The following is a 63,277-nucleotide window of genomic DNA, read 5'->3' as shown; positions in this document are numbered from 1 at the left end:
ATTTATTGGTGATATTGATATTTTATTAATTTAATATTTAAATATTAAATTAATATTATTTTAATTAAAAATCAATTAAAATTAGTTTTATTTAAATTAATCATTTTGAATTAACTTTACAAAATTAATTTAAATAAAATGATTTTTTGAAATCATTTAGGTTAATGGTTTTTTTTCCATTTTTGGGAAAAATCTACTAGCATGTTTGTTGGAGAGTCACCAAATTTCATTTGTAGTTTTAATGATCTTCAAGCTGGAGCTGTTCTTCATATAACCCTATATATTTGCATGAATTCTCCCTATATATAGAAGCTCCATGCATGAAGAACATTAAGTAATTCAGGGTTATACTTGAATTCAGGGTTATACTTGCTGAAGTGATAACCTGAAAACTCTACATACCTTCCCCACTTGTTCTTCATCAATTCAACTTGATTAAGTGTTTCCACCACACATTCCAACATGAGCATAATAGAGAAGATCTCGGTAGTAGTCCTCTCGGTGATTCAAACTCTATTTTGGTGTTTGTTTTAGCTGAATTCGTGGAGAAATCTTCAAAGGTAATATATGTTTCAAACTCTCTTATGAATGTCATATGAACAGCATGCTTAAAACTCAAATTAAATGTAGTTTAAGTGTTTATTGATTATGTAGTCTTCCGTTGCATGATATATCATTCCTTCAGCCACTATGGTCAAGACTCGAAATCAGCTCTTAAGGAAGCAATCTATCTACTTACCCCTGCTTCAGGGAAGGAGTGAATTCTGTCTTGTAATTGAGTTCTCAGCTCCCCAATCAGATAAATCCCCAAAAAGATAGGCTTGTTAAGTTGGCAATCTGGCCACTCTCACCCATACTAATCAAAGGACCACCCTCAAAGGCAGGAGTTCCCAAAACACTCAGGATTAAGGTCATATCACCTATGGCCGTTTAAACGAGATGTAAGTCTCAAGTATCAATGACGTTATATAAATAGACTAATCATCTCGTGGTCCAGTCTTATATAAACTCTTTGTATAGGACACCCCCGATCACATATCTCCATATAAATGGCCAGGATCAAACCATCTGTAGTAGTTCACAACTCTTGTAAACCTCTACAAAGTGGGTCGTATCCGTAGTATCACCAGGATAAGGTATCCTTCCTTAATCTGTAAACTACATACCTTTTAGGTTATTACTTAAGGCATGATCCACTTGTATATCTCATATACATGCTTAAGTTTACATACAATAATCACGGATCTTTCTTTATTGAATATGAGTAAATGCAAATAAAATAACTCTTATTTTATTAATAACAATGTGTACAAAGTTTACAAACTACGAGACTCTGGGAGAATTAGGATACCAATCCAAATAATCTCCCACTTGTCTTAATGCCTTGGGAGACTAATGTACAATACATGACAAAAAAAAACAAGTACAATATACAATAAACTAGGGCATATTCTATACCCCAGTATCATCTCCCACTTGTCCTAGACAAGGTGCCACATGTCTCATAGACCCAGACTCTCCAGATGACCATTGAACACTTTAGCCGTGCGAGCCTTTGTAAACGGATCGGCAACATTGTGCTCCGACGTGATCTTCGTGACTATTACATCACCGCAATGCACAGTCTCCCTAATCAAACGATATTTTCGTTCTATATGCTTGCCTCTACGATGCTCTGAGGTTCCTTTGAATTTTCCACAGCCCCGTTGTTATCACAATAAAGAGTGATCGACAAAGACATATTTGGAACAACTTCCAAATCTATAAGGAATTTTCTCAGCCAAACATCCTTCTTAGCAGCTTCACAAGCAGCTACGTATTCAGCTTCCATAGTGGAGTCTGCGATGCATCCTTGCTTGATGCTTTACCACATTAGCCCCTCCATTCAGAGTAAACATTGACTCTGATGTCGATTTCCAAGAATCTCTATCAGTTTGAAAGTAAGAGTCTATATATCCTGTAAGGATCAAATCCTTATCTCCATACACGAGTACGTAGTCCCTCATTCTCCGAAGATACTTGAAGATCATTTTGACCGTCGTTCAGTGATTTAATCTTGGATTGGACTGATAACAACTGACAATCCCTACTCTATAGCAAATGTCGGGTCAAGTACATAACATTGCATACATTAAGCTTCCAACAGCTGAAGCATAGGAAATCCGTCTCATCTCCTCAATCTCTTAAGGTGTCTTAGGACATTGATCCTTAGACAATACAATTCCATTCTTGAAGGGTAATAAACCCCTTTTGGAATCCTGCATTCTGTACCTGATCAACATTTGATCTATGTACGATATTTGAGACAAGGCTAACCTCTTGTTCTTATGATCCCGAATGATCTAGATCCCTAGAACATACTGTGCCTCTCCCAAATCTTTCATTTGGAATTGGGCGGCTAGCCACTTTTTAATGTCAATTAGAAAGCCTACATTATTCCCATTGAGTAGGATATCATCCACATACAATACCAGGAAAGCTACTGAGCTATTGATGATTTTCTTGTAAACACAAGGCTCATCAATGTTCTGATCAAAGCCAAACGATTTGACCGAACTGTCAAATCTAATGTTCCACGATCTAGACGCTTGTTTCAACCTATAAATTGACTTATTAAGCTTGCAAACTCTTTGCTCTTGATTTGGAACTATGAACCCCTCTAGTTGAGCCATGTAGATGGTCTCCTCAAGATTACCATTCAGAAAGATAGTCTTGACACCCATTTGCCATATCTCATAGTCATAAAATGTGACTATGGACAGGAGTATCATGGTAGACTTCAACATGACAATAGGTGAGAAAGTTTCCTCATAATTCACTCCCTTAACCTGGGTATAACTCTTTACCATGAGTTTAGCCTTAAAGGTCTGCACCTTTTCATCTACACCTCGTTTTCTCTTATAGATCCACTTACACCCTATAGGTTTTACCCCATCAGGCTGATCCACAAGTTCCCAGACATTATTGAAGTACATAGACTCGATTTCCTGGTTCATGACTTTAATCCATTCATCTTTGTCAACATCCTCCAATGTTTGCTTAAAAGATAATGGATCCTCGACCCCATCATCAGAAATGATGTTCTAGGCTTCAGTCAAACCCATGTAGCGTTCTGGTAGGTTCACAACCCTCCCACTACATCGAGGCACTCTCAACTCTTGAGATGGTTGACTAGATGTACCGATATCAACAACTCTTGTTGATCTATCGGTCTGTTGACCCTTGGTAGTCTCACTAGAAATCTCATGTAAAACAAGCTTACTTCGTGGTTTATGATTCCTGATGTGATCTTCTTCCAAGAAGATAGCATTTGTTGACACAAACACTTTGTTCTTACTCAGATCATAGAAGTATCCAACCCCTCGTTTTTCTGAGGTAGCCTACAAAGAGGCAAACTTTCGAATGTGGTTCCAACTTATTTGGGTTAGCCACAAGCACGTGGGTCAGACATCCCCAAATTTTGAAGTGGCATAAACTACCTTTACGGTCTCTCCACAACTCAAAATGTGTTTGAGAAACACTTTTCGAGGGAACGTTGTTCAGAATGTAGCATGCAGTCTCCACTGCAAATTCCCAAAGTGAGTCTGGAAGATGAGCATAACTTATCATAGATCGAACCATGTCCAATAGGGTTTTGTTTCTCCTTTCTGATACCCCATTCTGCTGAGGTGTACCTGGGGTCGAGAGTTGGAACGTAATTCCATGTTATATCATATAGTTCTGGAATTTGAGGTCCATATACTCTCCACCATGTTCAGATCATAGTTTTTTTTTTATCTTCTTATCTAACAAGTTTTCAACTTCAGCCTTATATTTCTTGAACTTGTCAAGAGCTTTAGACTTACGTTGCATTAGGTAGAGATACCCATACCTAGAATAATCATCTATGAAAGAGATTAAATATACATACCCACCTCAAGCCCTAACACTCATCGAACTACAAAGGTCTGAATGTATAAGCTCCAAGGTCTCCTTGACTCTATAACCTTTTCCAGTAAAAGGTCGTTTGGTCATCTTGCCTTCAAGGCATGATTCACATACCGACAAGGATTTTTCTTCTAAACTTTTTAGAAGTCCACATTTCACCAACTGCTCAGTCCTGTTGAGATTGATGTGACCTAACCTTAGATACCAAAGATGGGCATTTTTCTTAGGAGAAACCTTTGGTCTTTTAGCTGTTGTCGTCGTAGTAAACATTTCAATATTAAGCAAGGCTTTTATGACTAACGACCTTAGTACATATAAGTTATTTTCCATTGAACCAAAACTAATCTCCATACCATTCTTGAAAATAAACACTTTACTCTAAAAAAAGAAGATAGTATAACATTGTTCATTAAGACAAGAAACCGAGATTAAGTTCCTCTTGATATGAGGAACTACAAAAACATTATCCAGTAACAGATAACGTTTTTTGTCCAAAAATAACTTCAGCCTACCTACAGTAACAGTTGAAACAACCTCATCAGTACCGACTCGAAGAGTCAACTCTCCCTGTGGCAACGTTTGCCAGGAACTGAATCCTTCGTAGGAAGAACTGACATGGTTGGTAGCACTTGAATCAAGTATCTAGGCAGAATCATCATTCTCTACCAAACACGTCTCTAAGACCAATAAATCACATTTACTGTCTTTAGACTTCCTCCTTTTTTCAAGAGTATTGGGATCAGCATTAGAACCTAAACAATTTCCAAGTTCCATTTTAGAGTACACTTCTCGTCGATGAACTTTAACAAAGTCAGCAACACTTACTTTCTCTTCCTGGAGGTTATCTTGGGAACTGACACTATTGGTCTTGTCAACCATCCCTTTGTGCTAAAAAAGTAAGAACTGATGTTCAAACAATTCTTGCAACGAGTCCAAGTTCTCACGTACAATGACCATGTTCTCAACCCTTTTGGCTAATACATCTAGTATGCTAGCCAAAATGTAAAGTCGAGCCAACAAGTTAGCCTTCATCCACACCTCATATGTATTACAAACATTTCGCCATGCATCAAGGGTCGGGACTTGCGAACACTCCTCAACCATGAAAAACTCGAGGTCGTTTGCCACGAAATATGTTTTAACGGACTCTTTCCATTGTATGAAATCAGTCAAATTAGAGGCATTTAATGGATAAACATTCATGTTGCTGAAAAAGAACATATTGACATATGTTAGGCTTTAGCAAATACTCGTTGAAAAGCATATAACATCCAATACGGTTTAGCAAAACTAAAATGAACCCCATGTGACATCTAGTTTCGCAATGATGCTTCAAAAGTTTAGGACAAATGCTGCTAAATGGTGGTCAATTTATCCCTCCTCTGAATTGAGACATTCTCAACCAGCCATTAATACTAGAACAACTTTTGCTCCTATAACGACTAGCCATCATTGATTTGGTCAAGAAAATATTACCTTGCTTAACAATTTTTCATACGTGTGACCCATCATTTTAAGCCCTAGAGTTCCACCCCAAGCAGCCAATCCGAAGGGAAAAATTCTGATTGGGGCAAAAACTAAAGTGACCCTATCCATTTTTGGAGTTCACCTTGATATTGACCAACTGCACAAAACCCCTCCGAAGGGAGACGCTCCCAGGGCGCCACGAGGGAGTGCAAGAATGATCTCACAGTGTGAACCAATGAAGAGACCGCAGGACGTGTTGACATATACCCTTCACCCACTTACTATAAACACTCTCACCGTCCACCTTGATATTGACTCATGCAAACACTATCCGAAGGGGGATGCTCCCAGGGCACCACGAGGCCAAGCATGAATCTCATGGCGTGAACATTCAGAGAGAAACGTGAGTGGAATCATTGACATATCATATATATCTCTTCCTCCCACTGAGTATTTTATAACCTAGGGTTTAGTTTACTTAGAAAAAATACGGCTAAGGATTTTAAGTAAGTGACTTTTTAGGTTTGCCTAAGAGTAACTTTTACCTTGGAAAGTTGAACAACTTTTTATCATCATTTATTAAACTCTTTAACGAAGTCTTTGATCAATTGCCGCATGCTTGTAGAAAATCTATCTAATTCACCTTTTTCAGGTAGGTTCCTAGGTAGGAGTGTTCCGTTTTAGCCAGCTTAAGTACTTCAGCCTAGACAGAACCCGCCTTAGACGAAAGGTCTCTTATAGATAGATTTAATACAAATTTAATATTTTATGCCACTCAATTTAATCCTATTAAACTGATTTAAAAAGATTAAACTTAGGTTGCTAATCTCATTAGAACCTTGAACTTAGGTCTATCTCAATCCAATTTTAAAACCCTTTTAAAACATGAGTTCACCTAAGTTCACATGCTACTCTTTCTTATCAATTTTAATTCTAATTTCCATTATAACACTTATAACTGAAAACAACCAAAATCATCCACAACACAAAGCAAACACATACAAGGCATTCATAACATTTATAAACAAGCCTAAGTGTCATATTCCATGCATTGTTCAATCATTGCTACTTTTATATAACACTTATACGACTAAGCAATGAACCAAGCAAACATGCTTCCATTCACCCTTATACTATAACGTTTATAATATAAAGATGATGCATGAATATGCTTACTATATGCATAAATATAACTCTTATATTTCATGATGCATGCGCATGCTCTCTTGTAAGTTCATCATGTCAAAAGCTATATTATAACACTTATAATATATGATGCATGAATAATTTCATAACCTAAGGTGGGTTTTAAATCTATATGTCATACATTATGGCATATAAACAACATATATATATATTAAATAAAAGTTGATGAACTAGGCTAAATAGCCTCAAACCTCAAAACCAAAGCTAACTATTACAAATAGCAAAGAGTCTCTGGTTCAAACAGGCGAACCAGGTCTTGAACCGTTCGGGCGAAGAACCACATCTCCTTGATCATGTACCAAATTCCGTGTGATCACCTACACGATAAAGTAAACACTTTACTCAATCGTTTACCAACCCTTCCTGAGCTTAAATGATCGTTTAGCAACAATCATGTACCTTTACTATGTGATGAAGTATGAAGGCACATGATCGTGCAGCGCGCAATGCGCAACGCAAGCCTTAAGCGATCAACTAAACGACAACGATGTGATGAAGCACAATCATCTAAACGATCGCTGAGCAAGCGCCAAGGTATCGTATACTGCGTGATCATGTAGTCAGTGACTATGCGATGAAGCATGCTAACTACACGATCGTTAAGTGCACGTGGCTTTTATTAAACAATGAGCATCAAATGCTTACGATCATTTACCTTCAATGTCCACGAGATCGGGCAACCAACGCGTGATAGAGTAAATGCTTTACCCCATCATTTAACATTAGCTAAACAATTGTTTGGTAAATACTACATGATTAGGCAGAACATTTCTACACGATCATTTAGTAAAAACTCAACTATCATTTACCTTAGACTACTCGATATGACCAACCTTGGTCTTCTTCCTCAATGAGAATCGCATCTCCATGCTTCGAAACTTCATCACGAACAACTCAACAACTTCAAACACTTTCAATTATAGACTCAATTGCTTGATAATTATGCCTCAAAATGCAGGGACCCTTACAAATTAACACTTTGTAACTTTAAACAAAGCTTTAAAAAGAGACAATTAACCCGTAAACATTCATCAACACATCCACAAACGCATTTAACCTTTAAACACAATGCAGAAATCTTAAAACTGTAAAAGAAGTTCAAAACAAAAGTAAAATTTAGAATATCAGAACAACCTGGCTCTGATACCAATTGAAGGAAATCAAGCATGAGGATTTCCATGAGCAGTGGAAGGACCGTTCTAAATTCTATTCGGGTTGAACACAAACAATTACAGTACAAGAACAAAAACTAGCAGGTCATGCACAAAGCGAAATTATAACATGTTAAACAATAGAATCAAGGGATAGAGTATACATACCTTTGAAGAAACATTCTTCATGAATTCCTCGATCAATCTCAAGCGTCCAAGACCAGCAACTCTCGAACACAACGATCGGTGCATAGCATGATCAACAGCATGAATACAACGAACGGCCAATGGCTCCTCGAAACTAATCGAGTCACACTTGATTCACGAAGTGAGTGAGGACACCACAACAATGGTTACCTTGGTATTCTCGATGTGAGAATACAGGATTTGTGGGCTTTGTATGAACTTGGCTTGAGGAAGAGACTAGAGGACAACGATCGTGTAGATGATCAAGCAAATGGGAGATAGGAAGATGTTTATCGTATAGACGATATGCTCGATCATGTAGTAAATGGAAACCTATCGTATAGACAAAGCCACTCGATCATTTAACTACGATAAGCTAATGAACTATCACATAGTCAAACTCCATGATCATTTAGTCTCTGCACATTATTGCTTAGTGAAATACTTTCACTTGATAGCTTGTCCGTGAGTTCTTTCCGAAACAAGTAACTCTCTAAAATTAGAAAAATATTTTTCCTTTTATCTCACGGTTACCATAAAACTACCAATAACCTCCCATTCAATTGGTTATTAGAGAAAAATAACTTAATTATTAAATAATTAATATATTATAAATAAATATGATAGCCAACTTACCATATTATATTTATAACCTATAGTTTTAATATTTCATCTCATGAAACATATAAACCATAGTTCTTTTTCTATTTTATGGTAATTAATGTAAATCATATTTACATTAATCCCCCACTTGATGTATTTCATACATCACACCAATTATATCATATATAATTGAATTTCCTCTTGTTAATTTGACCATTTCAAACTAACTCCAAGAACTGATTCTCAACTTGAATCCATTGAGCTACCAAAGGGACTTATGGACTTGTAGCTTGAAGCTCCAACGGTACATGAATAACTGACTAAACTCTTTAGTCACAAGATCCACCATCTGTTAACTATTAAGCACTCCACTAAAGACTAATAGTTTCACTCTCTGCACTACAGATATATTTCTATGTCTATATCAACTAATCAACAGTGCGATGCCCTTCACAGATCACTCATAAGTATAGCTGGGCCAATTTACCGTTTTTTCCTGTAGTTACATTTAACTCCTTAAGTACCACTAATTCTTTTAACGAACATAAGTCATAGTCCTACTATAACTGAGTCCTCTCTTCTAAAGAGAGGATGTGGCCACTATGTTCAAAACCCGGAATCAGCTTTTAAGGGCTATCTATCTATTTACCCCTACTTTGGGGGAGGTGTGAATTCTGTCTTGTGTAATTGAGTTCTTCAATCAGACAAATTCCCAAAAAGGTAGGCTTGTTGAGTTGGCAATATGGTCACTCTCACCCATACTAATCAAAAGACCGCCCTTAAAGGCAGGAGTTCCCAAAACACTCAGGATTAAGGTCATGTCACCTATGGTCGTTTAAGTAAGATGTAAGTCTCAAGTATCAACAGCGTTATATAAAGAGACTAATTATCTCGTGGCCTGGTCTTATACAAACTCTTTCTATAGGACACCCCCCGCTCACATGTCTCCACACGAATGGCCAGGATCAGATCATTTGTAGTAGTTCACAACACTTGTATACCTCTACAAAGCAGATCGTATCTGTAGTGTCAACAGGATAAGGTATCCTTCCTTAATCTGTATATACTACAGAACTTTTAGGTTATTGCTTAAGGCATGATCCACTTGTATATCTCATATACATGCTTAAGTTTACATACATTAACTACGGATCTTTGTTTATTGGATATAAGTAAATGCAAATAAAATAACTCTTATTTTATTAATAACAATGTGTACAAAGTTTACAAACTACGAGAATTCGGGAGAATTAGGACATCAATCCCAATAATTAGGATCTTACGCATTCTAATTCCATTAATTTTAACAAACAAGCAAGCATGTTCATATAAAGGAAATAGGGTTTTAGAAGTTTACCTTTGAAGAACTCTTCAAATCTTCAAAATTCAACTCGAATTTCTTCTCCAACAAGTTGTAGACCACCACTTGATCTTCCCTACTATCCTCTAGGACCTTAGATTGGATTGTGGGATCCAAAATGAGCTGTAATTGAAGATTTCATTTATCGATACAAATATTTCATTTAATACTAGCTTATTGCGGGGTTGATGATTCTTTATATGAGCTTCCTCTAAGAATGTTTCATTGTTCGATACAAATACTTTATCTTCCTGAGGATCATAGAGTAGACCACATTTTATTTCTTTGGGATAGCCTACAAATAGGCATACTTTTGTATGGTATTCCAATTACTTTGGGTTTTGTACCAACACATGTATTGGGCATCCACAAATCCTGAAGTGACATAAACTACCTTTATGTCCTCTTCATAACTCTAAGGTGCTTCTAAAACACTTTTTGAGGGAACCATGTTCAAAATATACACAGAAACTTCTACTGCATGTCCCCAAAAAAAGTTAGGGAACTAAGCATAACTCATCATCGAATGAATAATGTCCAACAAAGTTCTATTTCTTCTTTCCGCTACCCCATTTTGTTGAAGTGCACCAGGTGTTATGAGTTAAGACTGAATTCCATGTTCTATCAAATAGTCCTGGAATTTTAAGTCCATATACTCGTCACCTCGATCTGATTGAAATGTTTTAATCTTTTTACCTAATTGGTTCTCAACCTCTGCCTTATATTCCTTGAATTTTTTAAGGGTTTCATACTAATGATGCATTAAGTAAAAATAGCCATATCTGGAATAATCATCAATAAAACTGATGAAATATTCATATATTCCTCGTACTTTAACATTCATCGGACCACAAAGGTCTAAATGTATAAGTACTAAAGGTTCTTTGGCTCTAAGACCATTTCCCGTAAAAAGAGCTTTTGGTCATTTTACCCTCAAGATAGGATTCACATGGTGGTAGAGAGTTGTCTTCTAACTAATTTAGAAGTCCACTCTTAACCAATCTCTCAATCCTATTGAGATTAATGTGATCCAATCTTAATAGCCAAAGATAGCATTAGGAGAATTTTTTTCGTTTCTTATGTTGAGTTTCTTTTGTTTTAAACATCTCTATATGCAAAACAGCTTTTATCTCAGTTGGTTTTAACACATATAAATTGTTTTCCAGTTTTGCATAACATATTTTAATACCTTTTGAAATAATGAACACTTAATTATATTCAAAAGAGATTTCGTACTTTTCCTCTAGCAAACATGAGATAGATATCAAATTCCTCCTCATGGAAGAAATGTAATAAACATTTACAAGTAAAATGAATCTATCTTCAATAAATAACTTCATATCTCCCACTGCTTTAGTTGAGACAATCTCATCGGTCTCTACCTTAAAGGTTGTTTCGCCTTCTGTAAGCTGCCTCCAAGAACTAGTTTCCTGAGCGAAAGCGCAAATATGATTAGTGGCACTTGAATCTAATATCCAGGTTAATTTATCATTTTTCACTAAACATGTCTCAATGACAAGTAAATCATATTTACTTTGTTGTACTTTCTTAGCATCCTTATCTATGGCATTTTTGTTTATTACTTTTAACATATCCAGAACTTGTTCATTAAAAGAGGTTTTATCCTTTATATCATGGTTATAAACATTTTCAAGAATATCATTGCTAACCAATAGTCTAAACAATGTCTGTAACTAATCAATGATTTCTTTAGTAGAAACCATGTTCTTGATTTTTTAAACTAGTATATCGGATATATTTGCTAAGATATGGATTCAGGCCTTTTCATTTGCCTTAATCCATCTGGCATATGCATTCCAAACTCTTTGGTTTGTAGATGAGCTGGAAGATGGAGGACATTCCTCTGTTAAAAAAAAATTTAAATCATCGTCTGCTAGTATTATGTTTATATTTGATGTTGAAAAATTAAGACCGTTAAACTTGTCGAAAGCGAATACTTTAGAAGAATTCGACATACTAAAAATATAAACAAATTCTAATCAGTAAATTACTTTTAAATCCAAATAAATTTTAGCAAAGTAATAATGTACCCGAATTTTATTATTTATTTACAACGATACTTTAGTGAGTCAGAGTAGATGCTACTGAGGGGTAGTCAAATACTCCTTCACCGAAACAATACATTCTTGACTAAATACTAATTCCAGAATAACTCTTATTTCTATAGTCATTTAGTTACCATTTTTGGTCAAGAACTTACTAACACTTAGTAACTCTGGTAAGCGTAACCCTCCATTTTCAGACCTCAGAGATTAGCCCTAACGATGCTACCGAATTGAAAATTCAAGGTTGGGAATATATCTAAGAAATCTTATCCATTTTTGGAGTTTGAGTTGTTCCGAATCCCATGTTACAACCCTCCAAGGGGATAGCTGCCATAAAACGACTAGCTTATATTGCCTAAAAAGAACAAGCAAATGCAACATAGGAATCTCACGGTCCAAACTAATGGAAGAGACTATAGGAAATGTTGACACGCATCCTTCGTCCACTTACTATGAACTACTTCCCCTATTCACTTTGTTATTGACCCAAGAAAACACTTTCCAAATGGAGGTCACTCCTAGAGTGACACGAAGTCGAGCATGAATCTCACGATGTGAATTCTTAGGGACATGAGAGCTAAAAACGACATATCATATATGTTATTAATCTCCCATTAAAGTGTTTATTTAGGCATATTTGGGCTAATAAAACAACCTAAGTCTAGGTTATTTTCCAAGTATAATGTTTATATTTGGATTTAACCTAAAATGTCCAGGTGATAAACCAATTTTAAAACCTCACATCGCTCACGCATGCTCATAAAATCGGGTTGACAATGCTCAAGAACCAGCTAAAATGCCCAGGTAGCAGGTGTTCCGCAAACTATCAACTCAAGTATCTCTAGTCTTAGACAGGATTTTAGCCCAGGTGAGTTTGTAACCAAAGTTTTATAAGATAACGACCTATTTTAACTATTTAAAACAAGTTGTATTTGTTAACCCTAGGTGGGCATGCATTTTATCTGGGTTATGGATTTTAAATATCTAAACCATTTGATAACAATTTATAAAACTGTATACATGTTTTTCATCCATAACAAACACCAAACATTTCAATCATTTAATATAACTATTTATTTTAAAAGTATGAAACCCTAAATCATGAATTATAACAAATTATAACATACTTTTAATGCATGATACATGCTTCCTATGGTGGGATTTTAAATCTACATGGCATATTATATGCCCATACAAGATTTATTTAGTTATAACATACATTCATAATGCATAAATAATTAAATACACAATGATATAGACCAGTTTTGGCATCCTAAGCAACCAGTTTTGGTATCCTAAGTAATCAATCAACCTAAATTATTATAATAATAAATAGAAAAAGGCTTGAACTGCCATTGGACCGCACGAACTAACCTGAACTAGACCTGAACCATCTGAACTGGACCTCTAAGGCTCCAAAAAGGGATGAATCGGTCCAATCGAACCGCTTAGATTTTCGATTGGCATGCATGCATTTTGGGAAGGCTGAAGCACAATGTTGCAATGCTTTGAGGTGTTTCTGCTTTTTGTTGGACTGTCTAAAGAGCAGTACAATACTGCGAGGCAATAGCTTCAAAAACGCTTTTTTGCTACTAAGCTTGCTTCCTTCTTTCTTCAATTACAACCTAATTACAACTCTATTGGCTCTAACAAATTTACAGATACTTAATCACACAGGCTTATAAAAAAAGAGCCAATTATAATAACTAACACTGAATTGAAGAGAAATCTAATGCTAAATCTAAAATTATCCGTATCAACACCAATTTTCATACAGCCTAAGAAAATCACCCACCAAGCTAAAATTAACGTGAATTGAGTGCTTAAATCATACTCTGATACTAGTTAATGGTGTTGGCATTCAACGTGCAGAAGAAATTAGAATCTTAAGCACTCTAATTATATTAGTTTTAGCAGACAAGCAAGCATATTCATATAAAGGAAATAAAGTTTCAGAAGTTTACTTTTCAAGAACTCTTTAAATCTTCAAAATTCAGCTCGAATTTCCTCTCCAACAAGTTGTAGACCACCACTTGATCTTCCCTACTATCCTCTAGCACCATAGATTAGATTGTGTGATCAAAAGTGAGCTGTAATTAAAGGAAAAATTTGGAGAGAAATTGGTTTTTGGTGTTAAAGGGTTAAAGAAGCCAAAATTTCAGAACTTCATCAATTGCATGTCCTCTTTTCAGTTGAAGATAATTTGATCTTTATCAAATTTAGCATGCCACCCAATTTCACCATAGATTGACACCAAAACCCATTATCCATTTGGGTGGAGATGTTGGTGGATTAATTGGGAAAACCCCACTTAGTCAATTTTTCAAATTTTTAATCAATTTTTTGAATTTTTTGAATTTAAATTTCAAAACTTAAATTAAAACAAAAAAAAATGATTTTATTATTTGAATTTTCATAAAATTCAAATTTTCAATTTTAAATAAAATTAATTCAAACAATCAATTTTAAATAAAATTTATTTAAATAATTAGTTAAACAATTTAATTAATTGAATTAATTTAATATCAAATATTAAATTAATTAAACACCGATTCCTCAATCATGAATCCCTATTCATGTAATTAATATTTAAATCAAATTTAAATATTATTCAATTCTCTAATTTCGTTTAATTTGATAATTAAACGTATAATTATAGAGTATATAATTACTGATTCCCTTAATTCAAATTTGAATGTTTCAAATTTACTCATCACGCTATTCTAAGGTTTAATCTGTTGGTCATCTAGTAGGGGGACTTAATGGACCTATAGATCATGGGCTCTAACGATCCGAGATTAACTGACTAAACTTTTTAACCTAAATAACCAACATCCGTTAACTACCGGGTCAATCTACTAAAATCTAGTAGTTGCACTCCCCTCACTGTAGATATATTTTTTGTCCACTCGATATAACCATAATTAGTAAGTCAACCCTTCACTGGTTGTTCGTAATAACGGTTGGGTCAAAAGTTCTTTTACCCCCGAGATTACATCTTGTCTCTTAAGTTCTACTAATAATCTAATGAACAATTGTTTGTGATCCAATCATCAAAATAAGTCCCTCTTGGGCCAATGAAAGGAAAACCTCTCTACTATCCCTAAAAGTGGGTAGAAGTGAATCCCATCTTTCACCCTATGTCCTTAGCTATCTACCTAGTCTTGCCCCTAAAATGGGAGCCTTATTGAGCCGACGTTGTTGAGTCAACCCTCACCCATACAAATCTAAGGATAATCCTGAATAAACAGGAGTTCCTAATTAGCTCAAGATTAAGGTCAAGTTACCTAGGTCATCGCTTTAAAATAGTTAGTCTTAAACAGTAAACAACGTTATAAGGTAAGAATGACTTATTTCTCGATCTGGTCTTATATAAACTCTTTTCATAGGATGCCTCCACTTGCATGTCTCCACATGAACGATTCAGGATCACATTGTTTGTACTAAATACAAAGTGGATCGCATCCGATAGTGTTTCCAGAATAAGGTACCCAATCTTATTCGTATACTATAGACCGTTTTAGCTATCTACTCGAACTTGATCCACTCTTATGTCACCACTTAAAGTTCAAATACTTATGTAATAGCCATGAATCTTAGTTTATTGGAATTAGTTCTTACAAGTGCAACTTATATATTCAATAACAGTTTTATTGAATAAACCTCAATAACTACTTTATTGCAAATAGAATATGTTTTGATTTTACAAACGGTGAGTTTTAGGACATATAACTCAACATGTGTCTTACCGCATGTTATGCGTACTCCATATGAATCTATTTTTTTATACAAATATAAAGTATAATAAGTCATCTCTACAAATTGCATTTCTATTGTAAAATACACTTGTACTTGCCTTCCACGTCAACTTCTTCCTTAACTGTCAAATTAACTTCAATATCATTAGTAATCTCCTTGTGATTAGGACTAGATTCTAAATTGGGTTGACTCGTTATATCTACTTCAAGACGAGTCTTATTTATTTATCTTTTTCAAATCTAATTTTCGTTCAATTACTTATCTAGTGTTTACTTTTTCACTTCGGTAAAATTTAAATTAGTTGCAATCTATTGAAATTTTAACTAGTTTTTTTTTTCTTTTAAAAAGGCTAATTTTTTTTTAAAAATCCTATTTTTCTATGACCAAATCACATTAGTAACCACCATAGAAAATCCAACAAGTATATCTTCTTGTAAATCTATTGCATACCAAATGGTCTAAGACATTTCTATTCATCCATATTGTATTCACACATTTTTTTGCACGGGCACAAAATTTTTTCTATTTTGACATCCTTCGTGCAAACAAAATTTTTTCTATTTTGACATCCTTTCTCGAAAGAAAAAATTTTAAAATTATTCACTCCATCTAAATATTCTTTACTAACTCTTGATTTTTCTATCCAATTCTTGTCCATCAAAACTAAACGAGTGATCTAAAATAATTCCAATTACAAAAAAAAAAAAAAAAAAAAAAAAAATCAAAATTATTGTCGTGTTGAGTACATTTCTCATGAACAGTTTACAACAAATATATGATAAAAGGTAACACATATAAAACATAAACGATACGAAGTAATATAAATAGTTACAATAACCCATACAAAATAATATAATTAGTTACAAACTAATTAAGGCCAAAAGATTTCTAAAAAATGTTAACAAGCCAATAAAACTTAGTTAATTAGCTCCAATTTATGAATAACACTAGCGATGCTACAAAATTTCAACAATTTTGTACATGCCTAAAAAACATGACATAATTGTTAAATAAACAAGCTCACCTTTCTACTTAGAGTTGTACTGTAATCTTTCAATATTTAGTAGAGAAATAAATCATTTTTTTAATATTTTGTGAAAGATTTTGATTGTATTATACAAATGTATCCAAATAATTAAAAGTGGAAAAAACAATCTATAACAACCTTCAATCATTTCATTTTATTTTATTTCTAACAGCAATGAAATGTATCAAAATAATTGGAAGTGAACAAAAGCGCACAAGGGAGATCCATTTCACATAGTTTCAACTACACAAACTTTGAAAGAAATTATGAGAGAAACTTGTAAAAAATCAATGAACATAAAATATAAGAATAGCGCCATGTTGAGTACATTTATTGCAATTAGTAAAAAAAAAAATCCACTCTTATGGCATCTTTAAAATCATAATATTATAATATATATATATATAATATATATATATATATATATATATATATATATATATATATATAATATATTATAATGATATATTATATCATATCAAAATAATATAATATAATATATGATATATTAATAAAATTGTTATGCAAATGTTAGTATATATAAAAATAAGATCATTTTGTGGAAAATTGCACAAACTATATCCCTTAAGTATGGAACGGTTATAATTACACTATTAAACTTACAATTTTTTATCAATCACCCCTTGAGCTATGTGATTTGTAACAATGATCCCCAAATTTTGAATTGGATCAATTAGCTCCTTTTAGTTGTTAATTATTGCAATCAATCTCATATGTTATTATTGATATCGATATATTTGTAAAATTAAATTTCATCCAAAATGTTACTTTAAAAAACAAAACAAGTTTAAAGGTATAAATGTAACAAACCTCAAAGTCCAAGAGTGATTTATGCAATTTTTCAATGTTTTAATTTTATTATAATGGTTTATACCATTTCAAATACTTCATGTGTTATTGTTTATTTTTAGCTTTTAAATTTTCTATTTAAGTTACTTTGCATATAAAACCTTTTTAATGATTAATATTCATTTTTATTAATAACTTAATAAATACATTCATAAAATTGGCTAAGACCGTTGAATGAACACCAACTCGTAGCGGAAGGGAACAGGATCCATAAGCACTCTAATTGATTAATTTTGGCATAAAAGAAACATGCTAAAACAAAGTATAATGGGTTTCATGACATACCTTGGCTGAACCATCGAAATCTCTATTTTCAGATGCAAAAATCCTCCAAATGCTTATGTAGACCACCACAAGATCTTCCCTACTATCCTCTTGGTACTCTAGATCAAATTGTGGGACTCAAAATAAGCTGGAATCAAAGGGAGTATGGAGAAAGTTCACTAAATCAACCCATTGAAGAATACCTTTTTCATGTGAATTTTTCAGCAAAAATTCAATCGGTTTATCATCCATTCTTCACTCTAATCTCTTCAATATATTGCAGACTATCATGCAAAGAGATGTGTTGCATGGGATGCAGCTCATGCTTGGAGTAAATCAAGGAAGAGGTGGTGGGTTCCTAGTGAGTAAGTTGAAGATGAACTTGAAAAACCCATTTTTCAAGTTTGTGTAATTTTTCAATTTTCAAAAATTCAAAATTGATTTTAAAATCATATTTTATTTCTAAAATCAAAATTTATTAATTTTACAAATTAATTTCATAAATTAATTTTCTAATACAATTAATAAAAAAATTATTTAAATAATTTAAATAATTCTAATTAATTTAATATCTAATATTAAATTAATTTTTACAAATTCATCTTCATATATTTAAACATATTTAAATATATTTTCTCCAATTCCATTTGATTCTAATTTGAACGTTTCAAATTAACTTATCACACTGCTCTAGAGCTAATCCATTTTCGAGCTAGTAAGGGACCTCATGGACCTACAGATCATGGACTCAACGATCCAAGATTAATCGGCTAAACTCATTAGACCGATCAAACCCCCATTCGTTAACTAATGGGTCACTTCACTAAAGCCCATAGTTGAACTCCCCTCACTGTAGATATATTATGTCCACTCGATATAACCATGTTTAGTAAGTTAACCCTTCATAGGTTGTTCGTAATAACGGCTGGATCAAATCTCTGTTTTACCCCTGAAATTACCTCTTGTTCCTTAAGTCCCTACTGATCCCCTAATGAATAATTTTTTTGTGATCAAATCACAAAACCAAGTCACTCTCATGCCAAATGAGAGGGCGAGATCCCTTGTTCAAGCCCCAGAATCAGCACTTAAGGGAACAACCTCTCTACTATCCCTAAAGCGGGTAGGAGTGAATTCCCTCTTGCACCCTATGTCCCCAGCTATCTATCCAGTCTTACCCCTGAAATGGCAATCATACTGAGCCGGCGCTGTTGAACCAACCCTCACCTATGCAAATCTAAGGACAATCCCAGATAAACAGGAGTTCATAGTTAACTCATGATTAAGGTCAAGTTACCTAGGTCATCACTTTGAAATAGTCAGTCTTAAACAGTAAACAACATTATAAAGTAAGAGTGACTCATTTCGTGATCCGATCTTGTATAAACTCTTTTGCACAAGGTCACCCCCACTCCTCATGTCCAACATGAACGAATTAGGATCACTTCATTTGTAGCACTTTCAACTCCTTGTAACAACTACAGAGCAGGTCGTATCCAATAGTGTTATCAGAATAAGGTACTCAACCTTATCTATATACTATATATCATTTTGACTATTTACTCGAACCTGATCCACCTTTATGTCTCCATATAAAGTTCAAGTACTCATCCAATAGTCAAGGGACTTTTAGGTTTATTGGATTTCTATTCAAGCAATAGATCTATTCAATAACACCTTTATTGAATCTTCAGAATGAGCTCCATTGTTTACAAACTACGAGTTTTAGGACATAAAACCCAACAAAGACTTAATATATATTGTATTGGATTTGTATATTTGCCTATTTTATTTATTAATTTAGGGTTTAAATTGATACAATTCTTAAAATTTAAGGGTATAAATTGATATTTTCCCTAGTTATTATGTTTAAAAGTTAAGATGTGACTATTTTTTTTTTCCTTTTAAAGAAAAACAAATAACAAAATGAATGGTAGAATAATGGGGAAGTTGCATGAATATTTATTTTACAATAAATATTAGAGTTTATGTAATAAAATAAAAGTATTTGCAAATATAGAATTTTTATATTAAAGATTTAGCCTAGAAAAAAGAAAAGACTAAAATGGACATGGGCCCATATAAAATAAATTTCATATCAATCCTTCATCTTCTTTCAGAAAACGCAAAAAACACTTCCAACCCTTTCGAGTGCCGATAGTGCCGTCTCCTTCTGATTTCAACCTTTCGATTTCGACAGTGCCGTCTTCTTCCGCTTTGACGGTGTCGTCTTCTTCCCCATCGATTTCGCTCCAAACTTCAAAAAGTACGTTGTTCTTCTTCGTTTATTTGTTTCTTCTTTTTCCTTTGTTCATCTTTTCATCACTGATAGCAAGAATTCGAAAACGTAGAGCTTCGTTCTTCTTCCATTGACAATTTATACAAGAAGATAAATAGTTATTTCAAATTAGGGCTACATGCATTCTTCATCTTTTTTTAGGTGTTTCATTCAGTGTTTTATTATGCAATTTGGTCACAATGTAGTCAACACGGTGTAGTCGTCACACGTAGTCATCATAGACTAATAGTCATCAAAATATTGATTATGTGAAGATTATTTGTAATGTTGATTGTGATTTGCTAGTTTTTCGAGGAATATGTTGATAGTTTATTGTTGACTGTGTTTGATTGCTAATTATTTGAAGATTAGTACTGTGTTTCGTTGTGATTTGTTGATGTTTCAGTGAATATTATGCTAATTTAGTTATTTATTGTTGTTTAACTGAAGTTATCATCGATGCTTTAGGGAATATGTTGATAGTTCATTGATAGTTTATTGATGGATTTATCTATCAATAAACTATCATTAATGGATGCTATCATTCATGCTAATTTAGTTCCCTGTACTGTGATTTGATGATTGTTTATTCATAGGAAAGGTATCTATCACTATTATTGCTATCAATGATATGAATGTAATGGTTCTACATGATTATTTTTTGGATAGAAGTTATCACTGATGCTTTAGGGAACATGATTGTTTTTAGGATAGAAGTTATCATTGATACTTTAGGGAATATGTTGACAACTATCACTGATGAATGTTGTCATTGATGCTAATTTAGTTCCCTGTGCTGTGATTTGATGATTGTTTATTCATAGGAAAAGTATCGATCACTATTATTGCTATCGATGATATGAATGTAATAGTTCCACATGATTGTTTTTAGGATAGAAGTTATCACTGATGCTTTAGGAAACATGTTGACAACTATCACTGATGGATGCTATCATTGATGCTAATTTACTTCCCTGTGCTGTGATTTGATGATTGTTTATTCATAGGAAAAGTATCTATCACTATTTTTGCTATCAATGATATGAATGTAATGGATCTACATGATTGTTTTTAGGATAGAAGTTATCACTGATGCTTTGGGGAATATGTTGACAACTATCATTGATGGATGTTATCATTGATAACATGTTATCAGTGATAGAAGCTATCACTGATAGTTTTTGTTTTCACTGATATTTTTTGTTTTCACTGATAGCTTGAAAATATTTAATCAGGTAGGGATAGTATCACTTACATTTTCGTTTATATTTTAGTTTTCATTAACATTCCATTAGTTCACCTAGTTGATTACATTCGTTGACTGTTTCATTTTTATATTTCGTTGAACTAACACTGATGGATGCTATCATTGACTGAATTTAATTCCCTGTACTGTGATTTGATGATTGTTTATTCATAGGAAAGAGTTATCTACTACTTGTATTATGTTCATCTAACTTTTATTTTTATTATAATTTTATTATTGGTGTGCCATCGATTGATTTTGTTTTTTTTGTATAGATAGTAAGTTGGTATGATGCTATCTGTAGTGTTGCTTTATAGGGTGAATGTTTGTTATAACTATCACTTGATAGTGTGGGATGCTTGAGTACTCATTTTTGATGATTAAGTTGGTTAGTTCCTCTATTTATCTTTTATTATTTATGTATTGTTAGTTCATTATTGGATAAAGGTACTAGTCAGCTATTATGCGTGTTCGAGATTTTGAGGATGTTGGAAATTGTAAGTTATATTCCCAGTCATTGTTGTTTTAGATTAAATTGGTATATAAATGGTAAAGTAGTGGGAATAGTAAGCATTTGGATAGGGACCGAGAGGCGTTATTCTGTGGGGATAATGGATAATCACAGTAGTGATATATGTTCGACGGTCTGATCTATGATTTCTATAGTGGTATTGTGATGGGTGTTATGAATGGAGTTTGATAGATTTGTGTGGGGTCTTGGGGTTTCTTAGGTATGGGTATTATTTGTTGATAATGTAGATGTCATAAAATATATAGTTAATTTGTGTCCCTATTGGAATAGTTGAGGATGGAGCAAGTTCCTTAAAATGGAGCTCCTTCAAATTGTTTAGATTCTCTGGCTAACAGAGATATAGATTGAGGGTAATACCATCAACTTCTAACGTGTGTAGAGATAGCCTTTGGCAATGTTGATGTGAGATTATGAGATGAAGAAAGGGGTTCGCAGAACTCAAGCTAATCGATGACCTTATTAGAAGTCAATGCGGACAAGCTCCTGAATCTAAAAGAAGTGATATTTGTCCTTTTTTATTTTATTTTAGAAGGACATTATTTTCAGATGTTTTGGTTCCTCATAGGAGGTTTGTTTAGTAATAGGGTTTAAAGGTTGTGAAGGATACGGGGCAGTGTAGTGGATGGATCGTGTGATTAGGTGACAGCGCAGAATTCATTGATCAACAACAGAATTAGAAATTCTTTTGTTTCAAGAAAATAACAGAAAATTTATAAGAAGTGGAGTGGCTGGGGATGTCTGTGGCGGGGGAGTAGTTAGCTCCAACCTACTTTTAATGTTAGGTTCTAATGCCAAACACCTATTGATATAAGGTCAAACTTGCAACACTGTATTTTTCTAGAAAGCTTTCTAATTCCTACACAAGGACATAACAAAGTAAGTTGGAAGCATCTAAAAATTATGATTGATGAAAAAAAGGTTTAGATCTTATCCATGGGCAGGGTTTCCTTTGAACTAACTATAGAGTTTTTTAAGAAGGTTGTCATCAATAAGCATCTTCATTTTCCTCAAGGATTTCCACTAGCTTTGGTATATTGGGGTTTTGAAATTATACCAAAGATTACCCAACCCACTATTGGATTTGCATAAGATATAAAAAGTAATGGAGCCAGACTTACTCAATGGGAGTCTCAGAACCTAATGATTAGGCAACACATCAATAACAATATTTCAAAGCCATGGTGAAGTCTTTTATCACTGTTATATCCTTATTTATATATATTATTAGCATGCTATCAAATGATAAAACTATAACTGATGTTTCAGCTTTTATGACATAGAAGATACCTGTACACCCCCTCTCAGCCTTAAACCCCCAAGACCGGGAGGGAGCGTAAGAGTATTATAACCCTTCTAAGACTATATTTGTACTAAAATATGTTTCTCTATTATTATGATTACAAGGGTTTACAAACATTTACCTATTTATCTATACATGTAATCAATAGGTTCTCATTATCCCACCTATTACTATACAACCAATTAAAAGGTACAATACTCCACCTATTATATCTATATATGAATAATCCTCTTTTCGATTATTTTAAACACATGATCTAAGTCATGCTCGAGAGTTTATCAGCTTTTAGTTGATGGTGGTGGTTGGTGACTCTTGTTGAACACTCTCGCTCCGCACCTGAGGGAGTTAGAAACAATTTGAAGATGTGAACTACTAAGCCCAGTGAGTGGTCTTTTAAGATGAAAAATCATTTTGAAAATCATCATTTTGGAAAACCAATCACACGTTGGCACTACATTGAACTACCAAGTGCAATCAATAGCATAATCACGCAGCTACTAATTTTGTATTCAACATCAACACATAGCAAGCATATTCTATCATCAAACAATACAATCACCTATAGAAACCTTCCTATGACCCAATTTCCGCCAATGGCACATCGACCATTTTTTATCCCACTAGCAATGCTTAGGTACTTGACCATATTTCCCACCGGTCGTCACCGACCATTATTTCTGCCGACCGAAGCCGACCATTATTTCCTGCAAAGCACCTTTTGTTAACATGCTAACCACATCCTGGGCATAATCGCAGTTTCTATATCCCCAAATATAACTCATGGCTTCACAGTATTTACGATGCACTTCTCTTTTAACTTAAGTAAATATTCACAATGGACTCTACTGTAATGCTTTCGAGAGATGATGGCAAACCCTATAATTCATAGGATAGCAAATTCTAACATCTCAAGACTGTGATGTTCAGGTTATACAACTATAATATTCACATTACGTACTGATTTATCAAAGAAACAGTGTAACAAAGAAGTATAACATCCACAGTACATCAAGCTACTCACTATACTTTCTGACTAACAAAGCACGTACTATTCACCAAATATACTGACTTTACCCAACTATCATACTAACAAGTGATGCTCTGGAGTGACATAACATTTACCACGCATACTAACCTAGCAAAATTATCATGCTAGTAGGGATGGTATTTTCTCATGCAACATAATACACACAGCATCTACTGAGTTACTAAAAGCAATGTAACACTGACAACATATGTTAACTATAAAGCTATAACACTCACAGTAAGCTTTCCCTCTTAGAAGGAAATTTGGGCAGCACCTCCCTCGAGCTTCTCTCTTTTAAACTCACAGAACTACCTCACTCTCTCCACACGACTATTACTACTGGAATTTGCTTGAGAATGAGTTTAATTCTTCAGCCAAAGCCCCCTATTTATAGTCTTTTTCAACTCTGACAACACATCCTACGAGTGGCCTCTTTTAAATTACTGGGGTTAACTGAGCTTTTGAGTTGTCTAATTTTAAGTTTGCCAACCAAAATTACTCTTATGGCATGTAATCTTGGCCGTGCATTTTAATCCCTAAGTTTATGCATGAAATCTCCTTTTGCCACCTAAATTGCTTAATTTTTGACTTAATTATCAAAAATACAAAGATCGCATTACATTCCTTAAAACATAGCATTCTGTCTAAATCTCGCTCTCTCCGCTCTCGCTCTCTCTAACTTTCTCACTCATTTGGCTCTCGACAGTGTCGCTCTCTCCATGTTTCTCGCTAAGGATCTCACTTTCTTCAGCCTTCTTGCTCATTTGGCTCTCGGTAGTGTCGTTCTCTCCATGTTTCTCGCTAAGGATCTCGCTCTCTCCAGCCTTCTCACTAGCTTGGATCTCGGCAGTGTCGCTCTCTCCCATTCTCTTACTCAAATCTCGCTCTCGCTCAAATCTCACTCTCTCTATTCTCTCCAACTTCCTCCAATCTTGCTAGTGGGTTATCCTCACTGCTTGCGACACGTGGATTCCACTTTTCTTTTTAATTTTTATCTTACCCCGTACACTGATAATTAATTTTCACCTCCAAATCTCCCAATGAACAGTCTCCGTACAAAAGGTATCCATATTCTTCCCACCTTCAAATTATTAATTTCAACCTCACAAGCCTTCCAATGAACAATTTCCAAACGAAAAGTTATCTAATTTCCCTTGTCCCCCGAATTCGCTAGCTTCCAACTCCCTTATTAATCTTCCCCGATTCTGCCCACTTATTCATAACTATATATGCTATTGTTGGATAACTATTAATAAATTTCTTAATTTATCAAATTTTCCCCCAAACTCCACCCAACTTCCTCTTAATTTAATTTATATTTTTCATTATGTTTTCCTTTATTTTCAGTATTTTATTTTTCCCTTCTTTCTGAATTAAGGTTAGGGTTTTACAATACCACTATCAGTGATAGCTTCTATCAGTCATTTAGAACTATTGTGATATCTTCTATCACTGATAGCATGTTATTGTAGATAGAAGCAATCAGTGATTGTTTCTATAAATTAGTTGTATCACTAACATCTTTATTAAACTTTCAGTTTACTGTTACTTCATTTGTTCCAACTGAACAAGAATTGCAATCCAACTATTATGCCTATTTTGCAGAGCTGGAAACCAGGGAGATGGATATTGAAAAAGAAAAAGAAGGAAGAAGGAAAACAAATGTCATCGGGAGAAGAATTGCATCATTACAAGAGGCAATTGAAGAATTAAAAAGGGGACAAGAAGATATTAAGAAGGACATCAATGAAAAGCACAAGGAGATTCTTGATATATTAGGCCACATAAAAGAATCTATCAGTGATAAACTTCCACAAAAAGAAAAGCAATCTCAAGAATCTCTTGAGAAGAACAAAGCGCCATCATCTAGTTTGGAGCTTTTAGATGCAAGTTTGGAAGTTCTAGAGGTAAAACTTATGATTTTCTTTTGTAAAGAAGTACAATAACAAAAATGATATATGCATACAGGCTGAAGTTGACACTAATAAGGACAAGGAGGCTCAAGATGATCAAGAGAATGACCAGCAAGAACAGTTGCATGATGATCCTGAAGATGAAGAGGAAGATCAAGAAGAAAAAGATAAAGAAGATATGAGGAAAAAGAATGTAAGTATTGATTGATTGATAATCTTAATCATAACATTAGCATGCTATCAGTGATATCTGAAATCACTGATAACCAACTATCAATGATAACACGCTATCATTGATAGTTTGTTATCAGTGATAGTATAAATAATAGGAAGCTTTATTTACTTGACTGATACTGGTAGCATATTGATGTCATGTTATATTTGATTCCATGATTTCAGGTGATTGAAAAGACTCTTAAAAAGAGTCCAAAAAAATATCGACCAAAGGTTGTCATCGGAAATATAGAGGACAACAAGAGACCAAAACGACAAGCAAAACCAACCAAGAAAATTTTGGAGAATGCAAAGAAACAAAAGAAAGACAAAAAGAAGGTCTCTACAAATGTGTCTACCAAGGTGTCTCCAAGCAAAGCTACAAGGCAGTCTCCAAGCTGGAATGACAACGCTCCAAGCTTTGATCTCAAAATATCACAACTTTGATTGACAATAGATAGACTTGTTTATTGACAATAGACTTCTGTTTGACAATAGTTTGGAAAATTTTGACAATATACAGTGATTGTTATGATTTTGGAAAGTACATTGTTATTTTACAAGATCAATGATAGTTAGATTGAATCAATATGAATCCTTCATAAATGTGATTGATATAGTTGCGACTTTCAATTTATTTTAGGGGCTGTTTGGTTGGAGGGAAAAGAGGGCGGTCGTATAGTATAAATATGACTGATTCATAAATGTGATTGATATAGTTGCAACTTTGTATAGTATTTTGTTACTCAATGATCGTGTAGCAGAGCTAAGCGATCATTTAGCCGAGTTCAGCGATCGTGTAGCATTTGGTACACAATCGTGTAGCATTTAGTAGGCGATCGTATAGCATTGGGTAGGCGTTGTATAGCATTTTGTTACTCAGCGATCGTATAGCATTTTGTTATTCAATGTTGTACAACAGATCTAAGCGATCGTGTAGCATTTGGTAGGCGATCGTATAGCATTGGGTAGGCGATCGTATAGCATTTTGTTACTCAGCGTTGTGTAGCAGATCTAAGAGATCGTGTAGCATTTGGTAAGCGATCGTCTAGCATTGGGTAAGCGATCGTATAGCATTTTGTTACTCATCGTTGTGTAGCAGATCTAAGCGATTGTGTAGCATTTGGTAAGCAATCATGTAGCATTGGGTAGGCGATGTATAGCATTTTGTTACTCAATATTGTGTAGCAAATCTAAGCGATCTTGTAGCATTTGGTAAGTGATCGCGTCGCATTGGGTAGGCGATCGTATAGCATTTTGTTACTCATAATTGTGTAGCAGATCTAAGCGATCGTGTAGCATTTGGTAGGCGATCGTGTAGCATTGGGTAGGCGATCATATAGCATTTTATTACTCAGCATTGTGCAGCAGATCTAAGCGATCGTGTGGCATTTGGTAGGCGATCGTGTAGCATTGGGTACGCGATCATATAGCATTTGTTACTCAGCGTTGTGTAGCAGATCTAAGCAATCGTGTAGCATTTGGTAAGCGATCGTATAGCATTGGGTAGGCGATCGTATAGCATTGGGTAGGCGATCGTATAGCACTGGGTAGGCGATTGTATAGCATTTTGTTACTCAGCGTTGTGTAGCAGATCTAAGCGATCGTATAGCATTTAGTAGGCGATCATGTAGCATTGGGTATGCGATCGTATAGCATTTTGTTACTCAGCGTTGTGCAGCAGATCTAAAAGATCGTGTAGCATTTGGTAGGCAATCGTGCAGCATTGGGTAGGTGATCATATAGCATTTTGTTACTCAGCATTGTGCAGCAGATCTAAGCGATCGTGTGGCATTTGGTAGGCGATCGTCTAGCATTGGGTATGCGATCGTATAGCATTTTGTTACTCAGTGTTGTGTACCAGATCTAACTGATCGTGTAGCATTTGGTAATCAATCGTCTAGCATTGGGTAGGCGATCGAATAGCATTTGGTAAGCAATCGTCTAGCATTGGGTAGGCGATCATATAGCATTTTGTTACTCAGTGTTTTATAGCAGATCTAAGCGATTTTGTAGCATTTGGTAAGCGATCGTCTAGCATTGGGTAGACGAACGTATAGCATTTTATTACTCAGCGTTGTGTAGCAGATCTAAGCGATCGTGTAGCATTTGGTAGGCGATCGTCTAGCATTAGGTAGATGATCGTATAGCATTTTGTTACTCAGCGTTGTGTAACAGATCTAAGCGATCGTGTAGCATTTGGTAGGCGATCGTGTAGCATTTGATAGGCGATCGACTAGCATTAGGTAGGCGATCGTGTAGCATTGGGTAGGCGATCGTATAGCATTGGGTAGACGATCATATAGCATCGAGTAGGCGATCGTATAGCATTTTGTTACTTAGCATTGTGTAGCCAAGCTCAGCGACCGTGTAGCATTTGGTAGGCGATCGTCTAGCATTGGGTAGGCGGTCGTATAGCATTTTGTAAACGATCGTTTAGACTAATTAAGTGATCATCTAGTCTCTAGGTCGGTTCTTCAACAGGTTATTCAGTGTTCTTCAACAGGGTTGTTGCGTTGATCAAACTTTAAACACAAGCTGTACAGCTTCTATCACTGATAGTATGGTATCAGTAATGCTATACGATCGTGTAGCATTTGGTTGGCGATTCTATCAGTGATAGAATCTATCATTGATGGATTTTCTGCAATAATGCTTATCTACTATCAGTGATAGAATCCATCACTTCATTGAATTAATTGCTGACAGAAGCTATTACAGATAGTTGATATCATTTCTTTTAATTGTTGTGGCTAAAGGAAAACGAAAGCTTCATAAATAAAAGCATCTGACTAAAGAATGGATATAGCAACAATAAAGTCTGTTCCACTAACAAACAAAACATTAGTAACAAGGTCTCTAATATATTTATGACAAACATCAATAACAAATTGTCTTACTATCTAATAGTTAAATTGATTACAACAAGCAACAACTACAGTCTAATTGACAAATTGGTGAAAAATATCGGTTGTCTCACTATCATTGATAAATTGATGACAAACATCAATTACAAAACAAGCTTCTTCATTACAAACATCAATTACAAATCAAGCTTCTTCATTAAACAACAGGTGGAAATTTGCATGTCCTACAATTATGGCCACGACGATGACATCGACTGCACTTCGAGCTCCTTTTCTTTTCACCAATTGATAATATTCTTTGTTTACGTGGTCGTCCAACCGGACGTTTAACTATTGGAGGTAATACATTCACACCAACATCAATAGATCTCCAATCAGAATGATTTCCAATAGGATAAACTGATCCTTTATAGGTTGATAACAATGTACTGCAAAAATAGTAGTCCAACACAAAAGTATATATATCTAAATTTAGCCCACAAATAACAGCACAAGCATGAGCACATGGAATCTCCACCAAATCCCAAACACGACAACTGCATGATTTATAGGCCAAATTTACCAAAAAGTGATTGTCCCCATCAATTACTTTATATTCTTCATTGTTAATAGGATCAACCTAAAAAAATAAAACAGTCAACAGAATGTAATCAACTAGGTGAACTAATGAAATGTCAACGAAAACTAAAATATAAACAAAAATGTAAGTGATACTATCCCTACCTGATTAAATATTTTCAAGCTATCAGTGAAAACAAAAACTATCAGTGATAGCTTCTATCACTGATAATATGTTATCAATGATAGAAGCTACCACTGATAACATGTTATTAATGATATTTTCTAATAGTTAAGATATTTGTACCTTGAAGCTTCTTGACTGGTTGTGTTGCTCTCGCAACTCAAACTCTGCCCAACTAGTCAAAACAATCTTCATGGATAATGTTGATTGACCTTTTTCATAAAACCAATTTTGAAGTATTTCTCTAATATAATCAAGTAATGATGCAACGGGGAACTCCCTAGGCTCTTTCAAAATATTATTCAAGCACTCTGAAATATTAGTAGTCATCAAATTATACATTCTTCTCCTAGAATGTGCATGTGCCCACTTCTCAAAACCAACTTTATTGAGATATTCCCGAATTGTAGGATATATTGATTCCATCCATTTCATATAAAACTCGAACTTATCAATTGTATAAGCTTTTGCACAACTATAGTATATGTCATCAATTAAAGAATCCTTATAAATCAACTTCATATTTTGCAAAAGGTGTCATAGACAAACACAATACTCAACATTTGGAAAAACATTCATAACACCTTTCGGAATGCTAAAATGCCGATCAGAAATAATGACTAATCCTTCTCGTTCACCAAAACTTTTCTTTAAATTCTCAAAAAACCATCTCTAGGATGCATCAGTTTCAGAGCCAACAATACTAAAAGCAAGAGAAAAAATCTGATTGTTACCATCAATTGTTGAAGCCATCAAAAGAGTCCTAGCATATTTACATTTCAAGAACGTCCCATCAACTGATATATTAGGCCTACAATGCTTCCAAACCTCAATTGATGCTCCAATAGCCATATAACAATACTTAAAATGCTCATTTATGTCAGCTTCATAGGCAGCAAATGTACCTAAAAGAATAAAATAAACAATTAAGCCAAATTACAAAAGGTATATATTTGATTGATGCCTACCACCAATAGTTTTATCACTGGTTGCAGTCCATCATCAATAGCTTCCATTATTTTCATGCTATCATTGATGGAAGATATCAGTGATAGAAGCTATCATTGATAGATCATATAATAAGTCAGAAACAAGAAACCTGGATTCTTTTCTTCTAACTTCATCAAAATCTTTGGAATCAAAGCATATGATTCACGTGCATCGCCTTTCAAAGATTTCATTATTTGCTCTTTTGCCCTCCATGATTTATAATAGCTAATAGTTACTCCAAATTCCTTACAGACTTTATTCACAATATCACTAGGAGTTGAGGTATGAGAAGAACTAAATCTAAAATCATTTCTCAAATATTCAGCTATTAAGGACGAAGAAGCTTGCCTATGACAAGTTTGAATACTTTTTATAGAACAATCATAAATATCGATAAACTTCCTAAGCATCCACAACACTCTGCTTGTAACGGGATGCCCTCACATACCACTGACAACCATCTTGAACACATCGAAACACAATTGCTCTTGAATTTGACGTTATAGTCTTAAATTCAAAATTCTTCTTAACCGCTATCAAGTAAAAACAATTTGATAAAATCTCTTTACTAGCAAACACATCTTTTTCTTTCAAATCACGAGCAATATGTATATCCATAAATCACTTGGAATCACCATCATCAATATAGGTTTAGAAGAAGGAACAGTAGACAAATAATTCTCAGCTCCACTAGAAACAACATTAGAAGATCTCCAAACATGAACTACTGGCATGAGCAACCAAAGGATGTCGTGTATTGTGTTCCTTAACTAAAGCCAAAAACCAAGCATATCCTTATCTTCACGAATTTAAATTACATTTTGAACCTCATTCATAACAAAATCTAATAAAACTGAAAGTTCTATAGAAGAAGTAGACACATCCAAACAAATCTCCTTAACTATTAAACCCATAAAATCTTCAAAAACCATTATATCATCTACTAAAACTCCGGTAGATTTGTAATTCACATAACAGTGTTTTTCATTCCATATTCCACTATGAAAAACAGCTATTGGAATAACCATGTTTTAAAATTTCTGCAATAGGTTCTAATAGCTATCAAAAGCGAATATAAATCTATCAATATCATTGATACCAATCTAAAACTAGGCATGTCTTTCAATGGATATCAATAAAAATTAATGAACAAATAAAAAATTATAGCAATCACACATTCTATCAGTGATAGACATTATCAATGAGAGCCATTGATATCTTCCAATACACTGATAGACATTATCAATGACAAACACAAAACCAATGTAGCTGTAATATCAAACCTAAAAATATCAAACATCAAAATACACTAATATGTTTATAGAAAGAATATATAGTATCAAATGAAACAGTGAAGAATGCAAGCCCTAACTTAATTAATCAATCAAAACTCAAAATATCAACGCAATGAACAAAGCAAAATTTCATGAAAGCACACAAACTCTGCTCACAATCCATTATGTTACAGTGAGCTAAAGAAATCATTAGGTTCTTAAGAAAAAAAGAAAGAAAAGACTAAATGACCAGAAAACTATTTAGGAAAAATTGAAAAACATAATCGAAAAAACAAGAACGAACGCTAAAAGAAAAAAAAAACTCCCAATCAAATATGAAATCGAAAAAAGAAAACGAACTCACGAATCGGAATTGATCGAAATATCACGGAATTTCACGAATTGGAATTGATCGAAGTATCACGGAGCTTCACGAATGGGATTTCATGGAGACTGATTCATCGATATTTCACCATGAAAGAAAAATGAAAGAACAGCAAAAAGTATCACGGAACTTCATTGATTTGATTTCATGGAGACGATAGATAATAATCACTGTGAAAGAAGAAGGTCACGAACGGCAATGTTCAAAGGAGGTGAGGATCGTGAAAAAAAGAAAGTTAATAAAGGAAAAGAGAGGGTAAATTTGGAATTCTGAAAAAAAGAAAGGTTGATCGGTCAATACTTGCTATAATGGCAAATATTAAAAATATGGTATATATAATCACATTTTTTCCCATTTGTATTATTCGATACAAATTTCTGAAAGTTTAAATACCAATTTTTTTTCTAATATATCAAAAGACTAAAAAGAGATTTGAATTAATTATTTTTTCAAAAATGTAATTCTGTTGGAAAAGAATTGTTTTTTCCTTTTAGAAGGAAAAAAAAAAACTTAACATAAGTTTGACATTTTCTAACTGGATGCTAAAATTACATCTAATATTAGACATCACACATGAGTTATACAAAAGTAGATTTGATAAATATGTAAAAAATATTGCAGCATATTCACATATGCTACGAAATAATGCTACAATGTATTATATTGTAATAATTAATTCATATGTTGCAAATATTGTGCTGTAATAGATATATTTCAACCGTTTAGAAATATGTCTTTTGACAATTGTTGCTATTTCTTTTAAAATTTCATTCGTTCATCACTTTATTTCTATATATTGTGGTCAAAATTGTTGCATTAGCAATACACTATTGCTACAATATCCAAAATGTTGCAATATCACTATCGCAATATACTTTATTATAGCAGTTATTACAAATATTGGGAATTAAATGTCACATTAGACATTCTATAGTGGTTTATATATATGTCTTTAGAGATAAATGTTGCGACTGTATATAAATTCCAACTATATATAAATGTTGCGAATGTATATGTATGAAAACACATATCAACTGCAATAGTTAATTGATGTGTAGCTAAAAATCGCTACATTAGGATAAATCCTTGCAACAAATGTACAATCTCTGCAAAAAGAACTACATCAATAGCTAATGTTTTTTTGTAGTGACATCTAAAGTACTACTCTACTTAAACTTTTATGGGCTCTTTGAGATGCTGAGTTGAGTTATGAAGTTTGGAGTTAATATGCCTAGCTATAGAGTTAAGATATCTGTGGAGTTATGAAATCTATGTTTGGGATGTAGAGTTGAGTTATTAAGTCAAGAGTATTTGGTGCAGTTTTTTGTAACCTAAAAATGTTTGGTATGCGATATCACCTAAAATGTACTATCTTACTCAACTTAACTTGAGTTTATTATGTGCTTTAATATGTTTAATTGATGATTTTATAGGTATCATGCGTCAAAAGATAGAATCGAGCATTAGGGAAAAAACCCTGCTTAAAATGATCATTTAAAGCTCTAATGATGCAAATAGGTCAAAATAGGAGAAAAAAATTGTAGATGCCTCTCTACTTCACGTTGTGTCGCGTTTACAAAATGCAATAAAAGAGACAGTCTCGCAATGTCAATTGTTCACACGAGATTTTCGGATAAATTAATTTCGTGGAGTTGAACTTATGTTTATGTTAATTTGATACGATGTGGTCTGATCTCTAGTACTTGATTCTCTTATTCTCTCTCAGTTGAATGCATACGCTTGACTTGAGGAAGTGGAGCGCGGGATGTTCTTGAAGTTTGAAGTCTTGGGAGAATCTTTGTATCTTCATAACTTGAGCTTCAAGGAGTGGTTCAGTCTTTAGGAGTCCATGAGTCTTCTGATTGTAGAGAATTCCCTATAGGTTCTTTGAAGTGTAGAATTACTAACACTTGTAAATGAGGAGAGCTTCTCTATTTATAGAGTTCACGGGTACGCTTTATAGGCTTGAGCTTGGTTGGTCCATGGACCTAACCCCTGGACATATCAAATTGGATCAAATTATTTGATTCAATCCAATGAAAACACGCGGCATCATCGGGATTCGCCAATTTATGTCTTCAATCTCAGTTTAGGACACCTATCAATTTTTAATTAGTCCTAAATTAGATCATTTGTAAAATTGTCATTAATTTAATAAATGATGTGACAATTTGGGATTGGTCCAAATTTTTTCCCTCAACACCAACATATTTAAGAAAATTTTGCATGTTTGGAAAGTGCATAGCGCTATAGCATTATCAAGACTTTTATAAATATGTTTTTTAAGTTAGGGTTGGTATACAATTTTCTAAGTTCTAAGCTAAGTTTTGGCCTTTTTGGCCAAAAACCATGAGATTTTTTGTATTTGATTTGTAAGGAAGAATTTGACATCAAGATTCAAGATTCGCCAGTTAGGCCTTAAACATCTATTTAGAGGTTTGTTGGACATTTTGTTTGTAGATTTAGTGAGATTTTGATGGAATGTTTATGGTTTCTCTTATTTTTATTGTTTTATACTCTTTTCTTGAATTTCTAGGATAAGCATACTAAGTAGATTAAATTGACCACTTAATAACATAACCTGTATGTTTGTTCGCCCACGCTATGCATGTCATAGATTTATTCGTAATCTTAATGATGACATGTCTAATTTGAGTGTTAAATAGGTCGAGTTATATTTATGGATCCAATCTGTGGCATTACCAAGGTCCCTAATAATGAATGGATAACAAGATCTAAGAAATTGAAAAACATTAGGCTCAACTTGATTAGTTTAATCTAATGTCTTAATCAATTAAAGAGCTTAATATGATTAATCTAAGAGTTGAATTTCTACTAAGGGAATCTGATCGACATTACTAGATCAATCGATTAGGCTTATTAATTAGACTACCTAATTCCTATGATAAATCAATAAACTAATTCATAAACAACACAATGGTCTCTTAATCGGCAAAGTTCATCTCGTATTATCATTTTTTCGCTCATTAAATTATTTTATTTTCTGCACTTTACTTTTACGCAAATTTAGTTTTCCTATCAATTCAAACAAAAACCAGCCTCCCTCTCTTTTATTGCTTTTTCATAGACAAATTTACTTTAGAGAGATTTTTATAGTCTTCCTGTGGCGACTTGATTTTGTTAGTAATACTACCCAATAGTAGAAGTTCTTGCTCGATATACAAAATGTATTTGATCGATTGAAAGTCTCGACAACTTTCAGTCCATCAGTATGTCTCTAAATGTATAATTTTGTCGAATAAGTTATTTTATTCAATTTTAAAAAGTATTTAATAGGATTTTAAACATTTAATTTTGTGCTTAAAATATATCAATGAACTTTAATTAAGATGTTAAATGGATTCTAGAACGTTTAAATTTTGTCAACTATGCTCTTAATATATACAACTTAAAATAAACTTGATGAATCCTAGAATCAAGAATATTAACTTTCAAATTTATGTCTAATATATTGCTTTGTGACTTTCTTGAATGTTTAATAGGTCAAGAACCTATCAAATATTCAAGGACCTATTAGATATGAAATCAAAAGTTTAGAGATTTATTAGATAATTTTTATAGTTCAAAGATTTTTTTTAAAAAAATCCATTTTCAAAACGTTAGGGACTTATTAGAAACTTTCTTGTTATGGATGGATTCTGGAATCAAAAGTAAAACTATAAAAAAAAGAACAAAAGAAGAATGAAAGAGCGAGTTTAAGAAAGAATCAGAAATGGTCAGCATCGGCCTTGACTAAGGCTAAGCCCCTAATAAAAGCCCAAAGACCAAAGGTCCAGCATAGCAAGACCTAAAAAGGTTGAAACCCTAGCGTGCCTAGCAAGGATGTTGGGTTGGACGACCATGGCTCAAGAGAAATCCACATGTAACCTACCCACCCAATCAGAAATCCTAATCAGATAAGGAATAGGAAAAGAGTCGGAGCCATGAATAAGACAAGGAGAGGCCGGCATAAGACAAGTAAGTTTTGAACTTTAAGTTGAATAATTTGAGCTTTCGATCTTCCTGACTTAGGCATTGGACTATGTGTGACCTACACCACACAATGTACAGATTTTTCTTTCGCTGCAAGTGAGCTCTCTTCTCCGAAATATAAATTTACCATTGAGGTCAATCTAAGGTCAATCAATTTTTCTTGACCAAATTTTGGCATTAACATTTCTAAACTCCATGGGCCAATTTGACACGTTAGCATTGAACTTTAGGTTACTTTTTTAAAAATAAAAATTCAAAAATCGAATGCCAACAAGTTTTTTTTTTATTTTTAAAATTAGGCTTGGATTTTGAGAACAACAACGTTAAAGGTTGATATAACAAAAACAAAGAAACTCATATGTGAAAGTAGCATACTTGTAAGTTTAATTTTAACAAAACCAAAAAATCAAGGTCCCGTTTGGTAACTATTTTGTTTTTTGTTTTTTGTTTTTAGTTTTTGAAAATTAAGTTTATTTCCTCCCAATTTCTTACCATGACTTGCGTATAATGGTTGAATTCTTAGCCAAATTATTTATTAAAAAAAAATAAAAGCTATTTTTTTAGTTTTAAAAATTTAGCTTGGCTTTTTAAACCCTTGGTAAAAGGTAGAAAATAAAGGAAAAAATTTAGAAGTGAAAGTAATTTCTATAGACTTAATTTTCAAAAATAAAACCTCAAAAACCAAATCGTTACTAGATGCGACCTAAATAGTTATTATTGTTTTTAATGATTTGTTTTTATTTTTTGATTTTGGTTAGGAATTCAAGTGTTTACTAAAAAAGGAATAAAATCTATTTTAAATAAATTGTGAGAATATAAACCTAATTTTTAAAAACTCAAAAAAAAAAAAAAAAAAAAAAAAGGTAAATCAAATGGGGCATAACCACTAAAATAATCCAATCTTTATGAGCCAATTTCACATGCATATAACTCACGAATTTGAAACAGTATTTGATTAAATGATTTTAGTGGTTTTTTTTTTCATTTTGTGAGTTATTTTTTTAAACAGTATTTGAATTATAATGTTTACATGTTTTTGTTAGGGAAAAAAATATAGCTAAGTATCTAATCTTACAAGTATGACTTAATAAATCATTTGATCAACAAAACTAAGTTATTTAGCCAAGTATGGAAGTTGACTCATAAGGTCAACTATAAAGGTTAAAAAGATCAATTCACAAGATCCATGAATTAAAAGATCAATAAACACTGTGAAGGTCGATCCATAGGATCAGCCATTGAAGTTTGACGACAGCATGCAAGTCAACCAACAAACTATATCCAAGTGTTTGTGTCTATCAGGCCAACTACATGTCCTTGGATTCGCCAATGAGATTATTTATAATGATTAGATTAAGTCGGTAAGGATCAAATTAGTTATCTGAGGGTTTAATAGTCAAGTGACCATGAATCATTGTCAAGAAGGCTCAAAACATTTGAGGTATGCTGAAAATACTGAGTTTCCATTCTCACAATGAGTGAGACTCCTCTTACGATGATATATTTCTTCAAGTTAATAAACTCTCTTCCCTGATAAATCTTAGGATCCCCTTAAGGTGGAGAACTCCTCCGAAACTGAATCTTAGGTTCCTCCTTAAAACTGAGAATCCCTTCTCTGGCAGCAATGACTTAGGCTCCACTTAAGCCTTTGATAATCTTCAATGTGTTGCACTCAACGGATGAATAACTTGCACAGCGGAATAGTAAGCAACAAGCAAGAATACAACTGCACAACAATGGTTGTAGAACATAACATATCTTGCTTGATTAACAAAAGTAGTAGACCTAAATGTTCAACCAAAATCTCCTTAAATAATTGAATCCAAGAAAGGAAACAAATCCCCATTTGGAATAGGAAGATCGCGTGTCAAAACAGAAAATATCAGATGAAATAAGACCGCCGAATATTTCCAGATAGGAAAAGTATTTTGTAGAAAAATACTCTGATGTGATAAACAAATGTTAAGACTTTATCTGAGACAGCTACAAAAACCACTACCTTAGAAAAATCATAAAGCCAACTAAACAAATCTCCGACGACTAGTATTAACAATACAATCTAAATCTGCGTCACTAAAAGATTTTGTCAATGTGTGGTGTGTCCTTATGTTCCACTAAATATTAATAATTTGTAGCAGCATACTGCATAAAATTTTCTAAAATAAGGCAAAATTGTCAACCCTTTTGGTAAGGTCCCTCTCTCTTCCCCCTTCCGTTTTCCCTCACTCCCTTTTGGTGTCTCTCCTCAAATCATTGGTCATTAGTCCCTCTCAACATTTGTCTCTTCCTTATCGGTCGTGAAGCCCGACGTCTCTAAGGTACGATTTGATTGTAATTATTTTTTAGCCAAATTATTTTATTTTAACTATTTTCCTAAAAGATATATCTTTGATTATAAATATTTTTCTAAAAGTATGCTATATCGAGTTAATATTTGGTTCTATATTTTGTATAAATTATTTAAGTTTAATTTAAATTATTTTTAAATGGTTAATGTTTGTTTTCAAAAATAGTTTTACAATCATCAAATTACTAAAAAAAAAATACTACATTTGAGATTTCAAAAAAATAGAGGCAGAGAAAATTATATAGTGAGAAATAAAAGTTTAAAAGAGAGAAAAAAAATAGAGATAATGAAAATTTTCAATTTTTCAAAGAGAAAAAAAAAATGTTAGAGGCAGAGGAGAAACTTAATAGAAACAGCAAAATTTCAAAGATGTGGAAATAAAGTTACAAATAATGACAAAAAAATGTGGAGAATAACTTTAAAGAGAGAGGGAAAAAAAACTTAAGTGAGGGACAAAAAATTTCAAGAGAAAAAAAGTTGGAGAAATAGATAGGGGTGTATGATCGACCTATTGTATATGAATGATAATTATAAGAGTAGATATAACCAAAAGATCCCATGAGACTAGTTCCAATTTAAATTCATAAAATCAATATAACCAAAAATAACTAATTGTAAATAAATAGTGATTAGGTTGAATGTTGATTAAAAACAATAAATGAAAAGTGATGAACATGGATATAATTATGTTCATCCAAAAAAGTACTATGCCTTCGACAATGTGACTGCATCATACCTAGACAATGACTTAGTCATGGATAGAAAACTTCTTCCATTCGGTCTTGTGTCAAGTTCTTTTAGGAGTCTAAGTAGCTAATGCCTATATTTCTATGGTTAGTTGAATCTTAGATTAATTTCATGCTATTTTTTTTATCTTATGGTGTACCTTATTTCTAAGGCTACATGACAATTCTATTTCTAGGCTCTTATTCTCATATTCCTTTGTGAAATCAGTTTATATCCTAACCTTCTCAGCATCAAGACTCCACTAGAATGCTAAAACTAAGTTGCCAATTCAACTCAACAATTTTTATCCATAAACTCAACAAAGAAATTGCACAAGTTAAAGAGGTATGAAGCATAGGCAGCATTACACAAACCATAAAACCCTAGAGTATTCACATAAATGATCCCCTTAGAGGATATAGCTCATTATTGAGAACAAATGAATGGATTTCATTAGATCATATACCATGATTAAAAGATAAATATTCAAAAGAATAAATGATGAAAATGGAAAAGTGCAAAGAAAAACTAAAGAAAAATGTTGGATAATACAATTGAAGAATTCCTTGAAGTAATCTCTCACTCTTCTAATCTCTCCCTATCTCTCCCTAGGGTGGATTTTCCTTTTTCAAAGATGAGTCCTCTCACTACACACGTTCTCATAGGGTAGGAATGACCTAGAGCTAATGTTCTTCAGAGGAACTTTCCTTCTAGAAGTTTTTTTTTACTGTGAGGGTGAGATCTCGTCCAAGGGTGGTTAAATTTCTTCAATGATCATCAAGTGAAGCTCTAATGCCGTTATATAGAGCATGTTGGTCGAAGAGGGGTCGATTTCCACATTGAAGAATGATTGAGAACTGGGCAAATAGCAACTATGAACGACCGAGCACAATTTTGAAAATTAGGATTTTAATGCAGGCACATCATGTTTTAGCAATGCGGGCGCATTAACAGCAAAATTTGTGAAACAGTAAAAAAAATCATTGTAAAAACTCATAAAATCCATCTAAACTAGTAAAAAAACATAATTTAGACAATTAACTGACCTTTACTTAACCATTTTATCCATTTAAGACCAAATATGGGGTAAATAACATGCAATAGACTATTTTCACTAAGAAAAAGTATAAAAATAAATACAAAAAAAACATGCATTTCAAGTCGTGTATCAATGTACATGGGTTTGGTTGGGTTGTGAGGGTTTTTTGGTCAAACTAAAAAATTCGGGTTGGTTGGATTGACAACTCAAAAGATCCAAATTAGGTCTCCAACCTAACCCTTAGAATTCGGGTTGAGTTCGGTTAGGTTGTCGGTTTATTATTATTTTTTTTATCAATTTAAAATACTTAAATCTATCTACAACACAAATCTAATAATTAAAATCTCATAAAACTCAAATGTTAAAACCACATATCAACGATATATATTACAAACTTTAAACAAAGTCAAGCATTCCTAAAAGAAAAACATTAAAAATTCACAAATTTATCAATTCTAATATAAACTTTTTTTTATTATATATATATATATATATAATATATATATTGAATTGGATTGGGTTAACCCAACAAAAAAATTATTCAACCCGAGACTCAACATAACCCGACAAATAGAAAAAAATTTAACCACCAACCAACAAAAATAAAACTAACTCAGCAATCCTTACCGTTTGGATTGTAGTTTAGATTGTTTAGGTTATTTGTTCATTTGAATACTCATAGAAATAAAATTAAAAAAAAAAAAAAAAAAAAAAAAAAAAAAAAAAAAAGAGAGAGAGAGAGAGAGAGAAAAAAAACTAAAGAGTTAAAAACCATGGGAGAGCGAAAACATGAGAAAAGTTAGATTTTTAAAAAATAGAATAAAGTTATAGATACACATTAATTATAAAAACCTTATACATAGAAAACTAGGGAAATGATAAAAATTAGAGAGAAACAAAGAAAAAATGGACAAAAAATTATTAAAAAAAATAGGCTAAAAAATTGAAATAGAAAGAAAAATTTTTAATATGAAATAATAGTATTTTTAAAAATAAAACTACGGACAATTACCTAACAAAAAAATCACATGAAATCATCTCCTGAGTGATTAATAGGGAATCACTTTTAAGTGATTTTTGATACTTTTGAATAATTGTCAAACATCACATTTTAGGAAAAAAATGATCTTAGGCACATGCCCTTAAATTTTTGTAAGACGTGTTTCTGGTATGTTCTACATATATTATAAAAGGTGAGCTTTATGAACCTAGGCATATAAGATACATTATGATTGTAACCTGTGCTTATGTAGAAGCCATAATAAATGAACAAGCACAATGACCAGATATGTTAGGTACCTTTTTCTTTTTCTTTTCTTTTCCTTTTATTTCCCTTTTATTTTTTTTATTTTATTTATTTATTTATTTATGTTTATATTTTATTTTATTATTTTTTACAAATTTTAATCTAAAGACCTAAAAGAGAAACTCTCTTATCTTTGGTGGATTTATAATTCCAATATTTTAAAAGAGTGAACAATTTTTTTTTTACTACATATCAAATACCTTAAAAGTATAGAACCTCATCCTAGGTTTTTCTAAGCTTTTTAATGCAAAACATTAGCAATTTGGAGCGTTTTAAAGCAAATTTAAATGTTGGATAGAATCAAACACTATAGATTTATAGTAGTTTGATGATAAAGACCTACCTTATTTGTAAAGGTCTTAAAAGCCCATGTAAGTTAATATTGTTAGAGATCAGATTAACACATACAATTTACAATACACCTGAATTGAACTTGAGATATTACCCCAAAGCAGTTTCAACCTATCTTATCCAAGAAAGAGAAATTGTTGGACCTAACCTAAAAACTAAAAATTTTACAAAAATGGCATGCTTTCTAAAAGTAAAAACTTGTTTTATATATATATTTGAGGGGTAAAATTATCTTTACACACTTAATTAGAAAAACATCAGATGCTCAAAAAAACTTCTCTCCTTTTCTCATCTATTTTTTCTTTCTATCTTCTTCTCTCCCCCTCTCTCATTTCAACCTTTTATTTTCAACTTCGACCCACGTATTTTAAAATTGGTAATAATTTAGTCCTTCAGTTAAAACTTTCATTAGCTCATCATCTTTGAGATTTGTCAATATTTACAGTAACTTGTATTGATTTTGGCTAAGTTAGGTCGGACAGGGTGAAAGCAAAACCTATTTCTACCAACTCTTTTCAAACCAAATGGTTACTTTTGTGCAAGGTTTAGAAAACCAAGAGTGATTTTATGTACCTAGTACAATATCTCATACCAGCTAAACGTCCACTTATATATATATATATATAAATCTTAATTAATACAACTCAAGTTTTATTCAATAAAATTATTAATTTAAAATCTTAATTGATACAACCCAATAAAATCCGGACAATAATGCCCTAAATTTTATAGAAAATATGCTCACTGTATCTTGAGTACACAAAAATTAATTATTATTATTATTATTATTATTATTATTTAACCAAACATAAATCAAACTAACAGCAGACTAATTTACACAATTTATTGAAAATATAGGGACTCAATTTGGACGTTGAAAACCCAAGATAACACAAATCAAAATGGAATTTTAACCTAGTTTTTCTTTACCCAAACTGAATTGGGCAAAATTGATCCGTATTAGAAAATGCAAATTCAAAATTTTGGTTAAATAAATATTATATTCTCCCACCTAGATTTCATGAGATTGTGAGAAACATGGGTGATTTGATTAAACTGAATTTGTTGGTCTTACTCAAATATGACAAAAAAATAACAGCAATCTAAGTCTGTCAAAGAAAAACAAAATTGCTAAACTGCATTAGTTCGAATAAAAATAGAGCATCACACAGTCAACACCAGTAACAAAAACAGGGAGAGACTCCGGCGACATAGAGACGCACTTGTTCCTTGAATGCAATGTCTGAATTGATAAATTTAATCCTCTTCCTCTCCCTCATTCTCGGCAATGTTGAAGTACCTGAGTTCGTAAACATTCCTGTCCTTGTTGGCAGCAATCACTCGCAGCCAATCCCGCACGTTGTGTTTCTTCAGGTATTTCTTTGTCAAGTACTTCAAATACCTAACCAGACAGACACAAGTTAAATCAGTCGATTCATTTCCCTTACCTGAAGTAATTTTTAGAAGAAAGAGTTCAGTGAAGATCACAAAGGCCTAAGGAAGTCTTTGGGACAAGGAGTGGAGATATTATGTCTAGAGAGTTGTTAAGTCCAAAGAATTGTTTAGTTTGGAGCTCACAATGTAAGAATTTATTGAGTTGTCTAATAGATGTTTTCAGCTGTGGATCCGGTTTAAGGTTGGGCCAAAACAAGGTGTAGAGAGTTAACAACTCAGCCTAAATGACTAATGACTAATGTTAAATGTTCAAAGAGAAAATGAATAAACTAATACGATTCAGATATTAAATTTCTACAACCATACATCACCGATGAGTAAAATAGGCTGTGTGATTAGTGAACTACTATATATTTCTATCATAAAGAAGTACCTATATCTTCACCTGTTGGAAGAAAAATATAGTTCAAATCAGAAACCATGACATAAATCTATCAACCGGTCCACGTCAATCAACTCAATGCACAGTGTCAATTCTACGACAAAATCAGTTTATTTTACGACCAAGTTGATTCCTAGGGAACAGGAAGAAGGGAAATGAGCTAAATAACGAAATCAATACCAAACCATAAATCATTAGAACCGTGAGCTCACATTAATACATTGTCAAAAATGCACATATATTAAGCTGGATAATTGACTCTAAAGAACAAATTACTCGCACAATATTCTATTTCTATTAGTGCCTCACATTCACAAACAAAGCTATGCAATGAGCACTTTAAGTAAACATAACAAGAGCGTAGAGCTGTGTTTCTGATACAAGAGTGGACGGGAACTACCAACCAATTTTCCAATATGAATAGCCTATTCTGTCCCACAGTCCACAAATATAATAAAATAAAACTGCCTATAAATTTCATAATCAGAACTCTCAAAGCGTGTAAGGGTAAATCAAAGTAGTCATCATGTCAACTACAGGAATTCCATTTGGAATTCAGTACTCAATCGAGTTCGTTACCAAGAACAAAAATCAAACATAACAAGTCTAATATTATAATCGATTACTCGGCCCACATGTGCACCCTCATTCTACAAATGGAATTCAGTGCATTCGAACAAGCATCAAACATAAGAAGCCAAATTTTACCCTTACCATAACAAATTTAAAATACCCCAGGCAAATTCCAAATGCATCATATTGATTTACCTCACAAGAACACAGATTTTGTAAACATTCAGGACACTAACAAGTAACAAATCTTCAATCTAGTGAGCCGTTTTTATATTTTCAACTCGCACCGCAATACAAACTTCATATACAAAACCCACATTCAAAATACAACTTCTGAGCCGCAAAATTGATTCAGAAGAAGCCATTGATTTAAAAGGGGGAAAATGTATACCTCTTGGAGAAGTTACTGTCAGAAGTGACGGTAATTTTACTCTTCTCGCGTGTAACAGAGACGGCATCACCAAGAGCTCCAGCCTTGCCTCCGACTTTAATCCTCTCAAGAAGAAACTTCTCCAACGAAGCAATGTCCATAATCTTATCTTCCACCGGCTTCGAACAGTCGATTGTGAAGGTTACTCCCTTCTTCTTCCCCTTGGGACCGGCTGCACCTCCTCGACTCATTTTCGATCAAAAATTTCTCTACAGAGAGAGAGAAAAAGCAATGTATTGAAGTATAGAAACGAGCATCGGATCAAGATATCAATATATTAGCGAGGAAGAGAGAATACCAGTTGCTGAAGAGAAGTTGAGGATTTGGAAATCGACGGCCGCCCAGTGAAGCCCTAAACGAGCTAGGGTTTATATTATATAGGAACAACAGACTGGGCCACTGATGGACTTGGGCTTCAAAGTTCATACAGAAAATGTATATGGGCCGTTGAAGTTTACCCATTTAAAATTGGGAATTTGGAGTGGATGGTTAGAACTACATGTATTCCATTTTAATATATAACTGATCACATAATAAACACAGTCATGTTTTGTGGACTTTACTTAAGTGTCTTTTTATCTTAATGAGGTAAAGATCTGTCCTATTGACGTAGGTGTCATTTATTTCCTATTATGAGGTAATGTTACACTTTCATGGTGCACTCACTTGTAAAATGGGTGGAGAATGAGTTTTCCCCTTCGATACTTTTTTTGCCTACCTTGTGTAGTTTGTTTTGCTCGTGTCTATTAACTTTTGTTTTGTAACGAATTTGTTGTTTGTATTTTTTCCTCTAAAAAGAAAAAAAAAATCCTTTGTGATAACTTTTTAATATAACATTAGCAAATATAGGATTGCGTCTCTTTAAATGACACACTAACAACAACAATAAAGAAATGTCATTGTTACATTGCCGTATTGAGTTATGTCTCTTCAAGAAACATTTTTATTGGGGATTTTAAATTGGAACATAACTAACGTAGTAAATTGATACACTATTCAAGTTTGAAGTTTAAATTAGTAGTGTATTAAAAAAAAAAGGTGAAAGCCAATTCTTCTGATCATAACTAAACGAACTGACGTCAATTGGCTGAAGAACATCTCGATCGGTGTCAATTTTTCTCTATGTGAAATTAACTAGTCGATCGATCGGAATGGTCAATAAAAGAGTTTTCAAGCAACGCACTAATATGAACATAGAAAAAAAATGAAGCATGTGATTGAGTTGACACGTGTCGTTGCATATTGCACGTGTAGTCACATTTTTTAGTAGTAATGACTTATTTTAAATAATTAATTAAGATATATGTGTGCATGTGTGTGTATATATACATCTTTTTCTTTTATCTTTTTTTCTCATTTCACCGAGAAAGTTTCCCAACCTTCTTTTCTTATATCTCTTCTCCTTTTTCAGCTCAAACTAAACCAAGCTTGTTAGTCTTCTTTTTCTCTTTATCCTTCTCCTTATCTCATGACACCAAACTCTAGTCTTATAAGTTGTACCCTTATCTCTTATTCGTTTATTTTTGTATCTCTCATTATCCTTTAATGTGTTCCTTCGCATCTCTTATATTTCTCCCTAATCGTATCATTCAGCTCACTTTATCAACACCATCCCAGAACCAACAAAATCAATCGATTGATAATGTATTCAATTGGTCAATTTCACGAAGCATGTCAAGACTGAACACCACTACCATAATTGATAGATTGGTCTTCGACATTAGTTTTTCTGCAAAACCAACACTGCAGACCGATGAACATGTTGGGATTAGTGCCTAAATATCATGGATCTCGTAGTTTGTAATATTGTATAAACGAACTGTTTAATTAATAAAATAAAGAGTTATTTTATCTGTGCATAACTCAATCCAATAAACTTGAACAGTATGTGGTAAATATATAAGTGGATCATGTTCAAGCAATAACCTAAAAGGTATGTCGTATATGGACAAGATTGGTTATCTTATCCTGGTGACACTATGGATATGACTCACTTTGTAAATGTTACAAGAGTTGTAAGTATTATAAACAATGTGAATCAAATCATTCATGTGGAGACATGCGAGTGGGGGTATCCCATACAAAGAGTTTGTATAAGATCAGACCACAAAATGATTAATCTTTATTTATAACACCGTTGATTGAAGAGATTGACATTTCATAGTATGACCATAGATAACTCTATCTTAATCATAAGTAAGTCATGGACTCCTGTCTATGTGGGCAGTCCTTTGATTTGTATGCATGAGAGCGGCCATAGTTGCCGACTCAATAAGCTTACCATTTTGAGAACTTGTCCAAGTATGGAGCTGGGAACATAGTTACACAATATGGAGTTCATTCCTTCCTATTTTAAGTACGTAGATGAATTGCTTCCTTATGAGCTAGTTTCAAGTCTTGAACAATGAAGCCTCATCTTCTAATTGACCTGAAAGATATTTGATTTATAGTTGGACTACAAAGTGATTGTTTATTAGAGAGATCACTGGTACTTAAGGAGTAAAAGGTAATTGCAGGGGTAAAATGGTAATTTGACCCAACTATAATTACGAGCAATTCATAAAGGGTCGACTTACTTGGTTATATCCATGGACACAAAAATATATCTCCAGTACAAAGAGTGTGATTGTGGGTCTTTGGTGGATGAACCACAGTTAATGAATGTTGATTAGCATAATTAAAGAGTTTAATTATTTAATCTTGGATCATTGGAGCTTATAATTTGTAGGTCCATTAAGTCCCATGCTAGTTCACTAAGGGTATAACAAGGTAAAGGGATCAAATCTCACAGCTGAAGCGCTATGAACGCCTTGCATCCCGCAATTCGATTTTTACACAAACAAATTAAGTATACTAAAACAGAATATAAACATGTAATATAGCATGCTTTAGGGAAAAATATTAGAACCATTCTTACCTTTGTAGATTCCCAAGCTTCACGAACAATCCTCTTTAAGTTCCAATGAATAGCTCCTTCAACGATCTTGATCACGAATGATTTCTTGAACAAACTCGAATACTACCACAAGAGTAATCTCGTTATTCTTTAGGATTCCAATAGAGGGATAGATGGTATCTAACTATTGGGAGAGGAATAGGAGAAAAGCGTTTTGAAGAGTAGAGATGATTCTCTTTGTGGCTTAGGAAAAATTTTGCACAATAACACTTGTGTATTGTGTATTTTAGTCTTTGCGTCCCCAAAGGGGCCATAGGGAGGTCTTTATTAAAGAAGAGCCCAGTCATTTTCCTTATCCTTTTTATATTTCCCTTTTCCACAAAAAAAAAATAATTAAATAAGTGGCCCAGTTAATTAAATAACACTTATTTAATTAATTAACACGATTAAATAACACTTGTTTAATTTAATTTGCACGTTAATTAAATAAATCCTATTCAAATATTACTTTCTAATTTAATTTGAATTATAGATCATATCCATAATCAATTATATATTGATCATATTAATATATGGTTTCCTCAAATTAATTTAAACAATTCAAAGCATCCCTCTTAAATATCCTCTAGTGAGCTAACAAGGGGACCTAGTGGACTTGTGGATCAGACAGATTAACGATATGAGATTAATTGACTAAACTCATTAACCAAGTTAATCAATATTCATTAACTGTGGGTACACTCCACTAAAGACCTACAGTTGCACTCTTCTCACTACAGATATATTTATGTGTTTATGGATATTGACCAATAACAACAAGTCAGTTCTTCACAAGTGTTCGTAACTCCAACTAGGTCAAATTACCGTTTTACCCTTGGGTTACCTATGATTCCTTAAGTACCAGTGCTCCTCTAATGAATAACCTGTTTATGGTCCAACCAATAAACAGAAACCACTCTTGGGCTAATGAGAAGGTAGGGCTCTTTGTTCAAGTCTTGGAGACACCACTTGAGGGAACACTCATTTACTTCCCTTTAAGGCGGGAATGAGTGAATTTCATCTTGTATTCTAATGTTTCCAACTTTTCACTCGGTCTTGTCCCTAAAATAGTAGGCATATTGAGTCGACGAACTAGCCACCCTCACCCATACAAATCAAAGGACAATCCCTCGTGAATAGAGGTTCATAATATACTTAGGATTAAGACTAAGTTGTCTAGGTCGTCTTATTAAAATATGAACCTAACGAGTTAATGATGTTACATTTAGTGGTTACTATTTTGCAGTCCGGTCATATGTAAACTCATTGCATAATATACTCCCACTTGCATGTCAACTACACAAACATGTTGGATCATTGTGTTTGTATCAAATACAAAGTGAGTTGTATCCATAGTGTTATCAGGATAAGGTACCCAACCATATCCCTATACTATAGACCCTCAAGGTTGTATCTTGAACATTGTGTTGGAAATTGTTTCCCAAATCTCCTTCTAATCTCGTAGTTTATAAACTCTGTATAAACATATTGTTATTAATAAAATAAGTATTATTTTATAAGAATATATTCAATCCAATAAACTAAGATCCGAGGTTATTTTATGTAAATTTAAACAAGTATGTAGAAACATACAGGTGAATCTTGTTTAAATAATAACTTAAATGGTTTGTAGTAGATGGATAAGGTTGGGTATCTTATCCTGGTGACACTACGGATGCGGCCCGCTTTGTAAGTGTTACAAATGTTATAAAATGCTATAAATGATTTGGTCCTGATCATTCATGTGGAGACATGCGAGCAGAGATATCCTATACAAAGAGTTTGTATAGACCGGACCACGAAATGATTAGTCTCTTTATATAACACCATTGATAATAGAGACTTACATTTCACTAGGATGACCATAGGTGACATGACTCAAATCCTGTGTGAGTTGTGAACTTTTGCCCATGAACGTGGTCCTTTGATTTATATAGGTGAGAGTGGCCAGATTGCCAACTCAACAAACCTACCATTTTGGGGATTCGTTGTATTAAGGAGCTAAAAACTCGGCTACACAAGACGAAATTCACTCCTTCCCCGATGTAGGAGTAAGTAGATAAATTGCTCCCTTAAGGGTTGATTCCGAGTCTTGAACATAGTGGTCACACCCTCTCTTGGCCAAAGAGGACTCAATCATAGTGGGACTATGACTTATTGTTCATTAGAGGAAGCAGTGGTACTTAATGAGTTAGATGTAACCAGGGGCAAAACGGTATTTGGCCTAGATGTATTTACGAGCAATTTGTGAAGGATCATCGCACTATTGATTGGCTATATCCAATGGACACATTAAATATATTTATAGTGTGAATAGTGCAACTATTGATCTTTAGTGGAGTGCCCGACAGTTAGTGGATGGTGGATTATTTAATTAAAGAGTTTAATTAATAATTCACGTACCATTGGAGCTTCAAGCTACAGGTCCATAAGGTCCCCTTGGTAGCTCAAAAGGATTATGTTGAGAATCAGTTTTTTTGGTTAATTTGAATTGTTCAAATTAATAAAAGGGAATTTAATTATATATGATATAATGTATTTGATACATTAATTAGAAGAATAAATATTTGAATGATATTCAAATAGTTGTTAATTTAATATAAATTTGATTTATATTAAATGCCATCAAATAGAGAAAAAGAACTATAGTTTATATTGTATGTGATGCAATATTAAAACTATAGGTTATAAATATAATATGATAAGTTGGTTATCATATTTATTTATATTATTTATTATTTTGAATAATAATCTTTTTTCTCAAAAACTATCTTAGTGGGTGGTTATGAAAATTTTATGGCAATTGGAATAAGAGGAAAAACTGTTTTTTTCTTTTCTTCTAAGATTTCCAAGAAATCAAAATTACAAAGAGAACTCAAAGAGAGACTATGTGATAATCTACACGACAAAAAGAGGGCATATATGATAGGCTCTTTGTTTATGCGATAAAAGAGAGGTTATGCAATAGTCTACACAATTGGAAGACTTTTGTTATGCGATAGCCTAAATGATTGAAGCAGTTCCTATGCGATAGTGCTTCTTCGATCGTCTTCCTCCTCCAAACTCACAAATATCCTCTCAACCAAAATAGTCAAAGCCCACCCCTCCTGGGTTCTCACCCCGAGCATATTAAAGAATCTGAGTGGTAGTGTTCTCTTCCCATTTGGTTCATGATTCACTTGAAGAAGGTCTTCAAGTTCTTGTTGTTATTTGATCGAGAAGTTCGTGACCGTTCGAGGGATACGAGAAGAAGTGTTCTTCAAAGGTGATTTCCCTTGAACTATGTATTTTATTCGAAAAGCGTGTTATAATTTACTTTAATTGCATAATCTGATTATTGTACTATAAATTTATACTTCAATAGAAATGGAATTTGGACGATCCGCTTCCGCTCAAGGAACTCCTTATGTACAGTTTCTTTTCAATTAGTATTAGAACCAGGTTTATGTTATGATTTCCAAATTCCATTTACTGTATTGAAATTCGTTTACAATTTCTGGTGGGTCTTAAGTTTTTGTAATGCATTTAAGTATTAAACATTTGTGGATGTTGTTGATGGATGTTTCGAGATAGTTGTCTCTGTTTAATGCTTTCGTATTACTTTTACAAAAGTTAATTTGTAAGGGCCCCTGCGTTTTTGGGCATAATTGCTTCTAATCGAGTCATATTCTTTTAAGTTTTTGAGTCGTTCGTGAAGAAGCTTCTGATGCAAAGAGTTACAATTCGCTTCAATGGAGAAGACGAAAGGTTGGTCGCATCGTGTAGCTCAAGCTAGACGATCGTTTAAATCTGGCTATGCATTCGTGTAGAAATGTTCTACTCGATCGTGTAGCATTTGCTAAACGATCGCATAGTTAAGGCTACATGATCATGTAAAGAGTTTATTGGACCGTGTTGCGTTGGCTACATGATCGCATAGACACTCGGGTGTAAATGATCGCGCAGTATTTTGATACTCGACGCAAGGCATGCATGTGAAACGATCGTGTAGGCTATCATGCTCATCGCATAGTCATTAGCTACACGATCGCATGGTATACGATACTCGACGCTTGCTACTCGATCGTGTAGACTATCAAGCTCATCGCATAGTCGTTAGCTACACAATCGCATGACATGTGTTACTCAAAGCACGTTACACGATTGCATGGACTTTCATGCTCATCTCATAGTCCTAACCCATGCGATCATTGCTACACGATCGTTTACACTCGACAATCAAAGGATTTGCTACATGATCAAGTGACAAGGCTTCAAGGCGGGCGATTCAATACCCAGTTCACCTGTTCAAACCCATTGACTCCAACTTTTGTAATAGTTTAGCATTTTTTTCAGTTTTGAGACAAATTATCCCAGTCCATCAACTTTTATTAAATGTGCATGTGATGTATATTTGTATTATATGCCATAATGTATGTCATATAGTTTTAAAATCCACCATAGGTTATGCATTTTTCATGCATCATTTTTATATTATAAGAGTTATAATCTATTAGTATGCATGATTTAAATTACATAAAGCATACTCATGCATCATATAATATAAGAATTATAGTATATGTATGCATGCATTATAGCATATCCCTGCATAATTTATATTATAAGTATTATAATATAAGGTTGAATGGATGTATGGTATGTATGCTATAGCATAGTTCATTACTTAGTTATATAAAAGCTATATATTAGTAATGAATGAATATTGCATGAAGCATGACATTACCTTAGGTTAATTTATTGTTGTTATAAATAACTCATGTATGTCTTGCTTGCAATGTCGGTTTTAATATATTTCATTTAGTTTATAAGTGTTATAAATAAATAATATTAGAAATTAAAATTAATAACCAAGAGTTGCATGTAAACTTAGGTAAAGTCATTTTTTAAAATAGTTTTAAAATATGATTAAGATAGACCTAAGCTCACAAATTTGTAATGAGATTAGAAATTAGATTAATTTTTTAAATTGGTTTAATAGGATTAAATTGATTTCAATAAAAGATTAAATTTTTAGAAAATATGTCTATAGGGGATCTTTTGTCTAAGGCGGGTTCTGGCTTGGTTGGAGTATTTAAGTTGACGGAAATAGAATACCCCTATCTGGAAAAGTGAATTAGATAGATTTGTTACAAGCATGCAATTGTTGATTAATATTTGTTAAAGTGTTTAATGAATGTTAATAAAAATTGTTTAACTTTCCAAAGGAAATGTTACTTTTGGGCAAACATAAACAATCACTTAGTAAAAATAATTAGCCGTATTTTTCCTAAGTAAATTAAACCCTAGGTTGTTAAAATACTCAGTGGGAGGAAAAAATATATATGATATGTCATTTTTTTTACTCACGTTTCTCCCTTAATATTTACAATGTGAGATTCATGCTTGGCCTCGTGACACCCTGGGAGCACCCCCTTCGGATAGTGTTTGCATGGGTAAATATCAAGGTGAGTGGAGAGAGTATTTATAGTAAATGGGATAAGGATGTGTGTTAACATGTTATGCGGTCTCTTTCATTAGTTTGCACCATGAGACCTTATTGCACGACCTCGAGGCGCCCTCAAAGCGTCCCCCTTCAGATGGTTTGTGCAGTTGGTCAATATCAAGGCGAACTCCATAAATGGATAGGGTCGCTTTAATTTTTGCCCCAATCGATTTTTCCCTTCTGTTGGTTAATTGCAGTGAAACTCTAGGATCTAAAATGAAGGGTCACACTTACAGGAAATTATTGAGCAAGTTAATGTTCTTCACTAAATCAATGATGACTGATCATTATAGGAATAAGAGTTATTCTGGTGTAATGATTAGTTAAGAGTGTCTCAATTTAGTGAATGGAGAAATTTACTACCCTTCGGTGGCTTTTGTCCTAAATCACTAAAGTGTCATTGCAAAACTAGATGTAATATGGGGTTCATTTAGATTTTGCTAAACCTGATTTGATTTGTTTTAAAAAAGTTATGCTAAAATCTAAAGTAGATCAATATGTTTGTTTTTCAGCAAAATGCCAAACATTGATTTTCCGTTAGTTGTCTTTTCTACTTTGACCGGTTTTAATTACATGACGTGGAAAGAATCTTAAAACATTTTTCGTGGTAAACGATCTCGAAGTTGTCATGTTTGATGATTGTCCTCAAGTCCCAACCCTTGATACACCACGAAATGTTCGTAATGCGTATGAGGTGTGGATGAAGGCTAATTTGAAGGCTCGACTTCTGATGCATTGGCCAAAAGATTTGAGAACATGGTCATTGCACGTGAGATCATAGAATCGTTGCAAAAATTGTTTGAACATAAGTTCTCACTATTCAAGCAAATTGAGATTGATGACAATGAAACCAGTGGTGTTAGTTCCCAAGATAATCTCCAATCCATATTGAATGTCAAAGGACTAACAAAGAAATCAATTGTTGTTGACTCTGATGAAGTTCATCGACGAGGACTGTCCTCTGAAATGAAACTTAGAGTTTATAATATGGGTTCTGATATTAATCCCATTACTCTCTAGAAAATGAAGAATTTCAAAGACGATAAATATGATTTATTTGTCTTAGAGACGTACTTAGTAGAGAATGATGATTCTACCTGGATAATTTATTCATGGGCTACTAACCACTTGTGTTCTTCCCATCAAGGATTTAGTTCCTAGAAGTAGTTGGAAACTGAAGAGTTGACTCTTAGAGTCGGTACTGGTGAGGTCGTTTCAGCTATTGCTATAGACATGCTTAAGATATTTTTTGATAAGAAACGGTATCTGTTATGGATAATGTTTATGTAGTTCCTTATATCAAGAGGAATTTAATTTCAGTTTCTTGTCTAATTGAACAAAATTATTCTATTTCCTTCTCTGAGAATAAAGTGTTTGTTTTTAAGAATGGAATGGAGATAGGTTTTGGTTCAATGGAAAATAACTTGTATGTACTAAGGTCGTTGGTCATAAAAGTCGTGCTCAATACTGAAATGTTCAAAATAGCAATAACTGTAAAAAGACCGAGAGTTTCTCCTAAAGAAAATGCCCATCTTTGGCATCTAGCATCAAAGGTTAGGTCACATCAATCTCAATAGAATTGAGAAGTTGGTGAAAAGTGAACTTCTAAATGGTTTAAAAGAAAACTCTTTGTCGGTATGTGAATCATGCCTTGAAGGTAAAATCATGTCTTGGAGGCAAAATGACCAAACGACCTTTTACTCGAAAAGGTTATAGAGCCAAGGAAACCTTGGAGCTTATACATTCATACCTCTATGGTCCGATGAATGTAAGAGTATGAGGTGGGTATGAATATTTCATCTATTTCATAGATGATTATTCTAGATTTGAGTATCTATATATACCTAATGCAACATAAGTTTGAAGCTCTTGAAAAGTTTATGGAGTACAAGACTGAGGTTGAAAACTTGTTAGGTAAGAAGATAAAAATACTAAGATTTGATCGTGGTGGAGTGCATATGGACTTCGGATTCCAAAACTATATGATAAAACATGGAATCACGTCTCAATTCTCAGCTCCAAGTACACCTCAACAGAATGGTGTATCAGAAAGGAGAAACTGAATTCTGTTGAATATGGTCTGGTCTATAATGAGTTATGCTCGTCTTCTAGACTCGTTTTGGGATATGCAGTGGAGACTGCAGTTTACATTTTGAACAATGTTCCCTCAAAAAGTGTTTTTGAAACACCTTTTGAGTTAGGGAAAGGTCGTAAAAGTAGTTTATGCTACTTCAGGATTTTAGGATGTCCAACTCACGTGCTTATGGAAAACCCCAAAAAGTTGGAACCTCGTTAAAAAATATGCCTATTTGTTGGTTACCCCCAAAGAAATGAGAGGTGGATACTTCTATGATTCAAGTGAGAATAAAGTGTTAGTATCGAAAAACGCTACTTTCTTGGAAGAAGACCACATTAGGGATCATAAGCCACGAAGTCAATTTGTTTTAAATGAGATTTCTAATGAAATTGCCGAGACTTCAACAAGAGTTGTTGAATAGGTTGATAGATCAACAAGAGTTGTTGATGTTAGTTCATCTAGTCAACCATATCAAGAGTTGAGATTGCCTCGACGTAGTGGGAGGGTTGTGAACCCACCTGTATGCTACATGGGTTTAATAGAAGCCCAAAACATCATATCTGATGATGGAGTTGATGATCCATTGTCTTATAAACAAGCAATAGAAGACGTTGACAAAGATGAATGGATTGAAGCCATGAATCTAAAAATGGAGTCTATGTACTTCAATTCTATCTAGGAGCTTGTAGATCAACCTGATGGGGTAAAACCTATGAGTTTCAAATGGATTTACAAGAGAAAAATAGGTGTAGATGGAAAGGTACAGACCTTTGAAGCTCAACTTGTGGCAAAGGGTTATACCCAGGTTGAGGGAGTGGACTATGAAGAAACTTTCTCACCTGTTGTCATGTTAAAGTGTATCAGGATTCTCCTGTCCATAGCCACATATTATGACTATAAGATATGACAAATGGACATCAATACTGTCTTTTTGAATGGTAATCTTGAGGAGACCATCTACATGATTCAACCAAAACAATTCATTGAACAAGATCAAGAGCAAAAGATTTGTAAGTTTTATCGAACTATTTATGAACTGAAACAAGCATTTAAATCTTGGAATATAAGATTTGATATTATGATCAAATCTTATGGCTTTGATCATAATGTTTATGAGCCTTGTGTTTACAAGAAAATCATCAACATCTCGGTAGCTTTTCTTATGTTATATATGAAGGATCTCTTTTACAAGAGAACCATTGAGCGGAAGCAAGATCGTTCCAAACTCATTGTGAAAGAATCAAGCATTTCCAAACATAAAGAACAATTATGCATCATATAGTAAATTACAGCATGCTCTCAATTAAAACAAAGGGAATCGAGTATCGTACCTTTGAAGAACTCTTGTTTAAGTATTCCTTTGATCTACCCTAGTCAGGCATCCCAACAAACTCAATCACGAGCACAACGCAACGAACAACCAGTGAATTCCACGAACTATCAGATCCTCGAACCTAATCGAGTAAAACTCGATCCTCGACCTGCGAATAGTAACACTCGACACTACCACTCGGTTGCCTTGGTATTCTCGGTGTGAGAATCCAGGAGGTGCGGGCTCTGTGTGAATTTGGTAGAGGGAAGGAGTATGTATACAATCGAGTTAAACGATCGAGTAAGTGGGAGAAAGACTTAAGTCTATCGTATAGACACTCGGTACTCGATCATCTAGTAAACGAGATGCAGTCGTCTAGCAAACTCGCTCGTCACTCACTCTCTCAAAAACTATCGTATAACTTTTCTTTTCCTTCGATCGAATGGTTTGTGCTCATAGAAAATGAAGACAATTTTCACTTTTATTCTTCAATTATTAAAACTAAAATAAACTTCCCATTAAAACACGGGTAAAGGAGAGAATAACCAACCAACAATTATCTAATAATTGTTTTTATTATAAATAAATATAATAACTAATTTATCATATTATATTTATAGCCTATAGTTTTAATATCACATCATATGTAATATTTAAACCATAGTTCTTTTCTTCTTTATTTAATATAAATCATATTTATATTAATTCCTCCAATTAATGTATCTAATACATCAAATCAATTATATCACATATAATTGAAATAATATAATTATATCATATATAATCAAATTCCCTCTTGTTAATTTGAACACTTCAAACTAACCCAAAAACTTATTCTCAACTTGAATCCATTGAGCTACCAAGGGGACCTTATGGATCTGTAGCTTGAAGCTCTAACAGTATATGAATAACTGACTAAACTCTTTAATCACAATATCAACCATCCGTTAACTGTTGGACATTCTACTAAAGACCGACAACTGTACTCTTTGCACTACAGATATATTTCTGTGTCCATTGGATATAACCAATCAACAGTACGATAACCCTTCACAAATCGATCGTAAATACAGCTGGCCAATTTACCCTTTTTGCCCCTATAGTTACATCTAACTCTTTGTGTACCACTGAATCCTCTAATGAACAATACATCATATTCCTATTATGAGTAAACACTTCTCAGGCCATGAGAAGGTGTGGCGCCATATTATTCAAGCCTTGGAATCAGCTCTTAAGGGAGCAATTTATCTACTTACCCCTACTTCGGGGAAGGAGTGAATTTTGTCTTGTGTAGCCGAGTTCCCAACTCCCAAATCAGAAAAGTCCTTAAAGTGGTAGGTTTGAGTTGATAATCTCGCCACTCGCACCCATGCAAATCAAAGGATTGCCCTCATAGGTAGGAGTTTCTAATTCACTCAGGATTAAGGTCATGTTATCTATGGCTAAGATCCCTGGTTATCGTTGTAACTTAAGCATGTATTTGGAGACATACAAGTGGATCATGCCTTAAGTGATAACCTAAATGGTATGTAGTATATAGATAAAGGAGGGAAACCTTATCCTTGTGATACTACGGATACAACCCGCTTTATAGATGCGACAAATGTTGTAAAGTGCTACAGATGGTCTGATCCTGATCATCCATGTGGAGACATGCGAGCGGGGGTATCCTATACAAAGGCAAAACTCGTACACTGGTAAAGAATTTTCTTCAAACTCACTTAGAAGTCCATTCTTTATCAATCTCTCAATCTTATTGAGATTGATGTGCCATAAACGAAGATGTCAAAGATGGGCATTTTCTTTTGGAGAAATAGGTCGACGTTTTGTTTGAGTTACAGTAGTTTTAAACAACTATATGTTATGGAGGGAATTAATGGCTAACAGCCTTAGCACATATAAATTAGATTCTAGATTTGTTGTACAAATAATAACACCATATTTATGAATAAACGCTTTATCCATATTAAAACTAATAGTGTATTTACATTGCAGCAAACACTTTACAAAAATAAGGTTTCTCTTAAGTTCGGGAACAATATATACATCATTCAAAAATAGAAACCTATTCTGTAAAGCTAACTGGAGTCCTCTCACTGCCACAACTGAGACGACGTGCCCGGTGCCTACTCGAATCGTCATCTCATTACCCTTCGACTGTCGCCAGGATCTAATCCCCTGAAAAGAAGAACAAACGTGGTTAGTGGCATTTGAATCAATTATCCAGGCAAAATCATCATTCTCCACTAAACGAGTTTCAAGTACAAGTAAATCATATTTACCTTCTGCCTTGGCCTTAGCCTTGGCGGCCTTCTTCTCTTTTAGATAGCGAGGATAGTTCCTGTTCCAGTGTCCATCCTGATTGCAGTGGAAACACTTTTTCTTTTCAACCGGTGGACGCCTCCTTGAGGCCACAAGTGGTGGGTTAGCAGGCGTCTTCTTTTTTCTCTTACCACCCTTCTTCTTCTTCCCCTTTGCAGAGTTAGAAATAGAAGGTGTAGACTTCGTCCCTAAGGTCGAACCTCTATGGAACGTCCTGGAGGATGAAGCAACATTTGCCTCACCCTTCTTCCTCTCCTTACTTTCTAGTAAAGATTGGTAGGTCTGCAACTCGTTGAGGAGAGTTGTAAGGTTATATTTCGTTTTGTTTTAGAATCACATTGCTAACAAAGTGCAGGAAGCTCTCCGACAATGAATGCAAGATAATGCTAACCTAGCTACCCTCATCGATGATAGACCCATTCAACTCCACCACATTGAAGTGGACCATTATGTTAAGCACATGTTCATGAATAGAGGTGTCTTCTTCCATTTTGGAGTTGAATATATATATTTAAGAGTCTCATGCATAAGCTATTCAGACAATTGTCCAAACATCCCTCGCAGGGACTCCATGATCTCACGCGTTGAGATCGTAGGCTCATGTTTCTTGGCCAAGACTTCAGAAAGACTTGCCAAGATGTAGGCTCGGGTCTCCTCATTTGCCCGTATCCATCGCCCGTATGCCTCTCGAACATTTCGAGCGGCATTTGGAGCTGGAATAGAAGGACAGACCTCCGTAAGAGTGAACATGAGATCCTCGATGATTAAGATCATCATGATCATGTGTTTCCATGTCGAAAAAATTGTCGCCAGTTAATTTTTCGGCGCTTAACAAAGCTAACGTGATTGTTGCCATTTTGAAAAAGTTGTTGTTGAAAATACGAACAAAACTTTATTAGATTTTGCTAAACCGCATTTAACCAATTAGTCTTGAAAAACGATTTCAAGTACTCTAAGTTAAAGACTTCTATTTTGAAATGATGCCCTAGTGAGGCAGAACAAATGTCACCGGTGGGGTGATCAGATGCCTCTTCGCTGGGATGAGACATTCTCAACCATTAGACAGAACCAACTCTTGGAACTGAACCTAACAGCCACCATTTTTCGATCCAAAACTGTTAACATTTAACAATTCCGTGTAAATGTGACCCCTCGCTTTCGGTGCCAGAGTTTCGCCCTAATGAGCCCACTATAGGGAAGAAGTAGATTAGGACAAGTGACTAAGTTACTTTATCCTCTTACAGGAGATCAAATAAAGAAATGCGCAAAACTACCATCTTTTAGGGGGACACTCCCAGGGTGCCTCGAGGCGATGCGAAGTAACTTTATTCAATCTAACGAGGGAGACCGAGGGATATGTTGTCGCACTTCCCACTCCCACTTACTATGAACATTCTCTCCATCCACCTTGATATTGACCAACCCAAACACCATCCGTTAAGGGGACACGCCAAAGGTGCCTCGAGGTCGAGGGTAAATCTCACAGTGTGGACTATTTAGGAGAAACGTGAAAGATTTAAGTGAAGCATCTTATGCCCCAAAGACCTCCCACTGAATGTTCTACCTGGGGGTTCATTAACCTAGACAATCTGGCTACTGATTTTAGTCTAAGTCGTCTTTTTAATTCCCGCTCATAAACAATGTTTGTTTATGAAATATGAACAAGTTCAAGTAGTCATATTTAAACACTTTAATGGATTGTCCTAAATTTGCATGCATGCATCAAATCTATCTAATTCATCTTTCCAGGTAAGTTCCCAGGTAGGGGTATTATGTTTCCGTCAACTTAAATACCCTAGCCTAGATAGTACCCGCCTTAGACAAAAGGTCCCTTATAGATAGATTTGCTATACTTTAACCTTTTATTAGTCAATTTAATCCTATTAAACTGATGAAAAAGATTAAAGCCTTAGGGTTGCTAATCATATTAGAACCGTGATATTAGGTCTATGTTATCCAAGTTTTAAACATTTTAAAACATGAATTAAACCTAAGTGAGCATGCATGTCTTTCTTATTTCTTTTAGTTCTAATTTCTCTTTTAACTTTTAAAAAGAAACAACTAAAAAAATATTACGCACAACAAGGTGTTTATAACATTTATAAAGTAACCTATGTGTCATACTTCATGAAATGTCCGATTATTACTATACATAACTTTTATATATACGTATAATAACCAAGTGAACATGCTTTCCATTCACCCTTATACTATAACAATTATAATATAAAGATGATGCATGTCAATGCTTTTTATGCATGCATAAATATAACTCTTATATTATATGATGCATGAGCATGCTCTTACATAATTAAATCATGCTTCTCTAAATTATAACATTTACAATAAAGAGATGATGCATGACCAATGCATAACCTAAGGTAGGATTTACTATATGTGCATACCATATGACATATAAAAACCATAATTACATGTATTAAACTAAGGATTAATGGATTGAGATGAACCTTCACAAAAAATCGGAATGAAATAACCCTATCTATTACATTTTCCAACAAGCGAACCAGTTCACAGGCGAACCGGGTCTTGAACTGCCAGGAGGACTCCATCGTGTAGTAAACGCCGAAGGTAGACGATCGCCCAGCGTGCACTAGACAATAGGCGCAAAAGCTAAACAATCACTTAGACGAATATGAGGCTGGGAAGCCTGATCGTCTAGGTGATCGCTTAATGCGGCGAAAGGTAAATGATTTACCGTGTATTGCTAAGCGATCATTTAGTCAGTTACTAAGCGATGAAGCTTGCTGAGCTAAACGATCGTCTAGTGCGCGCGTGCATTAAACGATATGTGAACATCCCATCGTTTACACGACCCGATACTCAACGATCGCTTACCTTATCGTCTACACGACCCGATCAACCCTTGATCGTCTTCTTCCTCGAAGAACTGCAACCCTTGCTCCAATATTCTTCACAAATGGCTCAAGACTCAAACAAACTTTGAATTACAGACACGATAATGATTATTAATGCCCAAAAACGCAGGGGCCTTTACAAACAACTGAAAATATAAAAAAATTAAATCAAATTGAGGCTAACATCCATGTAAACATCCATTAATCCGTACATCCATAACAATTTAACGATTAAACAGAGCAGGCATGCACCCACCAAGAATGTATGTAATTTGTTGCAACAATGAAATTGGAATATCAGAACCTGGCTCTGATACCAATTGAAGGAACTCTTGACGAAGAGCATCCATGAGCGCATTCGAATCTTTCCGATTTCATCATGACCGAAATACAACACATACATTCCAACAGACAGTTATGCAAATTAACACTAATTAACGACATGCTTCGAATAATAAAATACAAAGGAAAGAGTTCTCATACCAATTGAAGACTTTCTTCAAACGTCAAACTTAAAAGCAACGAAAGAAGCTCTACTCGAACTCTATCGCCCAACAAACTAGTCGGCTACAGCAGCACGATCATCTACACGAACGGCAGCTACACGAACAAGAAAGCAGTGGGGACGACACCACCAATTGGAGCCCTTGGTATTCTCGGAGTGAGAATCCAAAGTGTGGTCTTTGGTGAATTTGGTAGAGGTCGGAGAAAAGACAGGTCATGTAAACGATAAGCAAGTGGGAGAGAAAGAGTTATCGTATAACAAGGATGCTTATCATTTAGAAGAAGCTATATGATCGTGTAGGTTTTACTAAGTAATCGTTTAATAAATGGTAGACAATCGTTTAGAAAACGCGACACGTTATGTGATCGTTTAGGAAAGCTAAGCGATCGTTTAGGGATAGGCATGCGATCGTTTAGGCGTTGGTGTGTGATTGTTTAGACGATGATCAACTATCGTATAGGCTCTCAAACTAGACGATCGTTACGTTTTCACACCGATTGCGAATTTTTTCGAACT

The 63,277-nt window shown here is 33.9% G+C and overlaps 3 protein-coding genes across 3 annotated transcripts; 1 reads left to right on the top strand and 2 right to left on the bottom strand.

Moving 5' to 3' along the window:
- The first annotated feature begins 25,306 nt into the window (after positions 1-25,306).
- Positions 25,307-26,839, top strand: LOC120072167 (glutamic acid-rich protein-like). The gene is made up of 5 exons (XM_039024577.1): positions 25,307-25,328; positions 25,614-25,702; positions 25,805-26,173; positions 26,235-26,372; positions 26,579-26,839. Exons 1-5 carry the CDS (start codon positions 25,307-25,309, stop codon positions 26,837-26,839), a joined length of 879 nt encoding a protein of 292 aa, XP_038880505.1.
- A 2,616-nt stretch (positions 26,840-29,455) lies between these two features.
- Positions 29,456-30,523, bottom strand: LOC120072166. Its single transcript, XM_039024576.1, has 2 exons — positions 30,125-30,523; positions 29,456-29,878 (listed from the first exon to the last, which is right to left on the bottom strand). Exons 1-2 carry the CDS (start codon positions 30,521-30,523, stop codon positions 29,456-29,458), a joined length of 822 nt encoding a protein of 273 aa, XP_038880504.1.
- A 12,916-nt stretch (positions 30,524-43,439) lies between these two features.
- LOC120072272 (60S ribosomal protein L22-2) lies at positions 43,440-45,672 on the bottom strand. Its single transcript, XM_039024714.1, has 3 exons — positions 45,551-45,672; positions 45,214-45,461; positions 43,440-43,814 (listed from the first exon to the last, which is right to left on the bottom strand). Exons 2-3 carry the CDS (start codon positions 45,441-45,443, stop codon positions 43,670-43,672), a joined length of 375 nt encoding a protein of 124 aa, XP_038880642.1. The 5' UTR covers positions 45,444-45,461; positions 45,551-45,672; the 3' UTR covers positions 43,440-43,669.
- Positions 45,673-63,277: the final 17,605 nt, after the last annotated feature.

The sequence above is a fragment of the Benincasa hispida genome, chromosome 2, assembly GCF_009727055.1.
Source record: "Benincasa hispida cultivar B227 chromosome 2, ASM972705v1, whole genome shotgun sequence".
Taxonomy (NCBI): Eukaryota; Viridiplantae; Streptophyta; class Magnoliopsida; order Cucurbitales; family Cucurbitaceae; genus Benincasa; species Benincasa hispida.
Note: the sequence above shows the minus strand (reverse complement) of the source record. Positions and strands in the feature narration are given on the sequence as shown.

Bases quoted from the DNA above. Each gene is read 5' to 3' on its own strand.
- LOC120072167 (XM_039024577.1), top strand. From the start codon at position 25,307: ATGAACAGTCTCCGTACAAAAG. The intron at 25,329-25,613 runs GTATCCATATTC...CTTTATTTTCAG, and splicing joins GAACAGTCTCCGTACAAAAG to TATTTTATTTTTCCCTTCTT. The intron at 25,703-25,804 runs GTGATATCTTCT...TTAAACTTTCAG, and splicing joins ATCAGTCATTTAGAACTATT to TTTACTGTTACTTCATTTGT.
- LOC120072166 (XM_039024576.1), bottom strand. From the start codon at position 30,523: ATGAAGTTGATTTATAAGGATTCTTTAATTGATGACATATACTATAGT. The intron at 29,879-30,124 runs GTACAAATATCT...TTATTTTTTTAG, and splicing joins ACCAGTCAAGAAGCTTCAAG to GTTGATCCTATTAACAATGA.
- LOC120072272 (XM_039024714.1), bottom strand. From the start codon at position 45,443: ATGAGTCGAGGAGGTGCAGCCGGTCCCAAGGGGAAGAAGAAGGGAGTA. The intron at 43,815-45,213 runs GTATACATTTTC...CTGTCTGGTTAG, and splicing joins GACAGTAACTTCTCCAAGAG to GTATTTGAAGTACTTGACAA.